General features: G+C 44.6%; 1 protein-coding gene across 1 annotated transcript; it reads left to right on the top strand.

The window, feature by feature from the left end:
• The first annotated feature begins 24,157 nt into the window (after positions 1-24,157).
• Positions 24,158-49,917, top strand: DUSP10 (dual specificity phosphatase 10). Its single transcript, XM_084283349.1, has 4 exons — positions 24,158-24,281; positions 25,518-26,357; positions 44,627-45,004; positions 47,717-49,917. The coding sequence occupies exons 2-4, from the start codon at positions 25,562-25,564 to the stop codon at positions 47,980-47,982; spliced, it is 1,440 nt and encodes a 479-aa protein (XP_084139475.1). The 5' UTR covers positions 24,158-24,281; positions 25,518-25,561; the 3' UTR covers positions 47,983-49,917.
• Positions 49,918-71,399: the final 21,482 nt, after the last annotated feature.

Here is a 71,399-nt window from a genome sequence, read left to right as displayed (position 1 = left end):
CCTCAAAATGATTTCTGAGACAGGTAAACATAATTATTTAATCATTTTGGATGAGGGCAGGATTTCTAAAGATACCCACGCTTCCAGAATCAGAAAAAGAAGCCTCTGGGGTTTATTTTTTTTTTTTCTCCCAGTGATTAAATCAGTAGGTGCTCAAGGGTTTCAGCGAAGATTGACTTGAATCCTATTGAGTATCTGCAACTCCAGGTGTCTGAGTAATCTAAAAACACAGTCTTGGGGGATTTGTCCAAATTTCAACAGTTTTCAGACATGATCAGAGAATGTGGATTTCCTGAACCATCATCTACTGCTTGCTCCATGGACGCTGATGGGCTCTTCTTTGCTGCTTCTCTTGTCCCCTCTTTCACCAGGAACCCTGTCTGACATGTAGTTGCGTTATGAATTATAGAAGGCAAATCTGTACTTTGTGACTGCAGGTAGAGGGATAAGGGGCAGAAATGATTCATTGTAAGTACTTAAAAAGAGGTAGAGACATACAAAATTCTATTGATTTAATAGAAATAATAACATAAAGTAGCTTAACAGGGTATCTAAGTACTATTTTACATCTGGTCTGTGACATATTTTAGCAGGCTCACTTTATTTAGACTTTGTGGGTACTTATTGTAATCAAAATACTTACTCATTTAGCACATTTAATGGTTTTCATCTAGCTAATAGAAACCTTTTTAGTTGTTCTTTCCCTCCACAAATAATTTTCCTAATGTCCAGTGCTTTTTTTTTTTTTTTTTTTAATATGCAAATCCCTCTCTCCTGAATCTGAAGAGCGAGGTTAAATAGGATGTTTGTGATGTCATGTATGGATAAATTGCTCTACACTATTAGGAGCAGCTGGCCAGTAAGTACTTCAAAATCAGCAATTTCTTGTACTTTCAACCAGAGCATAATTCAACCTCACAACATGGTACACCATCAAATCCACGTCTGTAATAACATAAGCACAGAGTTTGTTCCAAAACCACAAAGAGTAAAAGGCTACAAACCATCACACGTCTACTGTATTTTTCCAAAGCACTACCTTACTGCTGAGTTGCAGTGCCTTGTCAGCACTTCTTTTTGTCATTTCTTATTGCAAGACACATGCAAAATGCCTGCAAAGCCTTCAACATGAAGTAGGAAAGCTGACGCCTGTCTCCAAGGTATGAAGATTGTTTACTATCCAAATATTTGAAGATGTTGCTAGTTGTATGGTAACCAGACCCTGTGTAGCTCAATGCTTTAATTAAAGGCTTTTGTTCACTGAAACACGGATGATAGCTAATTGGAAAGCTATTGCTGCAGCTAGGTTTTATCTACTTCTATAGCCCATGCCAGAAAACATGTAATTCAAAGTAAATATAAATAAATAAAATCCACCACCACCATAAAAAAAATCAACAACAAAAAAGCAACAGCAGCAAAAAATCCCCTAGCTCCTGGCTGGTTGCTGTGCAAATGCAAAGTGTTTGGTAGTCTGGTATGAGGGGAAGAATATCTGTGATAGGGAAAATTGCACCCACCAGGAAAGCCTGCTTCTTTTACTTCCTTTTATTTTTGTAATTCTTAATGGTTTTAATCTCTCCCAGGACACTGTTTTTACAGAAAATGCCATCTGAACAATGTTCTGTGGGCTCTTCACAGCTGCTTGCCTCCTCTGTGGTTTGGCCAATATTGCCATGAAAATAGCATTGGGTTTGTATGTTTGGTATTTGTGTTAGTGAGAATCAGTGTGGGCAATGAAGGACTTGAGTTGGCAGTGCAAGGGAATGAGTTCAAACCTGACTATCTTTCTTGTTCCTAAGAAATGTGAGTGGAAGTCTTCCATGAAGAAGGTTTTCAGAAAGCCATCAGCTGCTTTGGAGATGTAACTAAACATCTGGGCCTTTTGAGGTTTGCCCATCACTTCTTACGATCAGCAAAGAAATGCATGACTGTGTGAGGAAGGTATTTTAAGTTTATTTTCTTTAATCTTCTGGGTTTTGTGGTTGTGAATCCCCTGAGGTCATAGAGATATTTATAAATGAATTCTCACTGCTTGAATAACACGGAAATAATGTCTTGAGTTTTAAGTGCTGTATTCTCCACCTTCATAACTTTGGGCACTCCTCAAGCAAAGCTGAAGTCATCGGGCTGTTTCAAGAGCACTTTTGTATTTACATTAATAACAAACCTTCCCGTGAAGAACATTTGCAATACTTGAAATGTTTATTGTTCGGCCGGGCTAGCTAACAGCTGTATTGAGCAAAGCGCCATGTGACAACCAGTGCATTCCTGGGTGATTATCATATACTGCCAACGACTGCTTGATGTGTACATTGCAGTAGTATCTGGATGGCCCAGAGCACAGATAAGGAAAAAAATATCAATCTGAGCATGGTAGATGATATTGTTACAAAGGGGTATTAAGCAAGGAAGAGATTATTCCTCTATTTCCAATTGTCTTAAATATCTGCCTGTTTTGTGGCAGAAGAACCTTCAGCCTGTGTAGATGTGTGTTGTGGTGTGGAGGTTTTGGAGCTTTTCTATTTTCTTTTATTTTTTTCTTTCCAGAAATGGCTCAGAGTTTTTCTCTGAGTCACATTTGCATCAGATAATGGACTCTGTCAAAATCCAAAGGTTTTGTGGGATCACACCAGTGTTACAGTGGTGGGAGGAGGGACACGTGCCCCTTCAACACCCGCTGCTTGCTCTGATCAGTGCCAGACAACCTTGTTTTGACAAGGTGGAGACATTTCATTTCAGCCTGCAATGTTCCTATTACTTTTCACTCAGTGTGTTTACAATTACAGTAATGTTAATATTAAAACTCATCAAAGGTAGCAGTACTTGATATTAAGATAGCATTGGAGAAGTGAGGTATTTCCATGCTTACGAGCTGGTTTCTTCTAAAATATTTTCTAGCTAGTGGGAAATTTTTAATTTTGAACTTGATTTTTTTTTTCATTACACAAATTTGGAAACCTTGGAGGTGACTACAACTCCACAGCTAACTTGCAGGGGAGCATCAGCTGGGGTGGAAGAAGGCATGGCTTGTCTCTTCATCTCTATCCCCATTAAATGCCTCTGTTATTGTGAAGATAAAGGCATGGGGGCACATCCAGGTCTTCACTTTCCTAATAACAGGGAGTTTAAAATCGTCTGTGGTGTTCAGATTGACTGGATGGTGCCCTCTGTTTAATGCAGTACTCTGCCCTGCTATGAGCTACTTTCTTACTGAAGTCATCTAACAGACACCAAGGGAGGAATGAATTACTGCAGTTTGCTAATAAAAAATTACTGGGATTGCACCTGGGACTGTTTCAGTTATATTACATTTGGATGGATTTTTGTGCTAATGGAAATGTTTCTCCCTTACCTCCCCAAACTTCTAAACCAAAAGAAATGGCTGCGTAGCCATCGATTGTTTTGTAGCAGTTCACAAATAAGGAAGCGAATTATATTCATGCAGGCCTTTTAAATCCATTCTGAAATCTTATCTTGGCTTGTCGTGCATGAGAGCCCTCTGTCCACTGACCTACTGCAGCAGCACAAACTGGCTATTCTCCTTAGGTAGACAAGCAATAATCTCAAATGTGGATTAAACTGACAATTGGCTTGCTATAAAAAGTCTTCTTTTAATGGCTGTGCGGGCTGAATGTTTCCATCAAGTCCACAGAATATTACATGAAAATTGGATCTGTAATTAGCTCCTTCTGATTAAATTCTGTTCAGCAGGCTATCACAGTGCCACCTAGATTGTTCCTGTTAATAAGGCTTATTGAAGAGGCAGAATAATGATAGTCTTCCCAAAAAGCCTGGTTTTGCAAGATTTTCAGTATAATTTTGATGACTCAAAATGATCAGATATGATTCTTTTGAATGAAACTTTTTCAGTAACTGGTACTAAATCTTTGCAGCATATTAAAGATTCTAAACATTTTTGTGTGAATATTTTTGCTAGCAAATAGGAATAAGGCTTTGCAGGCTGTCACGCCAGGCAGAAATATTCTGCAGGTTTTGTTTTTCTCCTTTTTATTCTCATGCTACTTTCTACAGAACAAAACATTACTTAAAAGGCTAGTTTAGTTCATTTAATGTTAAAAAAGTTTTCTATTTGGAGAGAATAATTTCACCAATCTATAGATTACAATGGGACTAATCAACCTAAAGAACTGTGTTTTCTTGGCACCAATTAGCTCAAATTGGCTACTCTGGTTGCTCATTTTCATGGGATGGAGAAACTGAGAAGTGAGCTGTTTGCCTTGGTGCAGCCCAGCTCCCTAAACTCAGGGGGAATAAAAAAATCAAACAGCTGAATACAAAAATTCACATTTTGCATACGCCTCTTGGTCTCTTTCTGCTAGTACTTTTCCAAGAAAGTTCTCTGGGCTTTTCCTCGCTACATTTTTTTTTTTTTTTCCTGAAGCAGTGAGTTTGGAGGACATCTTCTCTAGGACAGTGGGGAGTGGGATACAACTTCTCCCTGAATTGCTTTCCTTTTTCTGCTGCTATCGAGGCTTACTGAACTCAGAAGGATCAAAGGGCTAATCACCTGCATTTCCAAATTAGACAGGCTGCAGCCCATAACGGCACCGAGGTTGCAGCTGAGTAGCTAGTGTTTGTAATGCAGAGCAGGGAAGCAAGAGATGGAAGTGGCTGTGAGCTGAAAATTAATCCAAAAGACCTCTGAAAGTTCAGAGAAGAGATCTCAGGCCCTTCCCTGACTGTGAAATTGTGTCGTTATAAATGAGTCCACCAGGCCTCTGGCTGAAAACCATGGCTATTGAGAGAAAGGGCTCCGTCACAAAGAAGCCACCAGATCGGGGAACAAGGTCTCCTCTGGAGTCACCTGATGTCCCCTGTGTCCTCCCTGAGGCTGCGACAGGGAGGCACAGCCAAAGCAGGGTCCTTGCCCAGGGATGCTGTGGTTTGTGTACACCTCCTGTCTGTGGGACGCGTGGTGTGCTGGTGGGAACCGAATGAAAATGAGATAGCTAAATCTGCATGGCCCTGCAGTATATTTCAACTCCGATCTTCAATACCTTTTGCTACCCACATCTTGTGTCTTCCCTTATCAGGGACTTTCAGGTTTATGTCAATTTTAAGACATAGGTTGTGGGCCTCGGGCAAACACCCTCTGTAGATTAGGAGGAGACTGTAGTGGATGTCACGCAACAGAAGCATTTGCAAGACAGCAGCTTTTGATAAACCTTTCCCAGGGCAGTTGCAGCAAATCTGGGACATGCCATGATTTCCCTCACTTTCGATGCTAGCTGCAAGGCATGCTGTTCCACGTAGAGTTTCTTTTGCATTTCACCTGCTCAAAATGCATGCTCTGCAACTGCTGGGGATGTGAAGTGAATTTGGGACCGCATCCAAAACCAGGTGTGCTTTGTGGATGAACGCCAGTGGATGAAAATTCCTGCCAAATGAGGGAATGTGAAGAAAAGATGATCCCAATGCATGTGCTGGCCAGTGCTAGGATGAAGAAAGGGAGGGAGGAATTATTTCCACTAGGTGCATTGAGACGCTGACCCAGATTTGTGCTGCGCTGGTGGTGGGTTTTACACAGAGCTGGCTGTGCGTGCAGGAGCTCAGCAGGAAACAGCTTGTAGAGCACATAAATTGTATCACATCCCTTCCCAGATGGGGAACAGGCAACCTGTAAGTCCCTGCAGCTCGATGGCAATATTGGGAATCGCCTCCCCTTACCCTACTCCTCAGTGACTGGTACAGTTCTGTAGAAATGCTGAGCAGTGGGGTCTGCCTTTAAGGTCTGGCTTCAAGTTTGTCCCTTTTACCCACACCCTAATTAGTTGTTAAATGACCAGTAACTGATTGCTGGTTAATCTTAGCTTTTCCACACAATCAGACAAGTAAAATGATCAGTATCATTTTGTTCCTAATACAATTAATCTGTTAAATGAAATGGTGCTCTTCAAGAACCTGTATGATGCAGAATTTGGTCTGACCCAGAGCTTGTTCAACAAAAGCTTCACCTGTCAGGTGTTAGCTTCCTCTCCCTGCGTGTAACCAGACCGCAGCCTCCTTTCAGTTTCATTTTCTTTCAGAGATCTAATCTGAGATCTGCAGGAAGCACCAGAAAAAAAAAAAAAAAAAAAAAAAAAAAAGGAGAGAGAGAGAAAAGCTGGGCTTTCTCCTAAAGCAATGGGTCAAACTTAGGCCTTTTGGGTGCAATTTCCAATTTTTTTTTTTTTTGTAATTTTTGTCCCACTTTCTCTAGAAAGTGGGAATGATCATACTAGCTTATTACTAAGCAATTACTCGATGTTTAGAAAGAGCTGTAAGAGTACAAAATGCTGTAATGTCATGTAGACCTCCAAGAATTCGTGACCACTCCATCACACAGCAAGGCCACTGCTAAGGTCATGGCCACAGCAGGATGGCAATGTGGATCCTTGCTCCCAAAGCTTAGCTTTCCTTCCCCAGGATTTGGAGGCAGACTGTCCTGCAGCTGCCCTCAGCACAGCCTCAGCTGGGTCTGTGGGTCTGACTGCATGCATCCATGGCACAGCAATTGCTCTTAGATTTCTTTATTTTTATTTTTATTTTTATTTTTATTTTTATTTTTATTTATTTTTTTTTATTTATTTTTTTTTTTCAGTTCCCATTTCTGATGAGTAGTAAGAGAACAGCTGTTGGCTTGGGGGTCAAATTAGTAATGTGCCCAGATTTTAGAATCTATGCAACTAGATTTCACTGAAATGTACTAGAATTTTAACAATTTGCGGCTTGTTAGAGAGAGGCCTGCAGTCTGGAGGGCCTCTGAGCACTGCCTGGTGATGAGTTACTGCTTCCCACCCTCCTCCTGCCCAGGTGCACATCTGCCCCAGCACCAGAACATCACTGCTCCTCTGGTTCTGGCAAATGAGTCATGGTTGATGCTGTCCTCAGTGAAAATCATTTCTCCTTACCCCCACTTATGAGCAATGATGGGAACTTTCTTGCAGATCCACCTCTGCAGCAACTTAGCCAAGGAGCTGGGTCCTTTGCACGGGGCAGCTTCAGGCTGGCAGTAGGGACCTGTTGTTTGGCACCACTCTGAGGGTGAGATCCTACTGCTTTAACCCCTGGTGACGGGAAAAGGAATCTCTCTTTGTTGCTGAAGACCAACACATGAGTGCTGTGTGCTGCCAGACATGAATCCACCTTTGATCAAGCTCAGTGTGTCTGCCAGTATTGATTACGGTGAAGGGAAGCACTAATTTTATTGAACTAAGCTTTTTTTTTTTTTTTTTTAGGCAAGGTCTGCTTGACACAGGGGAGAGGAACTTTTGTCAGGGGCTGTACCTATCTGTGAGGTCTTCTGGTAGCTTCTAAAGCTACCATGGCCTATAATGACCATGGTGCTTCACTTGGTGGCCACAGCTATGAGGTAACCCAATAGGGCACTGGTCACCTTGGGCCTTGGAGGGTTACTGGGCTGCTCTTTCCACAGCTGGGTCTCTTTCATTTAATTTTTTTGCTTGCTGTCTCTTCAGCCTAATCTTTCCCCTGACCCTAGTAGGACAATAAATGCCAGTTGAGACATGCCTAGTTCTTCCCTATCTTCCTCAGCCTGTAATCCTTTCCTTATCTGAGTGGCTAGAAATAACCAGTTCTTCTTCTCCTTTTCAAATGCTGTTCATGCAAGATTGGCCTCACAGTATGTGCATGCAAGAGTAAAGCATACAGCTTGTGTTTTGTCCATGGACGATAGGGATTGAACTCTACCAAGATGGGAGTTTCCAGAGGTGGGATTCATTTGCAGCTACTGGGGATTTTCCCGGATAGATGATCCAAAGCAGAAGACTTGTGTAGGTTTCAGAGCATCTCTTTGGTTGGATTGCATGGCATGAGTCGTGTATTAGAAGGCATTACGGGAAAAGTGTTTTGGATTCAGAGGTGCATAATTACGTAAAGACATGAGTAAAGTATATGGGGAATGTTTTTTTTTTTTTTACCTTTTTTTTTTTTCTCCTCTGCAGCAGATTTTGTTGTTGGTGTCCTCTTATTTCAGTGTACTTATCATTGCTGGATGCTAGCATAAAGGAGACTGAAGTAGCGGTGTAGAAATGCCGTGTTTAAAAGCAGAGGTCATGATATGGATTAAAAGAAATAAGCTAGAGCCTCAGCAGAAGATAAGAGGGTGCAGAGTCTCTGGCTACAAATGCAGCCATCCCTGTTCATGCTGCTCTTAAGATGCACCTTGGAGAAAGCCACCTGAGCTAGACAGCTAGCACACTGCTAGGGGCAGCATGATGAGGGATGTATCTACATGCCTCTACCTCCCACTTGCTCTCTTGACTGGCCGGACCATTCTCTGTGGTGAAGAACGTGCGATGTGCTCAGCTGTTGATCCCCTCCAAAGCTGAACCTGCACTGAAGCAGCTGTTCAGGCCCGGGCAGCTCAGGCATGGCACGTCCCATGGCCATGAACACATCAGTGAGGTGCTGAGGGAGTGGCAGGGAGTTTACTCCAGCCAGTGCTCTGAACAGGCAGCAGATGAGGTGGCAAGAGCCCGCTGGGTGTTAGCGCCACGCTTCTCTTGCACGTCTGGTACATGAGGTATGAGGAAACACAGGGAAAAGTCTTGTGCTTTGTAGGCAGCTTTATTCACAGTGTCCAGATAAGCATGGACTGTGGCAGTGGCTGTAGGTAAAACTCTCTCCCATGGGTGACTGGTAGCCCTTGTCACACTCCTCGGTTCACATTAGCTGTAGCTGATAGCTTAAATGGGACAGATGTGCCCTGTGGACTTTTCACTGCGTCTCTGCACAACGGCGAGCTCTGTTCTTTGACAGCCTCAAATGTCTCCATGTTGGCCAGCTGTGTGCAGGAGGCTGAGGGGGGTTTGGAGAAGTGAAATGAGTGTTTGTCCCTTTGAGCTGTAAGCACTTAAGGAAAATTCATAATTAAAGAAAGAAAGGAAATGGCAGCTCTGCACCCTGTTACTTCGTGCACATCCATGCATGTGTGCATCTGTATATAAAGAGCCATTTTAAAAGGCTGTTCACTCATCTCCCATTCTCCATTTCACATTCATACAACAGGGCACTGCTGCTCCTGGTGTACCAGTAACTGGGAGAATGGAGTTGCAAGGCTAACAAAAGCGTCACCAGAAAGACAGGATTATAGCCAAGATTTTGAAACAGTGATCTACCAGCATGACACTTAGAAGAATTTTCTGTTGCCTTGCTCTTGCATGTTTAGTTCTCCCATTCATCTGTAGAAAAGCTGTGGAAGTGGACACTGCTGGGAGAGGGAAACATTTCCCTGGGGTCACCAACACCCAGCAAGCACCAGCACCCTGAGAGTAATGGGAGAGTTTAGCAGTATCAGAGCTAGCTGCTTGCTTCTCTGAGGCAACAAAATATATAAGTGTTTGGTCCCTCAGAAATGCTCAAGGCATGTGCTTGACCTTCAATCAATAGGTTTTTACTACAGGGTCTGGTAGTAATGGCAAAACACCTGCCCTTCTTTGGGATTGAGGGGTTTTTGATACCTTCTGCTATCCCTTTGTAATGATGGGCATGAACCTCAAGTGGCATAAATAGGCAGAAAGCCCTTGGTGTCACTGGAGCTGTTCTGACCAACATGACAAGGGACATTGGCCTCATTGTTACTGTTGGCCTTGGTTACCCACTTTTTCTGATTTCCACTCAGAATTACTCATGCCAGTTTGTCAAATGGGCTATGTGTGGTGACTAAAGCTGGCTTGGATGAGTCTAACATAGTTCACTGTATCTTACACTAACATGAGTTGTTGTTATTTTTAATTTCCTGACCTATGAAAAGCATATATGTTCGGGGTGAATGAGTATTTTACTATATATGGAAATGTCTCCTTGTAATATCAAAACATCTTTTGGGCAGCCTATGCGTACTGTTTCATATGCAGCTATATTGAGCTGGATTCAATGCTCCAGGGGGCTGTACAAAATGACATACTAATGGATCTGGGAGGCAAAAAGGCTTTTATATGCACGGGAATATTTAGCTACCACTGTCTGTGTAGACAAGGGCAGTCTGAGACATTTGACAATTCATTCCCACAGCTATCCCAAGCCATAATATCCCTGGTCTTCCTGCTGTGAAAGGGGTGTGCTGTACTGCAAGGATATCTGCATTGCTGGTAGGTTCTTGCACTCCTCTGACTGTGCAGGGTCTGGAATACAAGTGCCTGGCTTTAAATCCTTTGTGGTAACTGCTGCCTGATGTCTATTTGGCTCTGAGAGCCTGAAAATCTGGAAAAGGTTGTCCATCAGCAGAAAAAAAAAATAAATAAAAATGTGTGAATCCTTTGTTTTTCTGTCAACAAAGAGGTATCTTCAGAGGAACCTGAAAATAAACTGGCTGATTAGGTCAAGTATATATGACTCAAAAGGTTAATAGACCTGCATCATGCCTGTGAATTCGTATTTATGCATAGCGTGTGCTCAGATCCTCTTTCAAAGCAGCTGGCTCAGGGGTTATGGAACTGTTGTACTGCACAACCAGGGAAGGTGTTCTGCAGCCCTAAGAGTCTTGTTCCTGAAATCACTCAAGTCCCATGGGTGCCTGTGGTGCCTGTAGGGTATAGGCACGTTTTATAACATACCCACCTGACTGCTCTTAAATTGTGTCAACGTTAAGCCCTTGGGTATGTGTTATACCTTTTCCCAGCGGTAGCATTTCAGCTAAAGCTCTCTTCCCCTCCACCCCGGCAATGGTTCCATCTAATTCTCTTGCAAAAGAAATCCTCTCTCTGCATCCTGGCAGGGTGTGAGCTGCATGTGGGTCGAGTGGTATTTGCTGAAAAAAATCACTTCTTTTTTATATGTTGCACCGCCTTTCCAATGTAATTACGAACTCCGTGTCAGTTTTGATTTCTACATGTGTAAAGCTCATGAATCACCTGTTATTTCCCCTTTCTGTAGTTTGATAATGAATGTTCTTCCTTTAAAGTGTTCACTGTACTACAAGTCTTTGACCATGACTTGTCAGCTCTGGCTTTACCATAGTGAATGATTGCAAGTTGTGCAACATTGTCCCTTGATGAAGATGAGTGAGCTCATCATTGGGAATCAGAACGTGACTCCTCTCCCAGGCATTTTTTCATTAGCAGAGGAATAAAGTCACTGAGGCACGGGAAGGCTTCTGTAATGAGAAAGATCAGAATGGAAGATTAGGAACGGCTCCTTGAAGCTGAGTGAGATTATCACAACCCTTTCCACTAGGGTAAGTAAGAACTGAATTGGAGAAGTTAGGTCACCAGCTTCTTGTGATGCCTCTCACCATGTGGGAGTATCCCAGAAAATTTAAGAGGGAGCAAATGTACAAGCAGTAACGCTCTGTTTTACACAAGACCTAATTAACATCTGAAAATTCCTTTCAGAGAGAGCCTTAAGGTCAATAGGTGAGCGGGATTAAAAGAATGAATGAAACACTTAGAGACAGATCATAACAACTCTGTTAGAAGGAATCAAAAGCACTAAAAGTTCTCACCTTTGGGAGCATCTGCTAGCTTTTGGACAATGTCATTGTTCTTTGGTTGTCCATTGAGGGTTCACTGATACCAAACCTCTTGTGAGTGAACAGGAAGATAAGAAGAAAAATCAAGTTAGGTAGGTCACAGGGACTACTCACAACAGCAGTTTATCTATATAACATGGAAGGAATCACCAAAAGCATTTTCTGTGTGTAAATATACATATGCACACTGTGTAAATTGAAACTATTTATATGCATAGTTGTTCAGACCTCAGTAGATTTTGTGTCTGGGAAGTGTGAAGGCACAACACTTTCAAGGGGAAAAGTTACATTTATCACCTTTTTGCTTGCATTATACACTGACCTCAGCAAATGTAGTAATGAAGACAGAAGTACCAAAAAAAAATATCAATACAGTGCCTCCCAACTGCTTACCCATGCATGTTCCCAAATCCTGCACTGAGCTAGGTTTGAATTTTGCAAATCCTTTCCTTTATAATGGGCTGAACAAGCAATCAGGTTAAAACAACCTCCTTTTTCCTTTGGCTCCCTGCTCCCTCACCAAATCTGCCCTGTTTAAAATCCTCATGCTGAAGTTTGGAGGTCAAACTAAAATTTCCAGGCTCTTCCTGAGTTTCTTCCTGAAAATATCTTGGTGAAAGGTGTGAGTCCCAGGCCTCTGAGCAGTGGCTTAACCATCCTTGCTGTTCCTTACAGTGGGAAGCCATTCCAACCAAGATGACTGAATGCTTGGAAACCCCCATTGCTCTCCTGAGCCTGATCTGAAGTTTTATTTGTGTAGAGTTTGCCAGAAGAATGTTAGTCATGAATGAAATATCCATAAGATCACACAACTGTCCTCCTAAGCTTTTATTTCATCTATTTTGAAAGTGTGTGAAATTTTATAATACAATGCACTCTTTTGAGAAGAGCTGCAAATGAGAGATTGCTGTGTTTCAGTTGTGGCGATGAATGGAGTAGATGAAGGGAGCTGTTGTTTATCGGTCCATCATGCCAGTTGCATACATCCTTTGCCCGATGAAGCAATTCCTTGATTTTGTATTGAACGCTAATTGTTTGTGTGAGCTCTGTGTTTTAACACAGAGGGCATTGCTCATTCCTGTGGCATTTCCAATTAGTGCTACTCACAAGCACTCTAGTCAGACATACATGGTATATAAATCAAAAGCCAAAGGGGTGCTGATTTTGTTAAACTGATAGGTCCACAAGGTCTTAGGGCCAGCCCTATGCTGATCTCATCATGATTTGCAGGAGTGGTTTGCCTGCTGTAAGTAGTGTGGTGCCGGGGGAAGGCAGGACCTCGAATCCCCATGCTTGTTCTTTCCCTGGGGATGGTGCTGAGTCCATGTCCCACCCTGCCAGGGTCACCTTGCGCTATCCCAACCGCTCTGTGGTGCAGGGATGCGATCTGAGGGCTGGGAGGGGGCAGTCAGTGGACTCCTCTTCTTGATTTGACACTCTGATGAGGACAGAGGAGAAGCAGTGCTCAGGCTGTGATTAGGTTTAGAAATGTGTTCCCTGGCAGGGAAAGCTTTGATGATTCATTAGTGGAGCCTCCATGGATCTGAAACAATTTTGCTGCACATTTCTCAATCCCTGTTCTGCTCGTCCTGCAGATAACTAGGTGACAGGCAAAGATTTTTCTGAGGAAAAAAAAAAAAGATGTTAGAAGTGAGCAACAGCATCATAACAGCAGCCAGCAGAGCTGCTGCAGATAAGGGCCTGTGAGTATTTCCATTACCCTGTTGTTTGAGTGCTTACAGTTCAGCCATTAAAATTAGTTTGGAACTAAAAACTGACGCAGGGTTGATCATCTCAGTAACACTGAATACACTCGAGGAATGTTTTTATAACATAGGTTCCAGATTCTTGGCAAAATTGATCATACACAGATTTGTCTTCACCTGTTAACTGCAGACACAAACTCATGTGTGTAGTTTAGAAGTATGGGGCACAGAGGGAAATAATCCAGGTGTGTAAACACAGGAATTTCCTTGTGAATATGAGGGGGCACTTCTTTACTGTGAGGGTGACAGAGCCCTAGGATGGGTTGCCCAGAGAGGCTGTGGAGTCTCCTTCTCTGGAGATACTGAAAACAATCCTGGATGCCATCCTGCACAGTGTGCTCTTGGCAACACTGCTTGGCAGGGGTGTTGGACCAGATGATCTCCAAAGGTCCCTTCCAGACTCAACCATTCTGCGATTCTGTGTACCCAGAGCTTTTTCTGTGTCCTCCAAGTGGGAAGGTCACTGTATGGCTGTGCATGTAACATAGCCCAGAGCTCCTCCACATACACCGGTGACAATAGTTTTGGACATAAGGCTTGGCTGAGTTGTGACATTTGCTAGCCCATGATTGGTCATGATGCCACAAAGAAATTTTGTTTTCTTCTTCTTCTTTTTTTTTTTTTTTTTTTTTTTTTTTTATATTTTTCCTTTATATTTTTGGCTTTGGAACACATGTAGTCTGTGATCTTTGCCCTTAAGCGGGTAATAAAAAAAAGTCCAGTTCCCAACTCCTTCTGCACTTCAGCAGCCTCTGGGCGGTGCTGCTGCTGCTGGTGATCATTGCTGGGTTGTGATATAAGGCGGCCTGTGTGGGCACGGAAGTACATCTTCGGCAATGTAATGGGGAAAGTCCCTCTGGAGGGCTTATTTCTGAAGAGGTCATTCTGCACTGTAGGAAGTAAAGAAATAGAGAAGATAAATCTTCCTGAACATGTGTTATGCCTGTACAGATATGTGAGGATCCAGTAGCTGCTGTTGTCAATGTATATGTCTACTGCACTGCTGCTGGAAACACCTCTTGGAAAAATTGTTCTTCCTTAGTGATTTGCTGTGTGTTTCTCCGAAACACATTCACGCCTGACAGCTGGTTATTGGGTGGATTTTCCTTGGCCAAGAAGGAAAGCAGAATGGGGCCAGGATGCGAAAGAGAACCAGGATTTTTTTACACAAGATGAGGGGTGTAATCCCTTCTTGGGAGGGAAAGGGCCAAAAGTGACCAAGGAGACAGTGAGAGGAGACTTTTCTCTCACAGGATGAGTTCAGGGACGGGAAGTGGCCATCGCTGAACATGAATCCCTGCTCAGCCTAGCCACGGGCCTCAGCTGACACAGGCCTGTCACCCCACCTGAGGGCTGGAGACCATAACCTACTCCTGGCTCCCACGAGTGACCATGACTTAATTAACGCTCATCAAGAAAGAATCTTTCGCTCCATAATATCATCACTTTTTATTTTTACACTCCTTTGATTAAAAAAAATGAGTAATGACTTGTGCTGTTGACTTTGGCCACCCCCTTGCAGATCCCCTTTGATAAGGCCCGGTCAGGAGGCTCGCGTGGTGATTCAGAGCGCTCCATGTACCCGGGGGCGGCTGCTAATTAAGGCAGCCATGGTTGGGTGCCTCATCTGGATGGCATGGCTGCCTGGAAAGGAAGAGGACCAAAATCCTGAACGAAAGTCACCCAACAGAAATCAAAGCAGGCCCACATGAGACCGGGGGTGACGGTGCTTACCGCAGTATCACTGCGTCTAGTGGAAAAATAGCTGTTATTTACTTTCCCGCTAGCCAGATCAGATTAGTCATATTTGAAAACTACTTTAATCAGACTAATAGTAAACATACTTGTTCAGCTCGAAAAAAAAACCCTTTTCATTTTTTGATTAAATCCACTTGATTTGCTTGATGCGAGCACAAGTGATTGGCACAGCTCAGAAACGTCTGCGCAGCACCATGTCCTGGTGCGTGCGTGAGTGTTTTACTCGACTTTTCTATAGAAACCTCTCCCTCCTGCTAGGTTACAGTTACTTACACCAGCTTCTGCCATGTTTCAAGGCTGAGTCACCACCTCATATATAACATATGAAGTCCTGCAAGTTTACTCTATTGTTATTATTAGATCTCTGTAATTAATGACCTTATTTTGGAAGAGAGGGAGTGGAAGCAGTGTTCTTGAAGCTTGTTTATAAAATTGAAATTTACCAGGGCTTTAGGAAGAGCAGAACTAGGAAACAATGATGAAAAGCACCCAGGCTCTATTTATGACATCAGCCCAAGTGTTTTGCTTCTGTTGCAGGATTCACTTAGAATTGAAATTCAGATGCTTATCCTGACACGCTCTTACTGGTCTGTTATTGGGGCTGAGAGGCCTCTGTCCTGGATTCTTCCTTCTGGGTCTGCTCCCAACCCTCTTGTATCTCAAACAATCTGTTATTAAATCACCTGGGATCTCTATGCTGCCATAGTCCCTCTGGGACAGGATCTTGCTCAGATGGTCACTCTGGAGCACAACCGAATATGGTCCCATCTGACTGGCTTGCAAAGTGCAATGTCCTCCTTCCCTTGTCTCAACACCTTGTGGGTGTTGTGGAGGACTGGTCAGCATGCTGACAATGGTCTGAGGGTGCAAACCACTGTGTGTGTGCTTAGGTCCACTACTGTGAGCCCAATCTGAACTTCAGTTCTTCAGTAGTGAAGAAAGAAGCCAATTGGGAGGTTGGTGAGGTTTTGTCCTTGTGGGTGGCATGGGCAGCACTGACTGAGCTGTTGAGGACCAGTGCTACAATTGTTTGCTTCTGTAGTGACTCTTGTCAGCCAGAGCTGTAAATATGACCCATGAGTTACAGAGATAACTTGCAAAGGTGGAGGCCACCATGGTGAGGTGACAGAGCAATATGGTGTTGCACAGGAATGACACTTACAATACTGACAGCCTGTCCTAAAGCTCCCTGAATACCCCATATATGTTGGTTCAGGTGCTGCTTTGAGAAAGAGAAGGGGGCTGCAATTAGTGCTTGCCCAGCCAGTTCCCAATACCTACTGTGTTGCTGAACAGAGAAGCAAGGACTCAGCTTAGCCAAAACCACCAGCAGACACTGGAGTGAAGCTACAGCTGTGCTGCTTGCGAGACTACTGTACGCACAGATAATTCACGTAACCCAAAACTACAGCAAGAATGTGTCTCACTAGGAGATGTCTTTCCAATACAATGCACCTGCTGTGGGGCAAACTGCTTCCAGGATCTGGAGCCAGGGCCACTGCTTGCTGGTAAAGATTTTATAGCCAGCTGAGCAGCAGTCATGTGGCTGCCTAATGAGAATGGTATTTCTTATAAAGGAACTCGTTAGAGGTCAGGAGAACTATAGCAATTGGACTGGACTAAGAGAAAGGACTGGTCAGCTGTTGGCTGCATGCTGAATTGCTTTCAGCAGATAGCAGGGTGAAAAATTATTATCGGCCCAACCCATGAATCAATCTCTCAAGGAGGTGTCTAAGTAGATTGTAGGTGTGGTGATAATCTTCAGTGGGCTGGGGAAACAAGCCCATAGTTTGTAATCTCTTCTGCTGACATCTGTTTTGTGAGTCCCTTCACTGTGGTTTCACAATCCATCAGCTATGGAATCATCAGCGTGGGAAAACAGAAGTCATAAAAAATGTCTGGGACGTTAATATTAACCATAAATGAACTTTGTTTTATTTTTTTGTAAAACAAAAGAGAAGGTCACTGGGATTTCCTATTAGAAATAGACAGCCTAATGCAAGAGTGGGTAATGTACCTAGCAAGAAAGCATAGGCATTTTGCCTAAGACCTATATTTTTGGTCAAATACTGCTTGCTGTACTCTCACAGGTGGGCACTACAGAGACAGCTTCCTAGTCTCCCATCAGCTTGTTTTCCTTGTACCAAGAGTGGTAGAAGTCCCTTAGGAAGTCCCCCAATCCCATGAATCAACTGAGCAGGCTTTGACCTAAAAATTTTATGCAAGCACTGATTATACTGTTTAGGTGATGGGCCTTGTCTAAAGAGGATCCTCTTGCTTGAGAAAATCCAAGTTTTTTCCCTTCTAGGTTACCCCTTGGCTTTGTTATCTGAACGTCTTGCATTGATTTATTCAGTAAGAGTACAGGCAGTTCCCTGGGTGCTTCAAGTTTGGTCACAAGCCACTGAGACAGGCTCACCCAGCGAGAGCTAAATTGATCTTCAGTTTTTTCTCCTAACATATAGAACCTCAATCTCCTTCCCTGGTCCCCTGGTGGCTTTAATACATTCACCTCATGAAGGACCAGGTGACTACTGAACCACAGCGAGGGGAGGAATGTGCTGTTCCTCTTCAAACAACATCATTTTTAGGGGCTCAGCATTACCAGCACATCTCGTGAAGCTAAAAGCAGCAGTGAATTCTCAAGGAAAGACCTTGGGATGAGTAACCAGTGAGTTGGTGTCCTTCCACCTCAACTGACCTGACCTGACCTCACCTCCCCTGCAGGGATCAGCAGGAGCAGCCCATGCCACTGGCACCACGGTAGGTGGGCAAATATGAAAGGGGACAACAAATGTGTTGTCAGACTCAGCTGTGAGGAGAGTCAGTAGTGAGGAGTGGTTTGCTGGGGTGGGGGGAGAGGCTCTGTGGAGGCAGGAGATGCTCTTGACTAACCTGCCATCCTTTTCAGAATTGAAATCTTTGAAATGGAAGCTGCGCAAGCCAGCGCGGGGCCCTTTTGCCTTCGGTACAATAGGCTGGTGAGGGAAGCACTGTCTGCAGTTAAACTGGTTTGTCATATCAGTGTGAGGAGGATGGTGAGCCTAATTATTGTACACAGCCTCGGGGAAGCAGAGGAGGAGGGAAAACAAGCTCATCCTATGACCCAGAGCACTTTGCTCATTGACTAATGAGATCAAAATTTGGAATTCATTAATATGAATTCCACTTTCCCCGTTGACTGATTTTGGCTGCGCTGGGGCGACTGCTGGTTGCTTGGCCATAGCTGGGGACACAGCGTTTGCGAAATAGGGCAGGAGCCCTGGGTGCAGGGTGCCAAGGCCCAGCAATGCTGAGCAACACGGGGAGGTGCTGCTCTGCTCCACTCTGCTCTGCTCTACCTGCTCGCCCTGCACCGGGTGGCAAAGCAAGCTGTGGCTTGCGCTGTAGTAATCATAAGTAGAACAAGGTCAACTGCCTATTTCAGTCAATGTGACAGAAATAGAGTTGATCTCAATAAGATCCCAGCTCTTTCTTCCTGTTAGGTTCTCGCTTCCAATTTTAGGATTGCTGTAATCAAGCTGTGGAAGAGGCAGTTTGTCCCGTGGAAGGGACGCTGCTTGACGCACAGGCAGGAGGAGAGGGATTGCTTGAAAACCCGCTTAAACAAACAAGTCTGCTGCCGTGGGCTGGGTCTGCGTGGTTCAGGTGTTGTTCCCATCAAGTCAGCAGCGTGGTTCTGTAGAAGGTACTCGGGTGGGAAGAATATGGGTTCTCCTTCCCCTCTGGTGGTGGCTGCACTGGGGGAGAGAGGTGGCTGGGCTGGGCCACCTGGGCTGCCCCTCATCTGGCTGAGCAGATATTTCCAGGTCTGTATATCCATTAAATTGCTGAAGCTCCCACTTTGCACAGAGCTTACCCTGCCTGCTGCCAAGGAACAGTGATGCTCTTTTCGTTGGAGGCAAGATGCTGACAGCTCTGATGCAGATGGAAGTGGGGTGGGGTGGGAACTGGCAGAGAGCACTGATCTGAATGAGCAGCCACTTACAACACAAAGCTCCCACTGTAAACAAATTAGGATGTTCTCTCAGCACAAACATTTGGAGTGCTATTGTGATACTTCAATTAGTTTCCTCTGACAGACCTGCGAAGGCAGGAGCACAGCCTAGCTGTTGGATGTGCTTCACCTTGCGGCCAGCCTGCAGACCTGGGTGTGTGTGCGGTGCCTTCAGCCCTGCTGAGGGTGGAGGGCTGGGACCCTGGAGTCCTCCTCCCTGCTCAGCCCCCTTGAAGCAGGCATGAGCTGCTTCATCCACACCCCCAAGAAAGGCTGGTGCTGACTTTTGGGCAAAGGACCAAAGGTGGTGGCTCCCCCGCAGCGCGGGTGCTTCGCTAGTGAAGCTCTTCTGCTCTTTGCCCTGGGCAGGGGCAGCACTCGCCTACCCTGGAGGAAACCCCCATCAACTTCTCCTCTGCTCTCTGAGCATGAGCACTGACACAAACTAGAGAGCTGACCTGGCGAGAGAAGAGGTACCAAAAGCAGGATCTGGGCCTCTTCTGATGGTTTTTGGATGAAGGCCATCAGCTCCCCATGCCATGTGCCTGTAGCAGCACAGTGCAGGCTGCAAGGCACAAGATGTGGCACAAAAAGTAGCTGGGGATTTGGCATGATTTGCACCCTGGTAGGTAGTTTGCTGATGGCAGTGAGTGGGGCTGGTAGGAACTGGGCTGCATTATGAAGACATTCATCTTCTGTCTCACGAGTCTCCAGCTGGCCATGTAGTGTTGCACGTTTTCATACCCCTGACCTTCAGAGCCTGGCCAGTGTTTGCTGCTGACCAGGATCACAACCACAGCCAGGTGGAAGGTCTGGAGTGGAATGACCTTCTGGAAGATGAGAACCTTCGGGAGCTGCTCTCCTTGAAGAGGGCTTGTTCCAACAGCAGCAGTTGAAACAAGAATTTCTGAAGATCTGTTCTGGCACCACTCTGCGTGCAGATAAGCCATAAAGGTCATATTCCTGTCCTGCTTCCCCTTCTGCTTATAGGGGTGGAGGGAGAAATACACAGTGCACCTTTGCAGGGGAAGGGAGTGTGTTCCCCGTGGGTAAGGAGGGAGGGGCTGCATCAGCCTGTGAAAAAAAAAATAAAAATCAGAAGGGAGAGCACACAAAGCATCACTTCTGGCAGGCAGCCGCCCTCTGCAGCTTGAGGAAGAAAGGGCTTGGCTTCACGCAGCTACCCAAAAGGGTATCAGGGCTCAATATTGCCCGGGACTGCACCTACATCTCTCACCTGGGGGCCTTGAATGACTCTCAAAAGACCTGTCCTGTGGTGCTGTCTCCAGTGTGCCCTCGCCCTTCCTATGCACGTCCATCTGCAGATCCCAGGCTGCCAGGACAGGACAATCAGATATTTGCCTCCGGGAAGGAGACCTTGTGCGAGCACACAGAAAGGCAGGGTTTGCTCTCGGTGAATCAATAGGCTTGTCTGGGTGCAGGGCAGGGTGGCATTCGGCCCAGCTGGCTGTCAATAGCTGTGCTGCTTTCTCAGTTCACAGCTATTGTCAGGGCAGCAACTATCCATGCACTTAACTTTCTGATAGAGCTGATTCGAATAATTCACCTTCCCTGATCTCTCCTTTAAGCCGGGAGGACTAGCCTTTATGACCCCAAACTGCTAGGCAGAGCTGTAGAAGTGGCTCCAGCTGGACCTTCTCCAGCCCTCTTGCTTTCTAGCTCAGTTCCCCATCACTGGCATCTTCCCCTTTGGCTATATGAAGGAGAGGCATAGTTCGGGGTCTCACCCAGTTTCTAAGAAAAGGAACTAAGGTCATGTCTGATCTGAATACGATTTATTAATAAAGATCTTCAAAAAGCAGTTCCCTTTTTCTTTTCTAACACTCTCTATCTCCCCGATCCTCACGTACCCATGTGCCATCTGTCCCTTCCTGCTGATGAGATCCTGGCATTGTCCCCTGGAGCACACCTGAAGACTCCTTGTGCCCAGAGTCTGTTCTGCTCCCTGTGGTACATGTTACACAGAGGAGGCTAGTAACTGTGTGCTCACCCAAAAAGCCATTGCTTAAACGGGGAAATGTTAATAATAAAACAACTGCCAAAAAATCAGTGACCATCCTGTTGAGGTTCCTGAGAAGGCTGCAGCCAGACATGGTCAGAAAAGCTTTAATACAAATGAACAAGCTGGACCCAGGTAGGTTTGAAAAAACTAGCTTGCTTTCCTGAAGCAAACTCCTGTTTAATCATTCCTCTGTAGATTTGGAGGTGGCACATCCTGCCAGGTAAGTGGAAATATATTTGTTTTGGAGCCCTGGGTAAATGTCCTGTAGAGGAATTAAAATGTCAATCTAAAGCTGCATTTGTTTAATGAAACTGTATAAATAAGGCTGTGAGCGGGTCATCTTCTGCTTGAGTGCTGCATGCTGAAGGTGTCAGACCACCTCCCACATTTCCCGGTGCACAGCTGTCCCCGTGGGGACACACAGGTCCCCGTGATGGCACACTTCATTGCCTGATGGCTGGTGGGGGTCTGTATAGCTGTAGGGCCAAGCTCCCATGCAGAGACACTTGTCCCCCTCAAGGCTGTGCCCACGGTGTGGCTAGGAGGTAAGATGGGACCAATACTGCTGCTACTGCTGCATAGTCCTGCTTGGGCACTGTGCTTAGTCACAGGCTGCAGTTACCATTGCATCCAAAAAGCATCCACATGGAGCTATGGTGCCATAGCTGTTGTGTTTTAGTCTCTTACCGAGGTCATTTTAAAGCAGTTTCCCCACTGCAGATGTCACCAAAGGAAACAGGTGTACAGGGATACTTGTCTGGGGCTAATGCTGGATCTAATGTTCATTATAAACTCATTTTGTGCATGGTTTTAAACCCACCCACTTCCTTAGAAGATGAACTGTTTGTCTAAAAGGGAGTTAAGTTTCCTCTTGTACCAGAGGGAGGATCATTTAACAGGGAAGTTTGTGGTTTACTGAGGAAGGTGCCTTGAAAATAAGCTCCCCCCTCCCCACCAAAAAAAAAAAAAAAAAAAAGAAAAAAAAAGGGTAACCTTTTATTGCAAAAACTAACAAGAACTAAACCAGGAGGTTTTCCAGTTTCGCTTGTGTAGTGAACTGGCATTTGTACTGAGGACAAAGGCTGTGAGGGTGTGATTGCATTATTAGTATGTGCATTAAAACCCACCAAGAATCACACAGCACTTACAGAAAGACATGGGCGAATTTAGTGGTGTACACACAGACACTCAGTCTGGTCCAGGCAGAGCTTTTCTACATGAACGTGAGACACTACCACCTCTGTGTATGTCCCTGGGTGACCATACATGTACTTGGACACACGTGTGAACATCAGACCTCCAAAGCCCATCAGTGTACTGCGTCCTCCTCTGCTACAAACAGAGCAATGTGTGGCTGTGGATACAGGGATGAATCCTTGGGCTGAGGAGAATCCTGGGTGGGTTCTCCTTCCCTCTGTCATTTGGGGAAAAGAGAAGAAATGTCCCTGATTGTACAGCAGAAGACAAGAATGGTTCACGTGGAAGAAATCCCTCCATAACAGGGGACTCTTTAACTTGAGAGCACTTAAAGGATTTTGGTGGTGTTAGTGGGAATTTTGGTGGGTCCTTCTTCACATCTGTTAAATATCCGATGTGTGTTTTTAGCAATCTTTACCCATTTTGTTAGGTTGAACGAGTTTGATTAGGTTTTATGCAATTAGTATACCGTGACAATTTAGGGACATTTGCTTCAATTCAGCAATGATTTCTCTTTGTCTGCTTGCAGTTTTCTACAAACATGTGAGCAAGCCCACTGAGATGGCAAAAGCATTCGAAGAAAATGAATGTCCAAATCCCATGGGCTGCTGCTTCTGGAAGTGGAAATTTAATGAAGACCTGCCAGCTCTGGTAGTAAGAGCTCTTGTGTGCTTTTCGGGAAATAGGAGTGTTGATGTTACGGGAGAGATAAGTTGTGTCTCTTATGGGTGTTGAGTTACAGAAGGCGAAAGCATTGAGAAAGCTGTTCATTGAAAATGCTCAGGGAAAGAAAATCACAGCGGGATGTGGTTTCTGTGAGCAGGAAGAAGGCCAACCGTATGTCATAGGCTAATAAAATATATTGAAGATGAAGTCAGTAAAAGTTCTGTAGGAAGCCATCTGAAACGGGATGAATAGCGACTGTATCACTTACAGCCAACGTCCTTACAACAACACAACGTTAAGGCAAGAATGAGACAAGGTTACACGTGGCCTCCCTTTGTACGGTGAGAAAGCTTGGCCTGGCTGGAGCACCGCCTGCCTGCGGTCAGCTCTGCATGGCCGCTGTGCGCGGTGAGCCCCGCCATGAACAAGCCGTGAGGCGTTTGCTCAGGGCACACCGTGAGTACTGAGGAATCTGGTGAGGGAGATGGCGAAACCAATGACTCCAAACATTTGCCAGCACGCATTTGCTCCAGGACACCTGTAACTGTGGGAGGATGCCCAAAAGCAGAAGCAGTGGGCGATCTTATGGCTCTCTACAGGTACCTTAAAGGGGGCTGTAGCGAGGTGGGGGTTGGTCTGTTCTCCCATGTGCCTGGTGACAGGACGAGGGGGAACGGGCTAAAGTTGCGCCAGGGGAGGCTTAGGTTGGATGTTTGGAAGAACTTCTTTATGAGAGTGTTTTGAGGCATTGGGATGGGCTGCCCAGGGAAGTGGTGGAGTCACCATCCCTGGAGGTCTTTAAAAGACGTGTAGATGTAGAGCTGAGTGATACAGTTCAGTGGAGGACTGGTCCGTGTTAGGTCAGGGGTTGGACTGGGTGATCTTGGAGGTCTCGTCCTGGCTGGAAGGACCCCCGCACACCACGTGTGGGGCATCAAACAGCCTGTGGAGAGCTCCTGGGCTCAGCAGAGAGGACATCGTTTTGGGGAAGAGCGAGCCCAGCCTCCCCTATGTGAGGTGGGGCTGGGGGTGCCTGAGGCTGCCCCTGAGGGGAGCCCGTTCCCGCCCCCCCCCGGGCTGAGGGCACGGAGCCCCCGCCAGCCCCACGGCGGGCCGCGCTGAGGGGAGAGGGGGGGGGCAGCGGCGCCCTCCCGATTGGCTGGCGGTGACATCACCGCCCCGGCCCCGCCCCCGGCCCCGCCGCTGGCCGCGGGCCCCGCCCCCGCGGCGCCGTACTTGTACGCGGTAGCAAAAGAGAAAGTAAGCAGGAGGATGCGGCCGGCGCGCGGCCGGCGGCGCGGGGCAGCGAGCGCCAGGCACAGCGGCGGCCGCGCGGGGCCCCTCGGCGCGGGACGCACCGGAGCGCGCCGCCACGCGCCGGTACGGGCACGGGGCAGGGCGCGGGAGCGGGAGCGGGGCTGCGGGGCAGGGCAGCGCTGCCCAGCCGCGGGGTAAAAGTTGGCTTCTCCGCTTCTTTTTCCCTTTTTTTATTTTTTATTTTTTTATTATTCCCCCCCCCCCCCTTTTTTTTTTTTTTTTTTTTTTAAGGGGGCTCATCTCTTTGCCTTACCTTTTATTCTTTCTTTTTAAACTGCATCAGGAGAAGGCGCTCGCTGCTTTCCTTTTATTATCATCATTATCATCGTTATCATCATCATTATTATCATTACTATTACCATTATTATTATTGTTTTTTTTTGGGGGGGGAGAAGCCGTGCCGCAGCTGCCCGCGCTCCGTCCCGCAGCTCGGGAGCGAGCCCCCCGGCGTGCTGCTGGAGGGGAGCGGGGGTCCTGGCGGAGCTGTGCTGGGGCCGGCTGGCTTCCCCAGCCCTTCAGCCCCTTCAGGTTGCGCTGGGCTTGTTGCTCTTCTCCAGTTTCTCATGGAACTGGGGAGGTTTCGGGGCTTACATGCTGTGCTGTGCGGCAGGGGCTGCGAGCCCGGGGCACTGGGGTCCCCCCTGGAAGCCTGGGCCTGGGGCTGCCGTAGCCCCTCCGGGCAGGTGGGAGAGCCAGGCATGAACCCACATTCTGTAAAGGTCCCCAGAACCCCCTTTCCCCTCCCTTTTTTTTTTTATTTTCTCTAAACTTTGCATTTGAGTTTGTCCCTGATCATTTACTGAAAAGTTAATCTTATTCCTGCTTGCTGGAAGAGTCGCGTATCGCCACTGAGACGTTCGGCTCCTGTATGCTGCTCCCAGCAGCAGAGTCGGTCCCGGAGTTGTTTCCTTTGCTTACTGCAAGGAAACGAGAGTGTGCCTCTTCATCGGGTGCATGCCTGGGGTTTCAGAATAGCTCAGCACCATCTGTATGGATACAAATGCCTCCCCCCCCCCGGGTGTAGCAGCACAGTCCACGGGAGCTGCATGCACTTGGCATTCCACTCGCACGCATGCAAGGAGCTGGAGTACTTGCTGTGGGACTGGAAGGGCTCTTCAACAGCTACTGCAGGCTGGTAGCTGTTGGAAGGGACTGTTAACCTGTGGGTAATAGGTATTGATGGAGTGGTTTGTAGTATCAGGAGGCTTACGTGATTTCATGATCTGTTTTCATCACCTTTTTCTTCTCCCTATTCCCCCTCCTTTTTTTTTTTTTCTTTTTTTTTTTTTTCTTTTGCAGGGTGATCTTGAGTTCTTCCTAATTCGCTAGTCCTCAGCCTCCTCATGCCTCCGTCTCCTTTAGACGACAGGGTAGTGGTGGCACTTTCGAGGCCAGTGAGACCTCAGGATCTCAACCTTTGTTTAGACTCTAGCTATCTTGAACCTGCCTCCTCTGCCAGCGAGAGCCACTCCAGTCTGCTCAGCGCAGCTGTCGTGTCCCTAAAGACTGCTAATCTCACGTATATGCCCTCATCCAACGGCTCTGCACGCTCCCTGAGTTGTGGATGCAGCAGTGCCAGTTGCTGCACTGTGGCAACATACGACAAGGACACTCAGGCCCAAACTCAAGCGAGCACCAGCAGCGCCGGAGCCCCCACAGCCTGCCCCACCAACCAAATGGTCAACAGCAATGAGAACGCCGGCAACTTGAGCCCCCTGGGTGGAGTGGGGAGCCCGGTCTCGGGCACCACCAAGCAGCTAGCTAGCATCAAAATCATTTACCCCAACGATCTGGCGAAGAAGATGACCAAATGCAGCAAGAGCCACCAACAGAACCAAGGGCCTGTCATCATTGACTGCAGGCCGTTCATGGAGTATAACAAAAGCCACATTCAAGGGGCTGTCCACATTAACTGTGCTGACAAGATCAGCCGGAGAAGGCTCCAGCAGGGCAAGATCACCGTCTTGGACTTGATCTCCTGCCGGGAAGGCAAGGACTCTTTCAAGAGGATCTTTTCCAAAGAAATCATAGTTTATGATGAGAATACCAATGAGCCAAGCAGAGTAATGCCTTCCCAGCCACTCCATATAGTGCTGGAGTCACTCAAGCGAGAAGGCAAGGAACCCCTAGTCCTAAAAGGTAACCCCCCTCTTTGACCCACATGCTGTGCATGTATTTGGCTGTACTCTTTGCTGGGGGTTGAACACTCACTGTGGCTGTTTATCTCTAGGAAGCGCTGTGTGCCTCGAGTGGCACACGAGTGGCAAAGCAAATGTCTTCCATGGCCAGATCATGGAGCTGGAAGCGCAGCAGTGGGGAGATGCTCCCCTTTCTCTGACTGTTGTCCTTGAGTAGTGGAGGGGGTGGGAGCTGGGAGAAGAAGGAAACATGCTTCCTGGTGTCTGTCTGTGTAGACAAAGAATTTCCCCAACTGTTTTCTCTAAATATTTATAGCCTGAGGGGCAGAAGTCCAGGAGGGCATACTTCTCTCTTAGTCACCAGATTGACCTTTACTTAGCAGACTTATTTTAGTCTATATAAAATTGAACTCCTAGGTGCTAGGGATGGGCAATGGGGAGAGCAAAAGAAGGGAAAAAGAAAGACAAAGGAGGCTGCTTAGTCTAGGGCATTGCATCATGGACCAGTTGACAAAACTTGAGGAGCAGTCGAGTCTTGTTTTGGTGGTAAAGGGTCAGAGTAACAGACAGAGGGAGATACTCCTCTAAAAAGGGGTCTGAAAGGGTAGTTAGTGTTCATGTGTATGTATGGATGCACACTTTCATATGTTTTTTTTTTTTTCCTACTTGAAAGGCTTGTGTTTTAATGAGTTCTTTGGCCTATCCGTTAATGTTCAAGGGGGGGAATGTGTCCCACCAATTAAGGCAGCATCCAAGGACACTTTTCCTTTCTTCCCTTTATTCTGTAGCTCCTATCTCCTATTTATAATGATGCTGTCCTCTAGATTAAAGCTCTTTGCCCCCTGGGTATTTATGCCATTTGGAGGCATAGTTGATAGAGATTGGCTATGGTACTGAGAAACTGTGGGAGTTGTTGAATACCTCATACTGTATGTATTTAATTCACTTCAAAGTAGTAACTTTTACAGGAAAAACTACCCTGCATGGTGTGGCAGAAGTATGGATTGGGCTAATGGTTTAGCTCATTTTCTCTGTTTTAGTTTCATACGCTTCTAGGAGCTAAGAGTTCAGTGAGGTACTCGTCTTCGGCTAGATCTTGTGGAAACTTAAAATTGCACTGAACTTTCTTCTAACTCACAGCAAGTGTTGGGTCATGCTGGGTTGACTAACACTTGCTGCAGGTTCACAGTATGCTTTTGAGTGTCTCGGGTCAGACGGTGCCCTTTATCTGTGTGACAGAGAGAAGAGGTGCTTCGCAGAGGTCTCGTCCCTGAGGTCTCCTCTCTCTGATGGTACTCATTCTGTTGCAGCCAGGCATATGGCTTGTGTTGTGTAGTCTGGAAGTCTTCCTGCCCTTAGAAGGCAGGCATCTTCAGCACCCCACTTCTCTATGTTTCTCTAAAAACACTGCAGCTCCTGCCACCACAAACTGGCAGTTTTTCTGCCCCTGACATAGGAGGCGCCTACTGAAATGGGGCCATGGAGCTGATGGGCCCTGTGGGCAGGTCGTGGGCAGCCCCTGCTCCCACCTTCCCAGGCTGACCACTGCTTTCTGGGTGCTACGATGGGTTTAACTGGTTGCTCATGGGATTACTTGGGCCATTTTTGGTCTTCAGCTACTGAGAAATGTAAGCATCTATTTCAAAGACCTGCTTAGGAGAAATCCCCTCCTTGAGCTGTTTCTGCCAGCAGACCTGGAACTGTGTTGGGAGACAAAGGAAGCCAAATCCCTTGCTTTCTGGGTGTAGTAATTGGCAGGGCTAGAGCAGACCTCACCTGGGGAAGTGCAGAAGGGAGAAGATACAAAAACAAGAGTGCTCCTGCTGTCACCTTACCTCCCTCCCTGTCTTTGAAGTGGGGCTCAAAGTGTGCTCAGCTCATGGTAAAGCAGCATTTAGAAGGGATCAGAAACTGAAAGAGAGCCTAAGGAGTGGTACTGGAAGCATTCATTATTCAGTTTCACTGATCTGTTCAGTTTTTACTTTTCCCTCATGCTTTAGTAACCCAGGAGCTGACACCCGGTGGGCCTGCACGCCTGTGGGTGCAGACACCAAAAAGAGGCCGGGGGTAGCTCTCTGCCTGTCTCTTTCTATTTTATTTTTTTTTTCCCTTCAAGTGGTTTTTCTCTCTTGCTGCAGTCCAGTCCTAATTTATTGCGGCCCATCTGATCCCGTGTTGTGTTTGCAAACACCGGTTGCTAGCCGCGCCGGCCAACTCCACGTCCCGCTGACCCGGTGCCACATTCTCCATCTTTGGTGCGGCCTGGCGGCCCGCGGCCGCCCTGCTCGTGGCGCGGTGTCACGTTGTGGGGGGAACCCGATCGGCAGCACGGGGTTGGGTTTCAGCCCGGGCTTACTGCTCGCCGGGTAGCGGCGTGGCCCCGGGTGTATTTAGGGTTAGGTGCCCCAGTCTTTTTCAGTCGCAGATAAACTCCTGCGCCGTTTCCAAAGGCCAGACTGGTCTATAGATAAATGTATGTATAGGGTGCCTTATTAGGCTCCGGTTAAAAAGAGGTGGTCTGATTTATTTTTAATGTAGCAGACCGATATAAACTGACTGACAGGAGAGCACTGGGGCTTTACGGGGTTTTTAAGAGCTCTGTGCCTCCTTTTGTGTCTCTCTGCTACTTCCTTTAATAGGGAGTGTTTCTTGTCACAAATGAAGATTGGTATCATTTTCAATTCAGCTCTTCAGAAGCAAAGACTTAATCACTTCTTTGTACAGAAGCTATATTAGTCACTTAAATAGTGGTGTAACTCTTTTTTTTTTTTTCTTATTTTCCCTCAGAAAGATACCATGTTCTTAACACTGTTGTTACATGGGCATTAGCAGCTGAAGCCATCGGGGCTGAAGCTACTATTCATATCTTATATAAAATATAAAGCAGTCGTGTTTTTCCCCTGTGTGCTCACAGTCATTCATGCTAGACTGGTTTTGCATTTCTACTGAAACCTAAAGGCCTTTCTCTTTGTGTATGCATCTTTTTTGCCTAGTATTGGGAAGGAGAGGAGGTAAAAACAGTGATGTGAGCCTGGCCCCCATTCTGCTTGATGCTGATGGCAAAACTGTTGCTGAATTTGGGGAGGAAGACCTCAGCAGCCCAGGTTATCCTGGATGGCCTTGTGCCTGCCTGCCTTCCCACAAACTCAACACCTTGTGATGAGACCATTACAGGAGAACACCGAAGTATTTCTGCCTTACTGGAAGAATTTGCCTTCCTTGGGTGTGTTAGCTCATAGTGAAAATGGCCTGCAGTTTTGGGCTTTTCGCATGCTTTATTTTGCTCCTGGGACATAAAAATAGGAAGTAGGAAATGCATTTGCATTCAAATGGGAAGTATGATTTTACACAGAATGAAATGTTTAGGTTTGGAGTTGAGCATCTCTTTTCAAGTTAAATTAAATCTACAAATGAACTGAAAATGAAAAATTGAAGCATCTGTGCCAAAACGTTTCAACAGCTTTCAACAAGAGAAGTTGCTTTTGTCTCCCTAGTCAGTGTCTAGCGCTGTTGGTTTCATCTTACCCTTCCTCCTCTGCCTTTTCGAGCCCCAGCTGCAGGAGCCCTGTGAACCCATTGAAGTCTTGTACTCAGTACTCAAGCTCCTGTGTTTGACCACAGGGAAAGACAGAATCCAGAAACAAAGATGTAAGATGTAAATTTGCTAATAATCCATTTTTTCCCCCTTTGTGCTTTAAAGTGATAGCTGGAGCATTTCAAGGGGCGATGATAACAATTAGTTGCTTCTCTGTTCTTGTTCCTGGTTTGAGGAGCTTACTTGTGCTCTGGTTTTCAGTCTTGCCATTGCTCATCTAACAGGGAAATAAATTAAGTGACTGGGTCTCAATAGCAAGGCGTGTAAAACCTGCCAGTAAAATCCCTTCAGGCTTGCTGCCACAGTCTAAGAATAACTTCAGATCTCTCACCAATGCTGAAGTCACCTATCAGTGAAGTTGAAACAACTACAAAGGGGCCAAGAAACCTATAAAAGGAATAAACATGTACCTGTTTTATACTCTCCCATGTCATTGCAAAATACTACGATCATTGCCTTTGGAATACCTGCTGTCATAATCTGTTGCAAATACATGATTTATTATTATTAATTATGTAATTCAACAGTGCCTGTGTTACTTTAAGCCCTAATTGAATTACTCTGCACAAGTATATTTGAGAGTAGAACTTGACACAACGGTCAAAAAATCCAGCTGTCCAATTAAATATGTGCCTGGCACTTATTTCCACTGGAGATCTCCACTGAATAATTATTAGGTCATGGTTGAAATCGGGAAATGTGTATTTTTAAGTGTTAAGTAATACATGTGAAACATCCAGTGTGTTTAAAATGTGTTCCCTCTGTGCTGTGGAGGAAATTTGGCCTCATCAGTCACTGCGGGGGGATGGTACGGGGATGACACTTCTCCTGGCTCTGTAAGGGATTTTACCTTCAGTTTTCAGAGGCTGATTGCTGGACCTGAAATACACTCCTCCTCTCCCCTGCCCCTCCACCTTAAGGTAATTAAGTTATCAGACACAACACTTAAATGAGTGGGGTGTATGCATGTACACCTTTTGCTTATAGATAAAATGGGGTAATAGTGGTTTTTTTTTTGTTTTGTTATGTGTTTGTTTGTGTTTTTTTGTTTGTTTGTTTTTTTGAGAACAAAATCTTTTCTTTACCTGAAGTGGAAGGCTTCTTCAGAAGATTGCACCACTAAATTTTCCAGTTCAACAGTAATGGAAAGTGTAGCATTTCTTCCCAGATGATGGCATCTTAAAGTTTGAAGTGCTGGATTGCTTGGTACCTGCCATGTTTTGGGAGGCAAAAGGAGCAAAGTCCATGCTTTGGAAAGAGACGAGCGTGAAGACTTCTCTTTTTATGTGTCCAGTTTCTCATACACTTGGAAACCAAACTAAGAATCAAGAAGGAAACTGTTATATTAGCCAAATACCTGTAATGCTAGTAAAGAAAAGTTTGGCTCCAGCTCTGTTTCAACTGAGGAGACATCCTCTGTGATGCTCTTAGTTTATATAAGTTGGGTTATAATTAGCTGAAAGCCTTAAGTGCTGTCCTTCCCCTGTTATGGGTGAGATGCTCTACCAGTAAGATCTTTGTGCCTTTATAGAAGTGCTTACCGATGTTTTATGGCCTTTCATTCTTAAAGTGACCACAGCCTTTCTGAGAGGCACGGGCTGGAATAATAACTGAATTTGAGGTTTGAGCAGTGTCTGGTTTTTAAATAACACAGATACTTTTCTTTTTTAGAATATGTATATGCTTTTATTTCTTTTAAAGCAGTGGCCACTCATGTATTTTATTTTTTCTTTAAAACTATGCTTAGGAGCACAAAAGTTTCTTTGCCTTTTCAATACCTTTGAAGTGGGGGATCAGCCACTTGTCTTCAGGCTATGACTCTTTACTTGGTGAAAAGCCACGTTACAATTTTTTTATTTACAGAAGGAATTCTTAAGTGAAGAAATACCATGAATGGGAGCAGTGTGCGCACGGTCTTAACACTTGAATCTTATACATTTATCAACCAACCAACCAATCAAGAAAGAAATATCCACCGTGAGCTTGCAGGGTGATAGAAGTCTTCCTGCTTAATGAAACAGATCATTGTTAATCTGTTTAAAGGATGACCTAATGCTTTGTTTGTCCCTTTGTGCAAAAGATAAGATTATGCGTGGTGCCTTGGCCTTTCTGGGTTGTCTCTGGTAGGCTTGGAGGAACACTGGCTGCAGAAAACACAAGGTTGACCTGAATATCACTGTGGTTGTTTGCCTGGAGCTTTGTTTCTAGGTACTCACCTGAAACTGTCTTCAATGTTTTATTTTTAAAACATTTATGTACTGTAGTAAGTAGAGAAAGTTAAACTTTTTGTGAAGTAAACCTGAGGTGCTTGATCAGTCAGGGCTGAAAGAAGCGCAGATATCTTATGGCTTGTTCCTCCCCTGAAATTTTGAGCCGGTAGAGAATCCTATTCAGAAGAAGGTGAGTAAAGGTGCCCTCTTGAGTATTGCATTTTCTTGCTTCAGCTTCATCTGGCAGGTCTTTCAAGTGGTTGCCTCTTGCCTGTGAGCTGTGGCCTTGATCCAATAAATTTCTTGACAGAGTTTATAATGGTAGAGCTCTTCGTGCACCAGTGCCTCTGGGATTTGGCTGGGGTGGAAACTAGCCACAGTCATGGCTGTGCCTGTCAGTGTAGCAGTACTATGTGGAGGCAGAATGGGAGCTACTATGAAAAGCACACATGTAGGGGCACTGAGCCTACTTTCAAAATGTTTCATTGGGGTTATTTCTGCAGCTTCAACATCCCAAGGCAATCATGGTCTCTGCTGTGTGGCCGATTGATACTCTTATGCCCCATGAGCTTCAGCAATGAATCTGTGGGGATTTTTAATGCCTTGTGACTGTTCAGTACAGGAAACTCTTTGCCTCAGCCGGTATCTGTGATAAAGGCAAACTCATGCCTTGGAAGCATCTCAGCCCTCTGGAGATGGTTTTTGTGCATCAGCTCTGAAAGCTGTTGGTACCCAAGGAGTGAAAGTCCCTCAGGCAGGTGGTTGCACACCTGGCTCTGGACCTGTACAGCAGCATTTTAAGGGTTGAATGGGAGAGGAAGATGGGAGTAGTTTCTTCCCTGTGTGGTGCAGGAAAGGGGTAATCTGGCTGGAGGGATAACTGTGCCTAGATAGCAGAGCAGTTTCAGGGCTGGGGAGCTCTGACTAAGCGCACACAATAGGCTTGCTGTGAGGCCTTGGACAAGTCACTTCAATGTCTTTTTTCTTTCCTTTTTTTTTTTTTTTCCCTCTTTGCACCATTTGTAACACTGATCTCATCTCTGACTGTGATCTGTGCTAAGTGTCATTGACCCAGGTTCAGCCATGGATCTTCCTGGCCCATGAAGTGGGAGAGGGGCTTACAGACACCCTCATCCCTTAACGCTGCATCTCTGCTGAAGTAATATGCTGTAGGCTCTGACTTGTCTGTGGGTGGCTTTTGTTCATCTGAAAACTCAAGTTTCATTTTTCTCTCTCTGCTTTGTGAGCAGGTTATGTCCTTTCTCAAAAAAGCTCTCCTGTGAGTGGCTTGGATCCCAGAGGAGCACAGGCCTGTGCTCTCCTGGTATGGTGGTGCCTCTAAGAGCACATCACAGCTCCTGTTGTAGTCGGTGCAGTGAGACCTGAACCAGCCAGTCTGCAAGGACCAGCCCTGTAGGTGCAGGTGCCAACCAGTCCTATGTGTCCCAGAGGAATAAGCCTCCCCTTGCTGCTGCCCGGAGCACTGCTGGGCCTATGTCCCCGCAGCATCCTTGGCCGGGCTCCAGGAGGCTCAAGTGTGTGCACAGGGCTGTCCCAGCTGGGGGCCTGGGGCTGGAGCGCCCTGGGGGACTGTAAATCTGTCAGCACCTGGTGCTGGGGGGACACAGAAGCACTTCTGGAGCTGGGAGGGCCTTCTGGCCGGGATAAAGGCTTCAAAGGAAGAAATTGGGTGAGGGACAGAGGGGAATAAATAAAATAAGATTAGGGGAAGGTGTTGGTTCCAACTTTTTCTGCTACAATCTAGCTTTAAAAAATATCTGTAACATGCCCGAGTTTAATTCACACTCCATTCACCATAACAGAGAAGAAACATTTCAAGTTAAATGTAGAAGAAAGAACAACAAATGCTACTCCTCATCTACAAATGAATTTCTCTCTCTCTCTCTCTCTCTCTCTCTCTCTCTCTCTCTCTCTCTCTCTCCCTATATATATATATATATTTATATTTATATTTATATTTATTTATTTTTACAATGGCTTTAAGGAATTTGGAAAATAAAGGATAACTTGCAAATTTCTGTCACGTTAGTTGAATTGTTTCTCACTAGTTTATGTCACTGAAGTGTGATATTAAGCCTTAAGTGAGGAAGTGACCAATAATATTTTAAAGCAAAAGCTATTGTTAAGGCAGGTGACCTGTGTTGTGTCAATGATGGACTCTAATTTGTCTTGGCTGTTTTCTTTGCTAAGATAATAGGAGTCCTGTCTGTTCACTTGATTGAAATTAAGTTATTCTTAATTTACACAATAGAACTTGCTGGCATATTGTAGGTATAAATAAAAACACTTAATATGATTGTTTAGCTTGAGATTAATCTTCATAGGTATTTTCCTGTTAGCCCTGTAAGGTAGTATTACATCTCTATCAAAGAAAAACACAGTGCCTGTGCTTTCTGGGAAGTTTTCTTTATTTGTCTGTGAAGACAAGGAGACTCAGTTTGGTTTTGATCTAGATGAAGAGATTTCCTTGTTTGATTGCTGCTGAGTTTTGGATTCTGTAACTCTTCTTCCTTTGATCCTGGAGTGTAGGTTCTAGTTATGCTTCCTCAGCCATGAGGGTTGTCAGCCACCGCGTGACCCAGTGCTGTGACCCAGTTTGAGTCTCCTGAAGACCAGGAAGGTGTGAGTTGCTTAGTGTTCAGCAACTGGCTTGATGTCATGAGGTGGGAAAGGCGTGCGAGATGTACAGCTCAGTGGTCCTGAGCCTACATCAACAAACAGTCCTGTAGCATGCCGGGATTCAATTTCTGGTTGGGCTGGCCATGCTGTCTATGTGACGGCATGGGAGCTGGCCGGCACTTTGCTCGTTCTGGTGGTTTGATGCTTTTATTTTAGGACAGTATGGCACTAGAATATCTCAAGGCAGTGCCCTTTACTTCTGGATTTTCTTCATGTGCTTCAAAATAGTTTGTTGGAAAGTGTCAAATGAGAGCCAGATATTATTATTTCTAGTCAAAAGAACAGAAACTCTTCATTTTTAAGAGGATTTAAATCCAGCAGGAATGAATGGCATTCACAAACATTGGTGTGTTACAGCAGCGCTCTGTTTTTCTTTCACATTAATGCAATGTACTGCTGGTGTTTCTGATGCAGAGGAACAGTGGTTTGGACTGGAAAAGAGCCTGTGTTCATTCTCGGGAGAAACAAATCAGCCTGCTTGGAGTGAAGCTGTCCTGAAGAGAAGAGGTTGCCCTTAAAAGGGTAAAGTGAACAAATAGATGGCTGACCCATGGAAATGTCAGTGTTCTCTAATATGTACTAATTAAATATAACTGTCCCCTCCTACACATGCAGATGTCTGAAACAGTGCCTGGTCTCTTCTCTCTCTTCAGATGTGCTGAGCCGGGGCCCTCTGAGCTGCCTCGGTCCTTGCACACCCCAGAGCATGGGCACAGCCGCTGCTGGCTGGCTGTGGGTCAAGCAGTGAGGGTGGGCAGGTTGCTTTAGGGATGCATATGCTGATAGGCAATCATGGGAGGCAATTTAATGTGAAAATATAATATTTATTTAATATTATGTTGAAATTTAAAATAAGTTTAATAATAATACAGATTGAGCACTGATATTTTGGGAAGGTCTGTTCTGTTCTGCCTGTCTGTGAAAACAGACTTATAGCTCTTTGTCAATATAAAACAATTTGTGGTATCTTTATGACATTAAAATAGTTTCTGTTCCCTCCCCCCTCACTTCCCTTTCATACATAGCTTTAGCATTTCTTGATGACCTTTTTGTTAATATGATTTCCAGTGGGAGCATTTCACAGTAGAAGTATGTATTCCTTCAGGGTTTATGCTGACATTTCCAGTGATTATTTAATTGGACCTCATGTTAGCTTAAATCCCCATGGGAGAGCATACTTTTGCTATGAGAAGTTGTAACGTGTCTAATTTTGAGTTTCTGCTATAAACGCTTGCCCTCCAGGGAGGGTAAGTCCAATCCTCATCTGTCACTGCAAAATTGTCACAGTAGTGTGTTTGGGTTGGGGGACTGACTTTCTTGTTCCAAGCTGTGCTCTTTTATTTATTTATATATATACATACATATATATATATATATATATATATATATATATATATATATATATATACACATATATATACATAGATATATATATATGTGTGTGTGTATATATATATATATATATATATACACATGTTCTTTATACTGAAATCAAGAATATCTTTTCCTCTTTCATCTTCCTGACTGCTTTCTGAGAATAAGTTTGAAGGATGCTGTCACGTGGTGTGTTTTTCTTCCCTCCTCTCTTTTCTTCTCCTCTCTTTCTCTCTCCTGTGAATGCTTTTGTTTCTCCCACATGGACAGACTATATATCCCAGCATATAGGGGATTCTAGTTACAAAGCTGGAACCACTGTCCTGAATTCAGACGTGGTCCAGAAGTGTTTACAGTGACTTCTGGAGGGGCTGGCAAGTTGTCCAGAAGATACCATTAATGCTTTTGGAAGAGCTGTTGAGTGAGTTGGGGAAGGGAGGTATGTAACTTGCATAAGTGGCCTGTGTCCCAGGTTTAGAGTTTGAGGCAAAACCAAGTTTGACAAAAACAACAACAAAAAAAAACAACACACAACTTTCAAGCAAAAATACTAACAAACATTCCACAGCAGCAGGTTAAAAAGAAAATTAATAAAAATTGCTTGTTTCTAATTACAGCTAATGGATGATCTAGTGCTCCTCTGAAGAGGAAAAGCAAAGGGGTAGAAGCTAGTGGTGGGAAGAAGCAACTCATGTTCAGGTGTGGGAGACATTATGGGAGAAAATGCATTTGAACGAGGGTGGAAGCATGACAGGAGGAAATAAGAGGAGCTGAGCAGAGGCAGTGTCCCTTTGCAAAGGAAACTGCCTTCAGTGACCTCTCTCCTGCCCCACTGGGCTGTGTCCTTCAGGGCAGCAGCCCGCTCTGTTCCTGGTGTTGAAGTACTAGATAACAGTAGATAAGATTAGGGGCTGCAAGAGGCCAGTAGGAGAGGATGTGCTGTAGCAAGGGGCGTGAGATGTAGTGAGTTGAAATTAGAAATAACATGCAAATGCATGCGCGTATGCCTCAAAGCTGGGGGTGGAACTTATCGGTTTATATCTGGTGTTGCACGCTTGACTTTTAAAGGGACCTCAAAGCAATTGTGTCAAGGATGTGCTTGTAACTCCTGTAGGCCAGAGCTTGTCTACAAACCAGCCTCCCATGGTAGTTCACAAATGGAAAAAAACTGACCTTGCAACTTCTCTGGAATGCATGGGTTTGCTTTTTTGGGAGTTTTTTTTTCCCCTTTTTGAAGTGCTGTTGGCAGCTTGATTAGAGGGAGACTAGATTAGATTGAGTGTATCAAGGTGGAAGCTGTTCTTTGTGAACTATGTTTACTTTTACTTTTTTGTTTGTTTGTCTAAAGCTTTATCTTTTGTGGCAAGGCTGATGCCAAATGCTGTGTGGGTGACAGGGAAAGAAACCCTGCAACGGGTTGTTTGAACCTCCTGTGGACAGGCAAGAAACACACTTGTAGGATTGGCAAGTGAGACGTGTCTCACGTTAGCAGCTGCAGAGTAGAAAAAAACCTGTAGTTATTCATGCCTTTGCATTCCCCTGCCCCCCAATTCTCTAAAATCAATGTAGATTCTTGAAGCCAATGAAGATACTTAAATTGTGAAAAGGTGGTGAATGAGGTTTCTGCTCCAAAGGGCTGAACGTGGCTGCAGTTATTGATTTATTTATTTATTTTCTTCTATTCTTCAACAGGAGAAATAGTAATGTGTAAAACAGCCTTGGCATCACTGTGTTCTCCTTGTACCACTGAAGGATGCATATCCCCCTGCATTGTGGGCTCAACCTCAGTTTAATCTCCATCCAATGTTTTTATAAAAAAAAAAAAAAAAAGGCAACAAAATTTCCTTGAAGTCAAAGGAGCTACTTCTAATGTCATCTAGACGAATGTGGTTCGATAGGTCCCCACTCTGTTTGAGAGAGATAGGAGTTGTCCTTCTCATCTCTGCTTCCTGCTATGTGGGCCAAATACAATATTTTCAGCCGTGGTGCAACTCCTGAGCTTTCTACAGCAGTAAGGGTGAATCCTGAGCAATGCTCACCAACAGCTGCAGTGAGGAGGACGTCTGTCTCAGACAGGAGAAACACTCCTGCAGTGACATGCTTGAGTTAGCGCCGTTGCTCTGAAAGATTTGGGAAACGCAGTTCTCTGTAACCTACTGTGGAGCTCTGCTGGGAAAATGGCTGTCTAGTGGTGCGTGAGGAGTCTGGATGTCCATCCTTTCAGTACCCATGTTGTGGTGATGGCTAGATCTTCCACTACAACATCGTTTTTGCTCTTGTGCTCTCTAGGCATGCTGCCAGTGCCTACAGGCCCTAGTATTGCTTTTGGTACCGCGTAGGCCTACCCCTGCTTGAGGCAAAAAGTGGAGAGGGGTTGAGAGAGTAACAGAAGAAATGTGGAGAGCGAGGGATTTTACCTGTGTCAGACAACACAGAAATAGCAGAAGGAAGATGTACGCTCGGTGCACCCCTCGTCAGGTTACAGCTCAGATACAAGGCCCTTTGAGCATGGCCATCAACCTCCTAGGCATGGCGTTGGCTGGTGGTAAGGAGCCGTGATCTGGGTGGCTGTCCACATCCTGAGAGTGGGTTTGGCCACTGCTGGCAGAACCCTTCTTCAGCCTGTAAAGCTGTTCTTTTGCCCTGGGGGGGAAGGAGGCAAGTAGCTGTGATGGATTCGCTGCTAAAAGCGTAGCCGAGCATGGAGAGAAGATGCATAACAGCATGACCCAGATTAGTTCATACTAATCAGCGGGTGCCAGGTACATCCTGCCCATGGTACAGGAGCAGCAGGGTGCCGGGGTGGCCCCAGGTCTGCACCCTCCTGCCCGGCTGGGCAGCACCCTGCCTGCAGCACACCTCTATTTTTACATGCTGGAGCCACGTTTGTTTAACCTTGAGGCGTCCTGCGCTTTGAGTCGACTTGACACAAAGTCATCTGTTCATTAATAACACAGAAGCAGTTTAATTGTTGTCTTAGTGGAAAAATACATGAGACTGTCATCAGCTGTTGCTTCTGGCAGTGCTTTTCTGCAGTAATGTAAATAAATGAGGTCACAGGTTTAAAGGAACAGGCTGTACTTGCACAAATTCGAAGTGTGATCTTAAACGGATACGCACCAGTTCCCTGAGTATCTCCTATCTTGGTGTTAGCTTGTGCCCTACACGCTAACTGCTTAAAGCTGTAACCTTTTAATGTTAAACACAATCGCGGTTGAGCTGTAGGGGCTCGATGTAGTGTGTAGGTACTGGCAGAAAACCTGCTGAGTGGATGTGCTAAAACTTGGGATTCGTTCCTCAGCTATTGAAGCTCTCAGTCACTCACTACAAGCTACGTATCACCATATTCTCCAGTGGCCCTACCTGTGAGAGCCTGGCACTTTGGGAGGGGTGGAGGTTGCAGCCCAAATATATCTTTGTCACAACCCTGTGAGACTTCTGCTTTTGTTGCATGTGTGCTTTAGTTTGGTGGGTGGTATTTTTTTATTTTTTTTTGAGTTGGCTTTGTGGTATTGTAATTGAGGACGTGTGGATCCAAAAATCCATCTGAAGAGCTTTCAAAGCTGTACAAAAGGCCTGTTTGTCTGTGGGGATCACATGTTCTATCTAAATGTGGATCCCACATCTGCAGTCTGTCATGTATAAAAACACGTTCCTGTTTGTAGTTGTAACAGGAACACCCAGTACCTGCTGCTCTCAAAACAAAGCCCAGCCGTGCACATGAGGTGATGTAAAGGTAAGTGCAGGTGTTACCCTGTGGTCAGGTTACTTCATGGTACTTGCCTCTGCTTCAGCTCTCCCTCCCCTGGGGGGAGAGGGAGCAATGTAACTTACTCTCTTTACTGTGGGGTAAGAGCCTGTTTCCAGGTAGGAAGCATATTGTATATCTATAAGAACACATCATAAGCCCACATCCTAGCATATATATGCTCACGCTGATGAAGAAGTGTCACGGAAGGCGTGGGAGGGGGGCAGGTGTTACTGAACTGCTTGAATTTCTTTTAGTTCTGTCTTCCCTTAAAAATCACTCACACAAAATGCGTGCAGATAAGCGTTGTTGGTTTTGCTCTGTGTAAAGATGTCCGTTCCTATTGCAAGGTCACGGTTGCTTGTAAAAACCGGTTGCTTTGTTTCTGCCATACGTTTTTGTGCCTGTTTTGCATCAAATGCACCCTTTCCCGATAGCAAATGACAGACACCGTGTTTGGCGTGACTTTTATGCGAGCATCATGCTGCTTGTCTCTCTTTAATTTGCTCAGAGCTGCCCTGGCTCCCGTCCAGCTGCTAACCTGGCTTCAGAGCACTGGTGTGAGCCCCGGGCTCCTGGGTGACTGTGGAGCTGGGAAATGTGCGTGCAGCTGCTGCCCAGGCGCTGCGCAGTGGGGCGTTTGAGAAGCATCAAGCAAGATGTTTATGGGCAGATGGCTGCAAAAAAAAAAAAAAAAAAAAAAGAACTTGAACAAACAAGTATGAATAGCTGGAGTGTACACAGTGCTGACTTAAAACTTCCTAAAAGTTTTGACGTCTCAGACAATCCCTAGTCTGTTGTCACTTACTAACTGTTCTGGCAAGGCAGGGTGGTGGAATATTTCATGCGGCTTCTGTAGTGATAACTGCAAACCTCTCTGGCTCTTCACAACAGCAGTGAGCAAGAGCACTGGCTTCTGATGCGTTTCACTAGATAGCAGGTCAGCCTGTCTGCTGTGGGCATCCTACTTCTGTTATCCTTTTCCCTTTTGATAGAAATACCATGGGTTTCTAGGTGCACTGGGCATCCTTGTGTGCCTGTCACTTCATTTGGATTTGGGTAGGTTCAGGCTCCCAAAACCTGCCCAGCAGCTGTTTTGGAGAAGAGCATGCATAAAAACACTTGGGATGTTCTCCGCATCTGTTTATGGGCAGTATCAAATTGGCTGTGTGGTTCAGGCTTTTTACCTGATTATTACAGCTACGTGGTATGTTTAAAGATAACAAAGACAAGTTACAAGTACAGCACTCTGTAGAAATGGACACTGATAGCTAGTCTAGCTACTAGCGTTTTTGTTTTGTCAGTGGGTTGCACCTGAACATCCGAATGTCTTGTTGAAAGTGGCTACACAGTTGAGCATAGGCTTCGTGGCTGGAGCTCAGACTGTACTGCTATACATGCTGATGGTCCTTTCCAGTTCATATATTGCCTGTCTGCTGAGGCTCTCTGTATATGATGAAGGCTGAAAAGCTGCTTCTAAACGCAGCTTGCTTTTGTACTGGTGAGAGGCTCCTACCAGGTTGTACCCCTCACCCGTGTTCCCTGCCACCGCCCTCACTAACATCTCCTTCTTGCCCCAGGTTTGGGAACGCTTGAGCATCTTCACTCACTCTCCCCTACTGCACAAAGACTTTAAATGATGTCTTCTGCGTGCTGTGTTTACCATCGTGTCCAAAGTCCATCCTTCTTTGACTCTTTCTGAGTGGTCATAATGAGCTTCTCTTGGGCTTGTTTTGTTTGTTTGTTTCTTTATTGGAGGTAGTCTTTCAAACATGGCAAACTAGAGTATTATGCATGCACAAGCTCCATTTAAATTATGCTAGTGCCATGTAAATTGACTAGGAGTGAGGATGGTGCATGCTAAGTGTGCGGGAAGTCGAGTTAAGGAGCAGTGCTGCTGAGGCATCTAGATCTTGTTTTGAGGCCTGAGAGGCTGATTTCAGCACAGACCTAAGCAGAGCTCCTACTGTTGTGTTTAGAGTTAAGCTTTATTCCAACAGCATCTTGCTGCATCCTTTCTGGGCCCCAGTGTTGCTGTCCATTGATTCCTTGCTCATGTCTGAGATGGATCCTATCCCCAGTAACACACTGTTTCAGGGCTGTATGCTCCAAGAGTTGCTTATACATGCTACTCTAAACATTATATATGTATATGCTACTCTAACTTTGTAACTCCATAGCCATGAGGGAGAAAAACAAGGGGGGGTGGATGTGTGCTGACATAAGGTTTCCTCTTCACTAGCAGACACCAAGAAAGAAATGGTGGATGGAGCAGTTGTGTGCTTGGCTACTGCACTTGTTTGGGTGTCTTCTATACGATGTGCTTGGAATCACTTTCCAGCCTTTGGCCTGACACTCCTGCTGGAGCGGTGAGGATTGCCCTGCCCCTCCTGCTCTCTGCTGACTGTGGTGACAGCAGAGGAGTTCTGCAAAACGTGACAGGGAGGAGAAGACAAGAGGTTTTCATCCACTGGGCCCAAGCTCACACCAGGCACTGAGGAAGAATGGGTAACAGAAGTGGTGGTGTCTTCTGACCGGTGGGGCAGATGGAGGCGGCAGAGGAAAGATATAGTGAGCTCTTTCCTCGCTGCCTACAGATTGTCCATCCCTGCTGTATCTGCGAGGTGGCTGGTGAAAGATGATGCCTGCCACACCATAAGTGTGTCTGCACCCAAGTGATGAAGTAATGGGATCTTATCTCCACCTATGGGCGCTTCTTCCCAGAAGGCTGTGGAAGATCAGCACTGACCCTGGGGTGACTGAAGCTGCTTATTCTTTGAAGGTTTCCTTGGGAACCCTAGCATGCCCTGGGTGTCGTTTAAACAGAAGCATTTAAGTGGAAGGGATTGCTTACCAATGCAAAAGCAAAGTAAGAGTTGGAGAGGGGCTGGGACAACCAGAAGGTGGCTCAGGGTTCAGTGTTTAGCCCGGGCTGTAGCAGTTGGGTTGGGTGAGATGTCGGACATCTTCAGCATGGGGACCATGGACCATGGTCTTGCTTGTTTTCTTGAGCAGCCTGAAAGGATTTTTTCAGACCTTATCGACGCCAAGTGGTATGGTTGGCAGTTGAGCTCAGATTTTTATCCTTGCCCTTTCTTCTGTCCTTATGCCCCTGTTACAACAGCTTTGGATCTTTCAAGGCAGCTCTGTTTGTGCTTCATCCTGTAAACTCATTCAGATAGTGCGTGTGGGCTTTAATTGGTCTTCAGCCTTCCCAAAGACCTGGTCTGGGGCACTTGTACCCATCATGTGCCGTGTGGGGTGCCGAGATGGGGCCTGTGTGGGTTGCACCCTGTGGGCTGGCACTGGGACTTTAGGAGCTGCAGCACTCAACACTTGGGTATTGAAGTTCTTGGCTGTTTCTGATCCAAAGCCAGTGTGACAGCATGGCTTTAAAATCTTTCTTTTGCTAAGTCATCGTGAAAGAGCACCGAAAAGACAAATAACCTTTTTGGAGGAGGGGAAAAAAAAAAAAAGGCGGGATGGTGACATTCAGCGTTTACTTTGGCTGATGGAGCTCTTTCTAGTAACTCAAGTGTATTTCTCCCCCCTCCTGATTTTTTTTTTTTTTTTTTTCCCCTTTTTGGCTTTCCTTTGACAAAAGTGCAATTGAGTCTGAACACTTGGCCCGCCTCGGCAGGCTGCGTGACTCCAAAGCGTCCCGGGGTGGAAGAGGAACCCGCGCCTGTGCGGGCCGGCGGGGGGCACGGCGGCGTTCCTCCCTCTCTGCCCCTGCCTCCCCAGGGTGGCGGAGCCGAGCCGAGCCTCACCACCTGCTCGCATTACCTCATCGGCTCCCAGGAACCGAAGGCCCGACGCCGAGTGGTGCTCCTGGCATTGTTTGCGCTGGGAGGGCTGATGTCATGCCAGCTGATGTCAGCCCGCGCTTTGTGTAAGCGCTATGGAAACTGGGCAGGTGGGGAGCCCGCAGCTGATGTAACCGCCGGCCGAGGTGTGGAAAGGAGCTCTGCTTTTCTTCCCGGGGCTGGGGAGACACCCGCCTGGAGCCTGGAGTGGGGGGAAAAGGGAAAATGCTGCTTGAAAAAAACCAGTGGTGTGACTTGCGGTAGAGCCGGGGGGGGAACGTGAGCCAAAAAAGTGACTTCTCCCTTCCCCCTCGGACCTGTTTCCCAATCCATATTAATATCCTAAAAATAGCTCTTGCTGGATATTTTCAGACAACTGGGGCAGAAAAAGGAGAGCTGTTTGCCACATGTTAAGCGAGAGCCCTGGTTGCTGTTACATTACGAGGGGTGGTGATCCTCCTGTCGGGCCAGGCACTGTTCTCCTGGGGCTGGGGGTGCCCTGCAGGCCTGCCCTCTGGCAAGCAAACTCCCTGCCCATACGAACAGGTCTCAATAAAAGGCCGACTTGCTGCCCTGTTCCAGTGTGCTTGGAGCTGGCTTGCTCGTGGTTTTGATGCTTTCCTTCTTGAGGGGAAAAAAAAGCCTTTGTTTTTCTTTCACCTCCTGCCACAGGCTCGCAGGTGAGGCGGTCCCGGCGCCCTGATGTTGCACAGAGCCGTGTTCAGGGCTGACACCAGTCCTGGTGGTCCTTGGGGCATGCTCGAAAGGAAGGTGGGGCCGAAGCGGCGCTTTACCTGTGGTCTCTAACCAAAATATCTGCTTGGCCTTTCTCCCCAGGAGGACTCAGCGGCTTCAGGCAGAACCACGAAAACCTCTGTGATAACTCCCTCCAGCTGCAAGAGTGCCCAGAGGGGGGAGGAGGCAGCGGTGCGTCCGCGGTGCCCCCCACGCTACCTCAGTCCATCCCCACCACACCGGACATCGAGAACGCTGAGCTCACCCCCATCCTGCCCTTCCTCTTCCTTGGAAATGAGCACGATGCTCAGGACTTGGAGAAAATGCAGAGGATGAACATAGGCTATGTGATCAATGTGACCACTCACCTGCCCCTGTACCACTATGAGAAAGGCATGTTCAACTACAAGCGGCTCCCGGCCACTGACAGCAACAAGCAGAATCTCAGGCAGTATTTTGAAGAGGCTTTTGAGTTCATTGGTAATTATCCTTGGCTGAAACGATTCCTGTTTTTACCGTCTTCTCTGCTTACCTGTTAGTAAAGCATAATATTAATTCCAGGTTCTAACTTCCATGAAGGCTGTGCAAGGTCATATTTACTTCTGTTTAGATTGTCAGAAATGCTGAGCACCTTGTGTTTCTGCTGATTCTCATCTCTGGCACATCTGACTAAGTAGCCTAGGGGTACAACTTTATCCATTGATAGTGATGCCGGATCTCCAAATTTAGTACTTCTGAAGCCCTGCTTCCCCCAGCTGAGATTTTTTTTTTGTCATCCCCTCTTCGTGATTCCTTTGCATTTCCTAACCTTCACAGTGGCTTCCATCCAAATTTTTATATTCATTATTTTTAATGACAACAGAGTCTTCCCCAGCTCAGTTTTATGAGAAAACTGACAAACCTTCACACTCCACTTATTTTACCATTAGATTTGTAACTTTGGAGTGTATGTGTGGGTGAGTGGATAGTGGTGACAACTAGTATTAATTAGCTTCAAACCCTGTAGGCTGTGAGAGAGTTCACAGTAGAGATGCAGTTCCATCTGAAACTGGGGAGGTGGCTAGAGAAATGAAGTTACCCACATTGCTCTGAACCTTGCTATGGTCCACACAATGCACCCTTCATCCACATGCAGGGGGCCTGGTCAGTGAGGACATGGGGTAATACTGAAAGCTTTTGAGGACCTTTTCTTGCCCTCCTCTATGTATTTGTGGGCACAGCTTCCACAGTGCATGTACAGAGTTCACAACCTTTTGCAGCACGGTGGATGTCCATTGGTGCTTGTCAAGCCCAAGTACATGTCCTTAGAGGTTTTCTGAAACAGCCTGGATGTGGTGCAGAACCACAGGCATGCAATTTTTCTCCCTCTTGCTGAGGCTGGGCTAATCTTGTTACCAATAGTTCAGGCTTGATAATGAAAGACAAGATGATGAAAACATGCTTCTGTGTTATATCACAGCTTAGGTCCTTAGCTGACCCCATGGACTTTTAAAAGTGGACTCAGAGCTGTCTTCCTCTGTCCCTGCTCTCAAAAATAGCCACTGTTTATGGCTGCTGAGTGAGAGCATAGGTGCACAGCTCCTCTGAAACTTGAGACTGCTTGTGCTGGCTCCATGGGGTGCTCTGGTGCTCAGCAAGGATCAGGTACTGGTCATAGGGCTGGGTCCTGGGGTGGGGAGTCCAAGCTCAGCATATTCTTCTGAGCCCATCTGCCTCAGTGGTGCTAGGACTCACTGCTCTGAAGCAGGCAGCTCTTGGGTGCTGCTGGGTCTGGCTGTGTTTTGCTTAGCAGGGGGTCGTTGTGCTGATACAGCCTGCAGGTAAGATGTTTCAGTGAAGGTGACTAGGTGAAACACTGCTTATGCTGCAGCTCTGATGATATACAGTGTTAATTCTCAAGTCTTCCCACAAGGAGCTTCCAACAGCAGCCATTTTGATTGACCTCTGCCATGCAGACAACCAAAAGATCTCTGTTTAAAGTCATTATTTTCCAATGGCTCCTAACCCAACCCCAGCTCTACCAGCAGCACTGTCAGGCCTACTGATCACTATGTTCATAGGAAGGGGAAGAAGGCACCTTTTGGGGAGAAGTGAAGGGCTAGAGCCCTCTCTGAGGACAAGGGAGAGGAAGTATCACTTTTTTTTTCCTTAGGGAACAAAAACTGGGTCAGGAAATCCAGTAAAACCTAAAACTTTGAATTCAAGAAGACAGGATGATGCAGTAGGCTAAGGTTTCATAAAGTAACTGCAAAACTCCACTGAAGCCTTCTGGGGGTGAGGGGAAGATTTCTGTATCCAGCATCCCCGTGAACTGCAGGGTTAGAGCTCCTACACCACACGCTATGTTTTTTTTTTTTATTGTTTCATGATCTAACCAAGAGCAGAGAAAGTAGCCTTGCTCTGAAAAGGTTTAGAAAGTATTTTAAAACCCATTTTGCTTCCCTTTTTAATAATTATAGCTCAAGGGGCTATCTTTGTTTTTAATAAACAAGTGTTTCTCCATTGAGTTTTTTTTTCCATAGTAAATTTAGCCAGCTGGGGAAGTAACTAGTCAAAGCTTTCCCTCCCTCAGGGTAAACTTTTAAATTGCATTTGAGAATGTTTGTAAATGTTTAAACAGTAGGTCATTGGCATATATGTATATAAATAAATTTAAAAAAAAGCCAACAAAACAAACACAAGTTTAGTGAAGATTAAAGCTGCAGGAAGTGAAACTGAAATGTGCAGATTGCCCAGATGAAGTTAATTTCAAGAGCCTCAGAGATTAGGACAACAAAGTGCATATATTCTTTGTTATGTACTGAATGTGAAAATACCTACTTCTGGAAAGGCATATTGCTTATCAAGGCAGAGAAGCTGAGATACTGAATAACACAGTGGTGTTGTGAGAGAGGTGGGGACGGAGCTCAGGCTGCCTTTTTGTGGACCTTGACCGCCTGCATAAATATTTGCTGGCAGTTCATCTCTAACAGAGAGATCTGCAAATGTGGAGATCTTCACTGTTAGGCTGGTCTGCGTGCTTCACCTGAAGGAACTGTGAAACCCATAGACTGGAGATGGAAGGGGAGGAGATGCTGCTGTGCCTCTAAACAGATAGAGGGGCTTTAACATCAAGTTACTCCTAATTGCACTGAGCTTTTCTAATTTACGAAATGGCAGAAACTTTATTTTTTCTGTTTTTCTCATTTGCAGAGGAAGCCCATCAGTGTGGAAAAGGTCTCCTCATTCACTGCCAGGCCGGTGTGTCCCGATCTGCCACCATAGTTATCGCATACTTGATGAAGCACACACGCATGACCATGACAGATGCCTATAAATTTGTAAAAGGCAAGCGACCAATCATTTCCCCCAACCTTAACTTTATGGGGCAGTTACTGGAGTTTGAGGAAGATCTAAACAACGGCGTCACACCACGAATCCTCACACCAAAGCTGATCGGCGTAGAAACTGTTGTGTGATGGTGAAGTCAACGAAGGGGTTAGCGTATTCTTCACCTGATTTAGGGCAGTGATGGGTGGGTTTTTCTTTTTAGCTTCCGGGGGGGGGTGGGTTGTGGCAGACTTTTTGTGAATAAAAACCTTTTTTTTGTGAGTAAAGGTTTTTAAAAGAGATCCAAGAACTTGGCCATGTTTGGGATGTGGTTGTGGTTTCCTTCCCAGGCACTGGCAGAGCAGGGAGACTTTGGAGCAAAAGGAATACTTCAAAAATCAAAACGAGAAGAAGAAATATTGGGCTTTTTTGTTTTGTTTTTTCTTCCTCCTGCTCTCCAGCTACTCATAGAGTTTATGGCTAAGTAGTCTGTGCAGGTTCATAGACTGAAGAAACCTAAGTTGAAGATGAAATGCAAATGGCCAAAACAAAGCAGAAAAAACTCCCTGAAACATGAGGGCCTTCATTCTGCAAAGGCTTTGCTAAAGATAACCTAGCAAAATGCTCACTGATGCAAAGGAGATGAGAGCAGCTTAAAAAGTCTGCAAGGCACTTTTCACACTCCTGACTCAAACTAAAGAAAAAAAAAAAAGTTTTTTTGGCGTGTTTCATGTTCCAGTTCTATTTTTCTATTTTGGGGTGTAAGGTTTTAACAGTAAGGGACTTTGATCATTCTATGCCATATGCCTTCACTGGCTTCTTGTGCAATAATAATTTGGGGTTTGTTTTGAGTGTTCAATCCAATTAGAGTTGGCTGCTCACTAATAATTAGATAATAATTTTAAGGTCTAATAGTGAAATGGCAGCCGGCTTGGTTCAGAAGGGATAAATGAAAGCAATTATTTTGTTCCTTTATATGATTTTGATCCTGGTTACAGTGCCATAAACCTTGTTACATATGTATATCAGAATGTACAAAAATTGAGAACAAGCAAAGTTTATTTAAAAATATTTTTCGCACAAAATATTGGTGTGTTTCAGTTGTCTATGTAAAAATAATTGATTATAAAAACAAAAAAATCCTTTGGAAAATGCGTGTCCTTTTATTTCTTTAGTGATTTTCCATTTGCTTTTTGTGGGATGGTGTGTTGTTTGTTTTTTTTTCAGTGTACGTTGCTGGTATCTTTTGTTTGACATCTCCTTTTCAGTGTTTTATTCCTGTCCTCCGCTGGTAGAATGTTTTCTTTATTTCTTTCTTTATTTTTTGTTGTACTCTTGCATCCCTTGCTTTCTGTAGCCATGTTTCTCTCTCCTGGAAGTACATCAAGCTTGGAGCTGTTCAGCTGAATTGGCACAACTGGGGAGGGCTTTTGGGGACAGACCTACAGCTGAATAGTCATTTAGAAAAATAAGAAATAAACATTTTTTACTGATTCCTTTTCATTTCCTGCAATTAGCTTATCTTCTGTGCTACAAAACTATTTTATAGAAATATATTGGTCTCCTCCATGTTTTTTCCCTGGCCTCTCTACCGGCTGTTCCTTTTGCAGTTCCATGATCCCTGGCCACGCTGGGATGTTTCCCTCTCTTTTGCCCATCTTTCCCTTCATCCCTCCCCTTTTCCAGCTATGTCAGTGTTACATGTGGTGCATATTGTAGAGCTGGTGCTTTTTTCCCGACAGTGCCCCTTAGGTGGCTGACTTCTTTTGCTTTCCTTGTTTGTTATTTGCTTTTTTTTTTTTTCCTGATGATATGGTATAACCTGATCTTGACTGTTTCCAAATCAAAGTTTATTTGTATGAGCCTAAAATGAGCTAGAAAACGTTTCTCGTATGATTCTGTTGTGCAAACTGATATATCCCAGGAAGCCTGGTAGATGTGAAGGTTTTTCCTAGATGAAAACCAATGTGGACTGAACCAAGTTTAAAACAGGACCTGTCAGAAAACTGATGTATAATCACATTAGACATGTATATTTTTGTGGACATTTTACTTAAAATGTTGTTACTATACAGATATTTTCTTGAAACTTATCCCTTTATTAAATTATTTTTCTACTGGAATTGATTTTTTTTTTCTTTCCTATGTTGGTCCCTTCACTGAGATGCCCTTGGTGGCGAGCGTTGCCCAGGCATCAAAACCTCTCAGGCTCTGACCGTTCTGGGGCTGAGGAGTGGCTCGATAGAGGGAGCACCCTTTACCATCTGGAAATCTGAATGCCCCAGGAGGAAGGACATCCCCTAGCAGAGATGGTCTCCTTCCCCCTTCCCTTGCGCTTGGGCTCAACCTTTTTCAGCTGTTCTCCATGTGTGGGTACACCTGAGTCGCATCAGTAGCTGACAGAGAGGTTAGGAATGCTCTTTGCTGGTCTGAGTTAGAGGAAGGGGAGACTAAGTTCAAGATCTGTGTTGCTGTACTCAATTTCCTTTGGGGAAAAACAAATCAGAGGTCCCTCACCTGTTCACTTGGCAGGTGTGGGCTATGAAGGCTTCATGGTGAAGCAATTACAGAGGGAGCGCGTTGTTACTGTATGGTCGCAAGGTCTGCCAACCACTGGTTGTAGGCAGGTGTGTCCAAAAGCACTCCCAGGAGCTGATGGGACAGAGATAGGAGCCACGAGGGCTGTGGGAACGTGCCCAAGAGGCTGGGAGTGTCTCAGCCTCAAGTCCTGACTGGCCAGTGTCGAGCTGGCTCTCGGCATGGGCACCACCAGCAGCAAAGTCTCCCAGGAAATGAAGATGCTGATTCAGGAGGGAGGACAAAAATAAAGCACGCTATCTCCTGACTGAGTTAAGGAGGTAATCAAAGATAACGAGTGGCTGATGGCTGGCTCATTAGCAGGTGTCTGCTTTCCTGTGGCATGCTTGCCTGCTGTTCCTGTAGGTACCACAGAAGTGGTGATGGATGAGCAGGTTTCAAATGGTTTCAGCACAGCCTGAAATTGGTAGCTGATAATTGGAGCCCTTGGTTTCCCCTAAGCACAACTTAGTGTTCTGCCAGCAGTGGAGGGAGATGGTTCAAGCTGTGCTGTGGTCCAAGGAGTGGTCCCTGGTGCTGCCAGCCTCTGTTTGTCCTACTGATGGGTGCAATTTTAATCAGTCTGCTCAGCTGGACGCTGCTTCTGGTGAGTGGTTGCTTTCTTCCTCCTCTCCCTCTGTTTGTCTCCTGTTCCAGTGGAGCGTAAGGTGGAGCAGCAGGCTCCTTTCTTGTCTTGATTTGTTTGTTTTCTGCATCTTTTCCAACCCTGTTGCTCCTCAGACCAGAGAAAAGAGATTTAAAACCAGTCATTTTAAAGGTATGAGGCATTCTTAACAATCCATAAATGTTTTCAGGTACCCTGTTGGGCTCCTGGTTTGATTTGAGCATTGTCCAGAAAGCATTTCTCCCAGAGAGGCCAGAGACTAAGACCTCCTGCTTGGAGCCACTTTGTTACTAGAAGCCAGGGGTGCTGCGTGGGTGTTGTAATTACACCTTACGATAACCAGCTGAGTAGCATGCTGGTCTCTCCAGTCTGTGCTGTCTAGGATGGGGAGGCCTGGCAGGTGTGAAACGGGCTGTAACAGTACTTAACCAGCGTGAGACCTGACAGTGACTCAGTGGCTGATCTTCTCCTTGCATTTTAATGGAGTCAACAGCCTGGAGTACACAGAGGTATGGTCTCTGCCTCACAAATTCAGAGCTTTTGTTAAATTATTTGGATCTAGTCAGGCTTAAACCCTTCATCATGACAGGCCCTCCTGTTCATTATGTACCTGGCTGCTGACAGTTTGTCCCTGTGAGCACAGAGGCAGGGAGCTCATGCCTCAGGGCTGGATTTATCTCGGTGACAGGGAAAAACAACCAGAATTTTAGTTCCTGGGGATAATAGGTGCTGTATCTGTGATGGGGAGAATTTGGTACAGTACGGAAACACTTAAAGAAATTCATGTGTATCAGGGAGTAAAGCTGAAAAATTGTGAATGTAAACTATTTCGGCCAGATGAAAGCACTAAACCAGAGGATAAATGTAATTTAACACATATGCCTTGACTTCACACTTCTTGCTGCACCTTAGCTCCTTTGATTGTCTATATATAAGATGTGACATAGGAGAGCATGGATTTATCATGAAGATTTATTTGTCGTGGAGAGGTGAAGGAGCTGTCTGGCACTTGAGGTTTTCGTATCCAGTTGCACTTCTGGCACGCACTGGTGGAGCATTTAAAGAATATCAGGTTATAGAACACCGCGGTCATTGCTGTGGATGGGTCATATGGATGAGCAGAGGTTTGTCTGTGGTGCAAGGACTCTGAATAGAGAGCCACTGGGTTTGCAAGGTATGTGCAGGTACAGAATTCCTGTTAGAGGCAACAGGCAGGGGTTTCACTGAGAACATGTTCTGGTCACTTGTTAAATCCATTGGGGGTGATCAAAGGGGATACTGGAATGAAAAAAGGTGAGATACTGGCAGCTGGGCTGAGGAATTGCCTAGAGCTGTTTGTTTTCAAAGGTTTGTCCAACAGTCCTGAGCAAAACTTGGTCCCTGGTAATGTCCATCTGAAAGCTCTATTAAACATATGCAGTTCAGGTGCAGTATTGTGCATCTGCCTCAGATTGCTTTGCCTTGCCTCTGACAACTGAGAACAGATTTTTGCAGTTACTGACAGCAGGTTGCAGTGGTTCATTTCCAGCAGGAGGTAGAAAGGTGCTGAGGAGCACGCTGCCTGGGCTTGTTCTCCAAGCCCTCCTTCGTGTTCAGCCACACTCCCTGAGTAGCGAGGGCTGCAGTGACAGCCGGGTCACGGTCTGGCCTCCAGCCGTGCTTCTCATGTTAGTCCTGCTGGAGGAACCAAACCAGGGTGGGCTCTTCTGGTCTGGGCTTCCTGACACTGTCTGGAATGGGAACTCATGCACTGGATGCCTGCTGCCAGCTGACTCCACTGAACCTGCCTGTGTAACATCATTAAAAATCTTGGAAAGCTTGCAGTGAGAGCCCGGTTGCTACTCTGTGTTTTTGAGGCATGTTGGGGATTTGGTGCACAGTTTTATTTACGTAACCTTTTCCAGTCTAGGCAAATAAAATGTTTACAGCTCTGTATAAAGCCTAGTATGTTTGCAATAAATGGCATTAGGTTTCTTCAGGGGTCATTCTCTGCCCCTAAGTGTCACCCACATTTGTAAATAACAGCGTGGAAGCATGAGGCAAGACCTCATCCTTTACAGAGGTGTTGTCCTTCCCGTTTTGCAGGTGAGAGATGTGTCTGGTCAAGAGCAAAGTAAGGAATGGAGCCCAGGAGCTAGGACTCCTTTTGCCGTACTAATGCCACAAGCCATTTCTTAAAACTTCCGCAGGTTGCCAAAAAATGTGGCAGTTGGCTGGAGTTTCAGAAGCTGAGGTCCTTCTCACTAGAGCCAAGGCAAACTAGGTCCACAGTGTGCTTGGCTCTCCCGTATGCACTGAACAATTTTAGCTTCAATTAAGTGACATTGAGGACTTATTAGTGCCTTTCTCCAAACCCCTTTTACTACCGAGTGGGCACTAGCAAATGGCCCTTTGCACCTTGGCTCTAAACACAGCAGTGTGTGCAAATGGTGCTGCTGCCAGTTTGCCACCCTATATTTAACGTAGCCACGATTACAGGGAGATATATAAGGGGAAGGGGCTGATAAGCAACCCAAGATCTCTGCAGAGAAATGGCACCAAAATAGTTGCGGAGTTGTTTCTGGTTGCAACGGATGAGCGGCCTGACTCATTAATCCTCCCTATCAGCAGCACATAGCTTGTCTGCACCAGAATAGCCCTGATCTCAGCAAACCTACATCCAGCCCTGGGCTTCTGTTTTCGACGTATTTGGAAAAGATGAACTTCCAGTGCTGCCTGTCAGGGACTTCGCCTGACAGGGTGGCTTTGTACAGCGGCGACGGCCTGGGACCTGCAGGGCTTTGGGAGATGATTGGGGTGTGTGTGTGGTGCACCCTCAGTTTGGGGTGCCTGGCTGTGAAAGGGTGCAGGCCTGGCAGGTCCCACCGTGGGCGAGACAGGTGGTCCTGCTGGGACCAGTGGGGCCGCGAGCTTTCCTTGCTGGGAGGGAGGCCGGGCCGCTGCCAGCCACCGTCAGCTGCACAGCGCCAGCACCTGTCAGGGGCACCGCAGCTGGCAGGGCCTTGCACCTGCTCCGGCCTTGGCTGCAGAGCCAGGGTTGTAACTGAGGGAGAGCTGCCGTGCGAAGGGCATGTGCTGCCATGCTCTTCTCTGTTCCTTATTTCCTTTCTTCTTGGGCAAATTCAAAAAGTGTTTCTGGAGGCTGCAGCTGGAACTGCTCATGAGCAAATTCTGATTTCTTGTTGTCCTCGGTGACTCCAGTCAAAACCGCGTTTGCAGAAATTTTCTTTCAGGGAGGCAGTGTGAGTTTCTCCTGAAAATGGAACCTGACTCTTTAACAACGCTGAGTACTGTTGCCATCCTCCTGAAATCTTCACAATAGGAATCCAGAGCAAGGTGCTACCCAGCAGAGAGAGCAGAGGGTGGGGCAGATGGGGTCTCTGAATCATTAAGATTGGAAAAGCCCTCCAAGATCATCTGGTCCAACCATCCCCCTACTACCTCAACAGCCTTTCCCTCATCCACCAGACCAGTATCCTCAGCAGTCTTGTTCCCCCTTGCATCTGGTAAAGAGTTCCTGCTTGGAGCGGAGGCTGTGCCATGTCAAAGCAGTGGGTCCTACGTGGTGGAGGGAAGCTGTGCAAGGACAGGGATCACAGAGACAGGGCCAATACAGGTGCGATGGTGCTGATGTTTTGGCTGCTACGTGGCTATTTAGTCTCCTGCATCGGTATGGCACACAAATCACTAAGCATTGTTCAGGCAAGAGACTGGTTTCTGGGACATGCCTGCTGAAGGCTGGGAATGCTTTCCTTGTCTATTTTTCTCATTTTAATGGCACATAGCCTACTGGCTTTGAATGCTCAGGCTAGACAGCAGCATCTTATAGCACACCCTGACTTGGTGGGAATATGCCAGCTACATGGTCACAGCCAGCTGCAGCTACTTGATACACAGCAGCCCAGCTCAGTGCAGTCTTCTGCAGAGCTGGGCCCTTTCCCTCTCACCAACGTGGGAAGAGCTGCTCCTTGCAAGTTAGAATCCAGGCTACTCTGGTTCTTGTGTCCCTTTCAGGTGAATTCCCAGGATGACTGGGTTGGATATGGCTTGATAAACTACTGAGATATTAAGTAAATAAACTCCTGCTACCTTTGCCTTGCTTTCAGTAAGATGACCACACATGGTGCATGAGGAAGCAGAGGAACTGTGACTTACTGCAGTCAGTCAGAGCAAGGGTCATGTATGGAGAAACTGGGCAAAAGGATTTCTGGATCATTGTGAGATTCCAAGGAGATATCCTATAGTATTTTTGCCTCTTTAGCCTCTCTGAGCCTACATTTCTAGCTGCCAGATGCTTTCAGGAGCACTGCAGGCACATAGCCTACATCCACAGAATAGCGATGTTCTGCTCATTAAAATTCTCCTTTCCATTTCAGCTGAAGGTGCTATTCCTCTTTGCTTCCTTTTCACCTTTAAGGTGAAAGACTTCAAGACTTTTAATGATTGGAGGGTGGAAAAGGCATAACCATCTTGATGAAAAGTACTGTGTGGGGGGAGATGCTGAGAATGAGAGGATGGTACATACAGGGGAAACTGGATGCAGAAGTGAGGAAAAGCTCATCTGGGTTTGAGGTGCATCCCAGGATCCCTGCTGCATGTTGGGGAATTGGGAACACCACCTCTGGTAATCGATAGCTGTATCTCTCAGGATGAGCTGCTGACCAGGGGAAAAAAATGGGTGCTCAGACTTGGGCTGCAGCAAAGCAATAATCTTGCTTCACACATTTCTTTGATAGCACTGGTCTGTTTCAGACAGATGGAAAAGGTGACCCAGATGGGAAGGGAGTTTACATGGCCAAAATTCCACCCTAGTCCCTCTCTGTCTGCAGTGGGGAGAGCTGTGTGACCCTGAAGATCAATGCAGAGGCCTGCAATAAAGTGGTGTGCTGGTGTTTATCTAGACAAAATCAGTGCTCTGAGACACAGCTGCCTTTCATTATCCTGGTAGTAGAGCTGGGGGAAAAAATATTGACGTCTTCCTGAGTCCTGTGGATGATATGATACCTGCAGAAGGCTCTGGAGACTGTGCCCATCCAAGGATTTGAGATCCTCCTGGAGTCTCCAGCCTCCCAGCAAGGGCCAGGAGGATTAGCTGTGTCCCTGGTGACCGAAGCCAGTTGGGTCTAGTGGACATCCCACTACTGCAAGACAAGGCTGGAGCTCCAACCCAGCAGCAGCTTTGTCCACCTGAAAACCATCTTGGCCTCCCTGCAATCCTTTTGTCCCAAAGATTAAACTTCTGTTGCCTCAAGGAGAGGCCATGGGCACTTTGTCACAGTTCTGCTGACTGTCAGTCTTGTTGTGGTTTCCTTGCACTTACCAAGAGAAGGGTCATGTTTCAGTTCCTTATAACTTTGCTGAACTTCAGCTATTTGGGGCTAGAATTTTCCATACTGTGTGGGTGTCAAGGCTAAACACCCCTTTGTGCTCAACTGAGGCTGATCTACTCTATTTTCCTTGTGTTCATAGATAATCGTCTTTTAACTTGATCTGATGAAAAATTTTGGAATGACTTTTTTTTTTCTTTCTTTAGCAAAAAGGAAAATAATTTCATTTTCATTAGGAAAATGATTCACTTCAATACAGCAAAGCATTGCATGGAATGCATAAAGTTTTGTTTAGAAAATAACTGGAAAGAAGCCCTTTTGATAAGGTCAGGGTGTTTCACTTTGACCTTTTCAGCAATGAAACCCTTCAATTCTTCATTCCAAAGAAGGACTTAATGTTCTGAATGTGTATTGAAAATGAAATAAAGTTGCTGATGACTCTTGTCAAAACATTTTGGTTCTGTAAGTGAACCATTTTTGAAATGGTTTGGTGCAGGCAGTTTTTGAAATGATGGTGTTTCTTCCAATAGGGAATGCAAATATTTTCCAATGGATAACATTCCCAGATAGCAACTATTGCAAACTGGAAATGTGTGTGGAGAGTGGAGCTTTTCCTAATTGCCTTGTTTGTTATACAGATTTTGAAGTCATAAGCTTCCTAGATTTTCAGGCTCACCAAAACTACTACTCTCCTCAGCCTCCTAGTATTAGGGGACATTGTAGTCAGAGCCCTCCTAAATGACAATTTCTAACAACAAACTCTATGCTGTTTTTTTTTGTTGTTGTTTTTGTTTTTTTTTCCTTCCAAATGTTTGTTTGCCTGATCCCCTTTGAACTACTCAGGCTAGAAGCATTCAAGTATACTGCCAAAGGCCTTCAATTGATATCCTGAAAGTAGTAAGAGATGGACATAAAGGAATCTTGGGAAATGTGGCTTCTCCTTTCCTCCTGAGTTTGCTATGGACTCCTGACATGTCTTTGGGCTGGGTGTTCAGTGTTGGATCTGCATGTGAGGATCCAGCCCAGCTGGGACCCCTGGAAACCATCAGCTCCAAGCCAACACCAAGAAGAAACAAGCCATGCTCCCGAGGACAGTGTTGTGGCTACAGCAATTCCATGTTTCTGATCTGAGGAACATGAGCTCCTTCAGCTCCTTCCCTGGAGACCATCCTATCCACCAGCCAGTACAGAGGTTGCAGTAGGGACTGCTCTCCCTGGTCTGTGATCTCACGTTGACACCCATGTTAGGGGAAGTTTCCTTATTTCTGTTTCTTTTTCTGGGCTGGCAGACATTTATGTGCTCAAATGTGATCTTAACTCTCATCTTCAGCATCCTCCCCTATAAAATGAAGGGAAAAGATTGGTTATGTTTCAGGGCTCAGTGCTCCTTGTACAAAGTGCAGATGGGACAAGTTAGGTTGGGGTCCTCAAAAAGGAGCCTAAAGCATAAATGCTGATGCACATCTCTGGATTTGTCCTGAAAGTGCTTGAAGAGCACTTGACACTACATGTGGTAGCGGGGTAGGAATGCTTATTAACAAGATCAAGAACATTAATATGTTTGTGAAACTATGTAATGCTACTGAATCAATGTAGTGCTCTGAAGGACCAAAGAGCAATTCAAGAAGTAGGGAATATCAAAACTTGTGTGTGTGGAAAAGGCCTCATATCAGCTGTTATTGACTTGTTCAGCTCAGCTTTCCTAGCAATTGGCTGTGCCAACAACCCTGTGTCCAAATTGTCATGCTCTTTCTGAGCTTGGTTTTTCCTGTTGCAAGTAGGAAATCAAGGTGTGCCGAAATCAGGCTAGTGATAAAGGAGTAACATGCATATTTTATAATTTGGAGCATTTAACCCATCTTTGGGAAAAATGTTCCTGTTTTCTTTCAGCTATATGACCCCCATGCCTTCATCCATAATGATCCTGGGTCATTCAGAAATGTAACAAAAGGCTTTAGGTATTCACAAAAGATGATTAATGCTAAATTAAAGGTAGTCTGGTGTTTAGCATAGTTTAGAAAATCATGAAAAGAAGAAAGCAATATGTTGAAGCTGTTTTTTCTGTGATAAAAGGGAACAAGCAGCAAAAGCTGGTACAAAGCCCTGCAAAGCAATATAAGAAAATTATCTGAAATGTGTTGAAAATAACAAAATTGTTAGTAATTATGATCAAACTACTCCTGTGGAGAAGCAAGTGAAATATGCCCCAAAGGGACTTTAATATCTTGATAATTGACATATATATTCTTTAGTTGGCAATTTACCTTTTATTTCTTTAAAGAGCATGTGCACGTTGTTACCAAGGAATTTGTTTCATTTCACTGATGAGGTAAAAGGCATAATTTAAAATAGTTTTTCAGCAACATTTCTGTGTTAAAATGTAAATTTCAGAATATGATGTCTTGTTTATTAAAAGTATACTCACCTAGTTACGGTTTTGCATGGATAAAGCTACAATTTTCTCCTCTGAATTATTATATAGAGGTTTATAGCACGATCTTGAAAGTTGCTATCAACTTTTGCAGACCTGTGACCACAGTATTAGCAATCTAATTTCCTCAAACCTGTCCTCGCAATTAGCAGTTTGAATAATTTTTTAGAAAGTGAAAGAAAAAAAATATATTTGTGACATGGAATTTTCTGCATGTTTTTGAAAAAGATGCATATAGTTGCTTGGAAAACCCCACTTAGAGCTTGTCTGAATATTTAACATGGCATAGTTGAACAAACGTAATTACAGAAACCAGGAAAATGGAGGACAAGATGTCCCACCTGTTAGGCTGGTGAGCCAGCAACGGGAACACAGGCATCCTCAACCCTTCAAGACTGACCATCTAGTGAGACAGGGTGGTACTTTCATATTTTTAGCTCCACATCCTCTACCAAAGTCCAGGTGTCTGATGAATTTGTGAATTTCCTTTTAAACATCTTATCTTCCTTTCTTTTTTTAACAGTGTCTTGAGTCAGAAGTGCCCAAAGCCCCTAAGCTCCTACAAAGTAAAAGCCTCTAAACCTGCTCCTCTCAAAAACCTTGAAGCTCTCAAATGCCTGAAGCTGAAGCTTTCATGGCACTGGGGTCCACACACCTGGTTCCTGTTGCCCCTCTTCTCAAGTTCTGATTTTGTTCTGGAAAAGGAAACTTGGAGATAATTTGTAAAGAAAAATGCCCTTTTTCTTTTCTTTGTTTTTCTAGATATCCCTCCACTTCCTGCCTTCTTATTAAGTTCTGCACACTTGATTACTCTGTTCCAGACAGAAGGCAGTATTTCTCAGAAAAGATGATCTTTTTTTCTTTCTTTCTTTCTTTCTTATCAGTCCCACTCTAACCCAGAAAATAAATAAGCAGAAGTTCAAATTCCAGGCTAGTTATCAAAACGACAGTGTTGGAATGATTACAAAATAAGTCTGTCTCTCTGTACCCATGCTTTTAAAATTACTCACTAATTTTGGCAGTCCAAGCCAAAATTTGTGTACCTATTTCGAAGTAACTACTTATAAATCTAGGTTTCAAGTTTTGTCGTGTTTAGCACCTTTTTTTTTTTTTTTTTTTTAATCACTTGCTTACTTAGCCCATGTCTCCATGAGTAGTGCAGACAGTGGGTCATGCTTGCAATCTGACTCACCTCGATCCACCAACAGCATTATTTTCCCCACTGCTGGTAGGTTCACACTGTTTATTCTGCTCTTGCTCAGCTTTAATCCTTCATCATCTTCTCCTTAGCTAACCCTGAGGTTGAATCTCACAGCAATAACCTTCCACAATTAGCTAGCCTGCTTTCTGTCATCCTAACCACATAACTCGGTGGCTGATTGACTAATTTTATTTCAAGCATATTTAGTAATACTTTAAAGGATTTTTTTTTTAATCCAAAGAAGGATATAATTATTTAATGCAATTATTTTATTAATAAGCTTCCATCATTTTTACCGTAATTGTGTTGAGCCTTTTATATCCTTACCACGTTGCAATCCAGATAGCAACACTGGGTTTTGAAGTTTCAATGAATAACTTAACTTCTAAGTTGCGAAGAAATAAACATCATTCTTTGCTTCTAAGCTACTATGACCTGAAAAATTTAATCCCTGAAGCATCACATTCCTGTGTTCTTCTCCCTTCCTAATGAACAGCATGGTCTTTAAACTCATACTTGGGAAGCTAATTTGGCTTTGGGTGTTAACTCTGTAGCTTCTGGCAATCCAATGGCTCAGCAAAAGGGTAATGGGATGAGCCCTGTTTGCATTGTCAGATCACTTACTCAAATCCAATCCAGACAGGTAGTTTCCAAAAGCTGAAAGTTACCTGTAGCATGTGTGAAATGCATCAGTTACTTGTGAATGAATTTCAGCATCAGCAAAACCCAGTTGTAGGCTAGGGCCTGCAGTTTTCTGTTATGTAAATATATAGATAAATAATAATAATAATACGTAAGCAATTTAATGAGTTGGAGGATCGATCTGCATTGTTTTCATTTAAAGACATTTTTGTTCATAACCTGTGTCTGTGGGCAGGGAAGCTGAGCTACCATTCCTTTTATTTATTTTAAAGTAATACAATGCTGCAGCCAACCTGGAGGAAATTCTTTGGCAATAGCACTCTCACCCTCAGTGATCGTTTGCAGTCTATGAATGTTATACAAAAATAACAAATAAATCTGCTGCCAGAATCTATAGAAGCCTTTTCATAAATCCTGAAACAAACCCAGACCATAGTAATTGCCTCCAGGCAGGGCTGGGTAGAATTTTTGAGTGGCATACAAGTTGGGCTGAGAAAGGGTTGAAGGGAATTAAAAGAAATTTTTAAAAACTAGCTTGCTGGATAGTAAGCAGAGCCAAGTCTTTTCTCCACATCTGTCCCTGGGCAATCATGAAGGGTGTGGGACTGTGCTACCACCAGATGAAATGCCATGGTTGCCTCTGGCCCAACGGTGTGAGTACACCGATGTCTGCATCATGCGAAAGTGCTGCTCTGATGAGGACCCATCAGGACTGACAGCACAAGCCATTTCCTGCTGGGTCTGCAGCAGAAGTGTGGGTAGGGCAAGGCAGGTGTTGGTGGGAGGAGTATCCAGGTGCAGGAGATTGCCACAGCAAAATTTCTGTGATTGACTTTGCTGAATAGGCAGAGAGACTCTCCTACCAAACACACACATACAGGTGGTGGGGCAGTGATGTCAGGATTGCCCTAACATTTCTCTTCTTCCCATAACACAACCCTAGCAGCAAAATTTCCAGGGTCAGGGGCATTTGGAAACCTGGTGGTAGGTATTTCTGTTTTGGCTTGTTTAGTGGGTATGTTTGTTTAGGACTACTGATGGCAAGGAAGAAATGAAGTCTTGAAGTCTCGCAGTTCCGGAGGAATAAGACATTTGTGGTTGCTGAGAGTTTTTTTGTAACATGATGGTATACTCGTGGAACAGTAGCTTTGAACTCGGTGGATGTTACCACTTGGCCTTGAGAATTATGTGTCTGTGTATGAAAAAAGCAATGTTCCCAGAATCAGAAGTTGCTAAGAAGAACCCAAAAAAGCCGGCAAGCAGGAGATGAGATCATTAAGTCTGCGGGTAATGTGGTTCTTGGGAAAGGTTTAGCAACTAATTAATTTTTTTTTTTTTTTTTCCTGCTTATGCAGACACTCTTTTGGGTACTGCCAATGGATGATTAAAGCACATCCATTGCTTCATGAAGTGGAAGCTTACCAAGTGCCTGCATATGACTCAGTTGATCTGACGTCTGGGGGGTTATGTGGGGCTCTGTGTGTGTGTATTCTTGCTGATCAAGGGACCCTGCACTTTTGTGCATTCAGACTCCCGTACCTCCTCAAAGACTCCTCTTTTTTATATAGAAGTATGCTCTCACAGTTGGTAAGGAGGCAGCTGTGAGAAAGCAGTGGCTGAATTACTTGATGCTTCTGAAATGTTTGTGGATAGAGGGAATGATGGAAAAGCAGAGGAGATTATGACGGCACTGTCTTTCCAAGAGTAGTGAATGCACAAGGATGCAAAGAAAGACCTTATTCTTAAAATATGCTGAGACGGTACACACCGATTTGTAAAAATATTTGAGCTTAAACAATACAGGAAAAAAGGCATAATGTTTTATTTAATTACAACAATTAGAATATAGTTTGACCAAAAAAGGCTGTGCCTCTATGTCTGCCTGTATAGAGGCATCTAGTTACGCACAGTAGATAATGAAGATCAAAGGCAACAAATACTTACAGGGTCTGTGTGTGGCCTTGTGTATATTAGTAAACACTATTGTAGTGTAGAAAATTAATAGCAGAAATCTTAACAGTGAGAAATCAGTGCTACGTTTTGGCTGGAAATCAATGGTGTGCTGATTTTTCTCTCCTCCCGTCACCCTGTGCAAATTATGAGGTGTGTGGATTAGTGACATAAGAATGAGTGAGGTTTTTCTGTGTTTACTTACATAAAATCTAGTCCAAGTACATTTACTGAGGGGATACAGTTTTTCCTAACATTAAATCACAGTCCGTTATGGCAGTGGCTCTCAAGCCTTTCCAGGAGGCAGAGCTCGCTTTCCCACCTAGCCATAAAGGAGTGCAGCCTCAGCCCCATCTGTCCCCAGCCCTGTTAATGAGTCTCAGGAGAAGCAAATACGTATTTTAGGTATGATTAGCAAATTCCATGTAGACATACTCCTAATATCGCTTTAGGCAGCTCTTATGGAACTGTCATTGCAAATAAATACAGATGCCTTTTTAACTTATTTTTTTTTAATGGAAAAACTTTTCGTTCGTGAGGTGTGAACAAGCCCTATCACCACCACCCAGCAAGAAAGGGACTCAGCCCTGCTCCCCAGACTTAGTTAACCAGCTGCAGCTCAACAGACTCTAAAACAATTTAAGGTTTTGATATCCTTAGGAAAGACCTAGTCAACTTGACTTATCTTAGATGCCGTCTGCCAGTGAAGCTGCCAGCCAGGTCTCCAAGCTGTCTTTAACCTCCTCTGGGGAGAGGAACATCTCAAAAACCTAAAATGAAGGGCAGCCAAATGTTCATATGCACCTTCAGGAAAGGAAATCACAGTGGGCATATCGTGCCTGTCACAGCAGGAGCTTTGTGTCCTCTCCCCTCGACCACTGGTGCTAAAGAAGGAGCCCACATGGTGTCAGGTGCAGCTCTGTAGTTTCGGTGGGACAGTGGCCATGGCTGGAGATGTTTCCAATTATAATACCATGGAATAGCAGGGCGTAAGAAAACAAAATGTCAGTAGGATGTTAAGGCTTTATCCCCAATGAAATTTATTGGTAAAAAGAGAATACAGGCCAAGACATTCTTCTGACAGGGAAAAGCTGTTGCTTGTGGTTCTCTAGATGAATGGGAAATATCTAAGGAGAAGAGTTGGATTGTAAGTTTAAACATAACAGCACCCTAGGGAATTGCTGGAGACCAGGGGGGTTAATGGTAGCTTGGCCATGTGGTATATGTATTGTGACACAGAAAAATGCACCGCTGTTCCTATGTCTGTGTGTGCAATATGAAAAGGAAATGTGAATAGCGTAGCAGTGCCCCACATCCACGGGCAGAACCTGTACCCCTGCTGCAACTCAGGAGAAAACGACTGGAAAGCTTGAGGTGATAGGAGGGGTATAGTGCTGACCACCAGGCGAGGACAGGCAGAAAGGTGCTACCCCAGCAGCTTATCCAGGCAAAGGTCTCTCACTCCTCTAGGCCTCACGCATGTGCCATGAAGCACCCGTCTAGCTCCTGGGGCTAGATGAAGGGGTGGAAGGACAATGTAGAATGGCGTGGCACAAACAGGTAAGAGCAAGCACTTGAGGCTAACCCAGCCTGCCACGGGATGTCATGTTGATGTGCAAGTGCACGCCTGGGAGAACATTTATCTGGCAGTTTCAGATTTGACTGGTGAAGGCATTTCTTCATGCAAGGCTCAGGTAGCTCAGCATGCTGCATTTCCCGTTCCCCTCGCAAAGGAGATGGTGTGTGTGTGTGTGTGTGTGTGTTTATATTAGTGGCTTTTTGGCATTGTCTGCCTGTTTACAAACTATGCATGCTGCGATTTTTTATATATTAACACTTGGCAGCTTATATAAATAAGCTCGTTGCTGATGCACAAGAAGCAGTGGGCTCTCCAGCTTTCCTAGCTGTGACTGCTCTGCTAGCAGAAATAGAAAATAGTTTTTAAGTCCTTCTGACTTTGAGCATTACACTGCGAGCCATTATTTTTTTTTTATATTAAAAATAGCATTTCCTTACTGATTTTTGGAGTGCTTCTGTATCTCCGCTTTCCCTTCCACTTCTGTGCTTATAAAAAATAAAATAATAAAAAAAAAGGACTGATTAATTAATCAGGCTTTTCTCTGCATAAATTACAAGGATTTATGATAGCCAGTATGTTGCCCACTGAAATTTAGGGAAATCGAACTAATTGTAAAGGCTAACACCAGTGTAAGGCACTGCTACAGATTCTGAGCAGGGGAAATGATGTGTAAAATATTAGATAAGTGTTTTATTTGTACTAGTCTGATTTTATTTTAAACTGAGTAATTACATGATTGCTTGACATAATATGAACTGATCAGACTTTCCTCCTTTTTCTATCCATGCATCCTGAGGTCAGCACATGGTATTGTACCTGACCATAGAAACATGAAGAATTTCAGCTGTGAGGCTGGATTTTTATATTTTTAAAATTAATTAATTCCTTATTTTTGCTCCCGCTCTGAGAGCATGTAGGGTCCCAGCAGTCCCTGAAGTGGGTTGTGACATAGCACCATAGCTCACTATCCCAAAGGTAGGCTTTTGGTACCCAAAGGATGGACCCACACACAGCCAAGCCTACAGAGGCAGTAATAACTGCTGGTGGGCTGAACATGGGGTAGCTGGCCCCACAGCAAGGCATGGAGCTGTGCACAGCGCCATTGACTGCTCTGATTTCTAGTTAACCTCTGGAAATTTGGGCCACGGCTGCCCTGCAATGCCAAGTGTTTGGAATTGGGGCCACCTCCTCTTGGGAGAACTTACCATGAGGTACGGACACAACCTGATCTGCGAGAAGGGGCCATAAGGGTATGCAGCAGAAGGTGTTGTCTAGTCAGGAAGCCCTCCCCAAGGAGGAACCAGGAGATATCCAAATTATAGCTTCCACAAGCCTTTGCCCAGTTAAAGGTAAGGCTCACGTATGAAATTTCACTATGGATCTAAGCCTGGTTTAAATATTGTAGAGGCCACACGGGATTGTTACAGGTACTTTGCACCACTTTATTTTTGTTTATTACTTTTTTTCTTGGTTATTTTATTTTTTTATTTAATTATTTTTTTAAACCTCCATTTCAACTGGGATTTCTTTCTGAAACTTTTGGAGTTTGTTCCCTCTGAAAGCTCTGCCTGGGAAGAAAAACAGATTTATTTTGATATCTGAGTGATAAACTAGATCCTCTATTAGCATGACTTAATAGATAAAGACCCTGGTTTTGTATTGGGAAGTGTGTGCTATATTATCATCTCTCTACTGACGTATTATGCAGCTTTGCTAATCATTTTGTCTCCCCCTGTCTCTTCTTTCTTGCTTGTAAATTGAGGCTGATGATGCTTGGTGCCCTTTGTAATACACTTTAAAACCCACAGAAGGAGATTGCTGTGGATGATCAAAGGAAAGTCTGATTGCACTGTTCAGTACATCAAAAATGTGGTTTATTACATGAATTCTGCTACTGGAAAGACTGAATTTATATTTACAGTGGTACAAGTCTGACTGAAAGCTCACTGACGTCAATGCAAGGCTTTACGTTGATTTCAAAGGACATTAAATGAAGCTTTATATAAAGATGCAAGCTTCTTTTTTCGCTGACTGCTGTATTTGCCATTTGCCGAAATGGCACTTAATTCCCTTTAACTATCAGAGGATGTACAGCAGATATAAAATATGGAGTTTTCTTTTTTGCTTTCACAGCAAGAGGAGGGAGAGGGACTCTGAGAAAACTTGGGGAAGAGTTCTGCTCGTGGTTATCTTTTGTGATATTGGGCCTTGAGGTCAATTAGAAAAGAATATAGCTCTTCCTTTCTGAAAACAGCAGAAGCATCACTATAAGATGGGACTGCAATCCTGAGCATCTCACTGTAAGACATCTTCCTGTCCCTTTACTGTTAGGAAGGAATTGTCCCCTTCCCCATGAGTGTTTCCTGACTGCTGAAGTGGCTCTTTCCATGGCCAATGTGGCCTTATAGTGTTGAGGTCAAAGCCTAATGGCAAGCTGTTAGTGGTGGCCATGTACCATGCCATTGTCTTGGGTAAAGTCCTGAGTGACACTTAAACCTATGTGTTTCCTTCAGGAGATCTCCCTCTTCAGGTTACAGAAATATCTGCCAGGTCTTTCACAGCAATCCAATCTCACGGATTGAGTAGCAGGCATTTAACATGCAAAGAAGAAAAAGCCAAGAAAAAAAATAGTATAGGCATATACGTGCCCATTGATATGAATGTGCTCTTTTTAAAAGAAAAATATATGATGGATGATCTTGAACTGGAAGGGCAAGAGATGATCAACAGTTACTCGTACGCTCTGTATCTTCCCATTTGTTTGCACTGTGCAAGGAGGCTTTTGTGCAAAACACTGCATGTGTACATGAAACCTCTACCCTTGGGGTTTTAGTCTGTACATACGTGTTGTACAATAGTGGTGAAAAATATCAGAAAAGAATAGTTCAGTTGGAAGGGAGCCTCAAAGGTTATCTTGTCCATCTGCTTCACCACTTCAGGGCTAACCAAAAGTTAAAGCATTTCATTGAGGGCACTATCCAAATGCCTTTTGAACACTGATGCTTGGGGCATCAACCACCTCACTAGGAAGCCTGTTCCACTGTTTGACCACTCACATGGTAAAGATTTGTTTTTCGTGCTGTGAGCAGGGTTCATATTAGTCAATCTATCCCTCATAAAAAGGCTGTCTCTAAAGACACCGCTTTCCCAACAACACATGGAAACAAAGCAGTTAGTCTTGTTTTCTAGATCATTTTTCCTGGAAGCCAGGTCTTGATTAAGTTCTTCAATCATCCTCTTAGATGTAATAATACTTCATAATACATCCTTTTAGAAGTAATAATCCTGAGAATTATTTTTGATTGATTACAATTATATGATAGCTTTAGTCTCTTATTTTCAGCAGCAACCCAAAGGCAAATGCTCAGCTGAGTTACTTCACTAGAGAATCAGACATAAGTAAGTGCAAACTGTGGCTGGGACATGGGACTACCACAGCAGAGAATAAACCCTCCAATCCACGACAGTGAAACATTGCCTTGACAGTGCCCTTACGGTACTTGTGGAGGATAGATAAAAAACCACTCCTTTCTGCATGTCTTCTGGCTCTTGACAGATTTGAATCCAGGCATTGCACAGCTGAAATTGCCACGTCTATGCTCCTTTCAGGGTCTCTTTTTCAGAGCTGGTCCACCTGTAAAGGACTGCTGATGAGCCCCTTTCTTCATGTGTGGTAGCTTATTCACCCCTTCTCTAGGACAACCATAGGTAAGTACAGGAGCAATTACTGATAAGGTTTGATAAGCATCTATAGCACTTTCTCAGGCTCGAAATGAAATGAGTATTTCCATCAACACATTGAGGAATATAATAGATAAGAGACAACAATAAATACATTTGGCACTCCAAGTCCCCCTTATGAAGTTAGACTATAATGTAAGGGCTGTCCAAGAGTGATTTTATTTTTTTTTTTTTTTCTGGACCTCATGCATGCCTTTGAGAAGATAACCTGGTCTTTCTTATCATCTCTCTGCTGGACCTTACCTCTGAGGTTTTTTGCTAGTCTGGAGTTTGAATAGGACAACTGTTTCTATGAAAATTTATCTTCCTGTGGTATTTATCATGACCTGCTTTGTGTTTCATATTTTAAAGAGACCATCATTTCCAAGTTATTTCCATTTGAACTTAAGAACATGTTTAACTTTGAATGACTGAGTCAATGAGGCAGTCAGAAATGTGTGTTTTCAGTAACTTCTTGAGAATTCGTGAGTTATACATAATGTCTGTAAATATTTAAGGGGCAAACTACGAAGAGCCAACTACCACAAGCACCAAGCTTGTACAGTGTTATGCAGACTTGTTATGCAGACTTGTGGCCAGCCTCTATAAAGCAGGATGTGACAGCTCAGAGGTTGTTGGGGCTAACTACTGAAGTTCAAGGTGTAGTCCCATGACCAGCTGTGGACTGTGATCTCAGTTATTGTGAGGAACCACACGGCTCTTCCTTATGTAGCCCACTGTACTTGTGAAAACTTGTTCCATGTGCTCTCAAAGCATGTCAAAGACTGGTCAGAAGTCCATTTTAAAGATATATATCAGTTCACCATTTTATTTTGCCCTGAGCTTTTCAGATGAGTTGAGTTGAACCAAGCATTGAATTATAATGTTGATGTCTGCTGGTTCCAAGAAACCACTCCTATAGAAATCAGCAAATCAGACAGTAGCTCCTTACGGTTACATCTTCATGTGTGAGTCCATGGGATAGCACAGGAACCTCAGAATGGGTTAGAAATGCATATTTTTGAGAATTCTATTGTCTTTCAATTTTAAATGGTAGGTTTGAGCAGAATTGTTTGGAGAATTCATCTGTGATCAGCTGTGGGGCTGTAAAGGTCATGACAATTCCCCAGGATGACCTACAACACAAAGTCCACTTTACAGCTCATCTGGAGCATTGCTTTCAGATGATGCACTTCTTGCTTTAAGATTTCCAGTGAGGAATGATCTATCACAAGGTATGGGCTATGTAATCCCAATGACCAGTTATTCCCCTCTTGCTTTGTCTTTTATTTCTAGCAGGAATTTTCATAGGTTCATCTTCCATCAGTTAATTCCTGATATAATTTTGGTTGCTGAATTCAGGAGTGGTTAGTTATGGCAATTGTGAAAGTTGATGATAAAACTGTGATTAAAATATTTGTAATGTTCTTTTCCATAAACTAAATAGACTGAATTATGTACACCCCTCATTCTTTAACTCTTTCATTATTCACTGATCCTTTTACAATTTTTTCAGCTGTTTTCTAAACATGTGGATACCAGAATGGAGCACAGCAGTAGCTGCAACAAAGCCAAATGAGCAGTTGTTTGGCTTCTTGATATTCACCTGTTTGCATACTTTAAATATGCTGGTCACAGCATTTCACAGCAGCTTGATTATTGCTATCAACATAAGCCTTTTTTACAAATTGCTTATTCTCAGGTAAGCATGGTCTGAATTAATTCCTCACTCAAGGGTACAGAACCACATGGTTGGCTCTTCTAGAGCAGGAGCTATTTTCTTGCTCTTGGCTAACCAGCAGTTCAGGCCACCAAGCATTAGAGTGTCTTCATTACTTGCTAGCCTTCAAATCTCTATCTTGTTTGTAACCCCTGATCAAGAATGTGTGTTTTTTTTTTTTTTTTCCTTGTGTGTTGACAAAACTGACAAAAATAGTAAATAATTGAAGGTTATGACCAATTTCTAGAAAATTCCAAATAATCACATGTATTTGGAAATGATCTCTTATTTACAACTGTAGCTGGATATCTGACAGCTATCCAGGTTGAGAGCCACTTAGCCTGTAGCACATGGATTTGTGTTGTTGCTGTTCTCTGCTCTAGAAGTGAAGTTATTGCATTAGGGTGAAAAAAATTGTGTCAATTCTGTTACAAAGTCCCACGTCAGTCATTCTTTTGTCTTGGTAAAATTTGACTTCTCTGGTAAAATATATGAATTCTTCTATCCTCCTGGAACTTCTCCAACATTTAAAGAATTGAAGTTTCACCCTCAAGGATATAAATAATCCTTTGGACACTTCTTTTAAAACTTGAATCCACATTAGCTTCTATGAAACCTTTGCTTGTTATTTTTATAACACAGGGTATTTCATAACCATATGATATGAACACATGCTCTTCTACCTATTTCTGTAGCACAGAAATATCTATTGACTACTTTGACTATTTCTGTATTTTCTTTGTTATTACTCATAACTCTGCTCTTTCTGTATCACTTGGATTTCTTCTTAGAATGCTCAGGAAAAAAACCAAAACTGCTTATAATGCTAAATTCAGTTCTTTTTCCTTTTTTTTCCTTTTTCCTTTTTTTTCCTTTTTCCTTTTTTTTTCCTTTTTCCTTTTTTTTCCTTTTTCCTTTTTCCTTTTTCCTTTTTTCCAACCTTCTCTTATTTTGTGTTTAAATTTATATTATTTGTTAACAACTTCCCCACTTGGCTAAGTGTATAGCATGGGTTTTTGATGTCATTTCAAGTGTATAGTTACTTATTTCTCCTCTTGAAGCCAAGTGCTTTTATAATCATTGAAGGCTTTTTTTGGAATGAGACATCTTCATTTCTAGGTTATCTAGTAAAATGCTCTTAAAAATGCTAACTTATATTTTTGTGTTTATGGTTTTCTGTCTTACTGTCAAATGTTTTTAACTGTCTGAAATGGCAGGAAGTAGAGCTAGATTAGTGGTTTGGACTCTGCATTTGTGATGTTCAAAATGAATAGCTGAAGCATGCTCTCATGCACTGAAGTAACTATTTGGTTTCTGTTTTGGCTTTGTGTTGCCTTGTTATCTGCCAGATCAAGTAAAGATAGAGCCTTTCCGTGTCAGGAAATGATTGAAATTGCTGTAGAGAATTTTAAAAAAGACAAAACAAAAACATGTCCATATTTTAATTCTGGCAGGTTAACACCTCCAGTTCCTCACATTGAAATCCTGCCCACAATGCCTAGTGAGAAAGCTATGTTAGAGACAGATGCTTGAGTAGCTCATTGCATTGTTCACTAGTAGAATTTGGAGGTCTGTAGGAGATGATAACTCACTAATCTGCCCTGTATTTTTCAGAATATTGACTCATACATTTGTGTTTGTTGCTGTGATGTGACAACATATCACCATGCTTGACAGAAAGAGCTGCTACTTCTGATTAAAACCTCTGATTAATACGCAGTAGTAGCCAAGAGCAAATTTTACTATTTTCCTCAGGCTGTCTGAAGTTATTTTCCATCTTTCTTTATTCACTTT

Source organism: Netta rufina (assembly GCF_964035555.1).
Source record: "Netta rufina genome assembly, chromosome: 3".
Lineage (NCBI taxonomy): Eukaryota > Metazoa > Chordata > Aves > Anseriformes > Anatidae > Netta > Netta rufina.
The sequence above is the reverse complement of the archived record's forward strand: the minus strand, read 5'-3'. Positions and strand labels throughout refer to the sequence as shown.

What these genes read in the sequence shown, in the direction of transcription:
- DUSP10 (XM_084283349.1), top strand. Translation starts at nt 25,562, where the DNA reads ATGCCTCCGTCTCCTTTAGACGACAGGGTAGTGGTGGCACTTTCGAGG. An exon ending in GGAACCCCTAGTCCTAAAAG is followed by an intron (nt 26,358 to 44,626) that starts GTAACCCCCCTC and finishes CTTTCTCCCCAG; the next exon opens with GAGGACTCAGCGGCTTCAGG. An exon ending in AGAGGCTTTTGAGTTCATTG is followed by an intron (nt 45,005 to 47,716) that starts GTAATTATCCTT and finishes TCTCATTTGCAG; the next exon opens with AGGAAGCCCATCAGTGTGGA.